Source organism: Ranitomeya imitator, chromosome 2 (assembly GCF_032444005.1).
Source record: "Ranitomeya imitator isolate aRanImi1 chromosome 2, aRanImi1.pri, whole genome shotgun sequence".
Lineage (NCBI taxonomy): Eukaryota > Metazoa > Chordata > Amphibia > Anura > Dendrobatidae > Ranitomeya > Ranitomeya imitator.
The window spans coordinates 285,257,446-285,328,706 of NC_091283.1; the positions used below are offsets into that span (position 1 = coordinate 285,257,446).

Consider the following 71,261-nt stretch of genomic DNA (forward strand, 5'->3'; position numbering starts at 1 on the left):
GATCAGACAAGGTCTCGTATTCAGGCCCCAGCGCCATGCCCCATTATACAGAAGAATAGCGCTATCTCCATAGTTCTTACACAGGACACAGAGATCAGACAAGGTCTCATATTCAGGCCCCAGCACCATGTCCCATTATACAGAAGAATAGCGCGATCTCCATAGTTCTTACACAGGACATAGATCAGACAAGGTCTCATATTCAGGCCCCAGCACCATGTCCCATTATACAGAAGAATAGCGCGATCTCCATAGTTCTTACACAGGACACAGAGATCAGACAAGGTCTCGTATTTATGCCCCAGCACCGTGCCCCATTATACAGAAGAATAGCGCGATCTCCATAGTTCTTACACAGGACACAGAGATCAGACAAGGTCTCATATTCAGGCCCCAGCACCATGCTCCAATATACAGAAGAATAGCGCGATCTCCATAGTTCTTACACAGGACACAGAGATCAGACAAGGTCTCATATTCAGGCCCCAGCGCCATGCCCCATTATACAGAAGAATAGCGCTATCTCCATAGTTCTTACACAGGACACAGAGATCAGACAAGGTCTCACATTCAGGCCCCAGCGCCATGCCTCATTATACAGAAGAATAGCGCGATCTCCATAGTTCTTACACAGGACACAGAGATCAGACAAGGTCTCGTATTCAGGCCCCAGCGCCATGCCCCATTATACAGAAGAATAGCGCTATCTCCATAGTTCTTACACAGGACACAGAGATCAGACAAGGTCTCATATTCAGGCCCCAGCACCATGTCCCATTATACAGAAGAATAGCGCGATCTCCATAGTTCTTACACAGGACATAGATCAGACAAGGTCTCATATTCAGGCCCCAGCACCATGTCCCATTATACAGAAGAATAGCGCGATCTCCATAGTTCTTACACAGGACACAGAGATCAGACAAGGTCTCGTATTTATGCCCCAGCACCGTGCCCCATTATACAGAAGAATAGCGCGATCTCCATAGTTCTTACACAGGACACAGAGATCAGACAAGGTCTCATATTCAGGCCCCAGCACCATGCTCCAATATACAGAAGAATAGCGCGATCTCCATAGTTCTTACACAGGACACAGAGATCAGACAAGGTCTCATATTCAGGCCCCAGCGCCATGCCCCATTATACAGAAGAATAGCGCTATCTCCATAGTTCTTACACAGGACACAGAGATCAGACAAGGTCTCATATTCAGGCCCCAGCGCCATGCCCCATTATACAGAAGAATAGTGCGATCTTCTCCATAGTTCTTACACAGGACACAGAGATCAGACAAGGTCTCATATTCAGGCCCCAGCGCCATGCACCATTATACAGAAGAATAGCGCTATCTCCATAGTTCTTACACAGGACACAGAGATCAGACAAGGTCTCATATTCAGGCCCCAGCGCCATGCCCCATTATACAGAAGAATAGCGCGATCTCCATAGTTCTTACACAGGACACAGAGATCAGACAAGGTCTCATATTCAGGCCCCAGCGCCATGCTCCATTATACAGAAGAATAGCGCTATCTCCATAGTTCTTACACAGGACACAGAGATCAGACAAGGTCTCATATTCAGGCCCCAGCGCCATGCCCCATTATACAGAAGAATAGCGCTATCTCCATAGTTCTTACACAGGACACAGAGATCAGACAAGGTCTCATATTCAGGCCCCAGCACCATGCCCCATTATACAGAAGAATAGCGCGATCTCCATAGTTCTTACACAGGACACAGAGATCAGACAAGGTCTCGTATTCAGGCCCCAGCGCCATGCCCCATTATACAGAAGAATAGCGCTATCTCCATAGTTCTTACACAGGACACAGAGATCAGACAAGGTCTCATATTCAGGCCCCAGCACCATGTCCCATTATACAGAAGAATAGCGCGATCTCCATAGTTCTTACACAGGACATAGATCAGACAAGGTCTCATATTCAGGCCCCAGCACCATGTCCCATTATACAGAAGAATAGCGCGATCTCCATAGTTCTTACACAGGACACAGAGATCAGACAAGGTCTCGTATTTATGCCTCAGCACCGTGCCCCATTATACAGAAGAATAGCGCGATCTCCATAGTTCTTACACAGGACACAGAGATCAGACAAGGTCTCATATTCAGGCCCCAGCGCCATGCCCCATTATACAGAAGAATAGCGCTATCTCCATAGTTCTTACACAGGACACAGAGATCAGACAAGGTCTCATATTCAGGCCCCAGCGCCATGCCCCATTATACAGAAGAATAGTGCGATCTTCTCCATAGTTCTTACACAGGACACAGAGATCAGACAAGGTCTCATATTCAGGCACCAGCGCCATGCCCCATTATACAGAAGAATAGCGCGATCTCCATAGTTCTTACACAGGACACAGAGATCAGACAAGGTCTCATATTCAGGCCCCAGCGCCATGCCCCATTATACAGAAGAATAGCGCGATCTCCATAGTTCTTACACAGGACACAGAGATCAGACAAGGTCTCATATTCCGGCCCCAGCACCATGCCCCATTATACAGAAGAATAGCGCTATCTCCATAGTTCTTACACAGGACACAGAGATCAGACAAGGTCTCATATTCAGGCCCCAGCGCCATGCACCATTATACAGAAGAATAGCGCTATCTCCATAGTTCTTACACAGGACACAGAGATCAGACAAGGTCTCATATTCAGGCCCCAGCGCCATGCCCCATTATACAGAAGAATAGCGCTATCTCCATAGTTCTTACACAGGACACAGAGATCAGACAAGGTCTCATATTCAGGCCCCAGCGCCATGCCCCATTATACAGAAGAATAGCGCGATCTCCATAGTTCTTACACAGGACACAGAGATCAGACAAGGTCTCATATTCAGGCCCCAGCGCCATGCTCCATTATACAGAAGAATAGCGCTATCTCCATAGTTCTTACACAGGACACAGAGATCAGACAAGGTCTCATATTCAGGCCCCAGCGCCATGCACCATTATACAGAAGAATAGCGCTATCTCCATAGTTCTTACACAGGGCACAGAGATTAGACAAGGTCTCATATTCAGGCCCCAGCGCCATGCACCATTATACAGAAGAATAGCGCTATCTCCATAGTTCTTACACAGGACACAGAGATCAGACAAGGTCTCATATTCAGGCTCTAGCGCCATGCACCATTATACAGAAGAATAGCGCGATCTCCATAGTTCTTACACAGGACACAGAGATCAGACAAGGTCTCATATTCAGGCTCTAGCGCCATGCCCCATTATACAGAAGAATAGCGCGATCTCCATAGTTCTTACACAGGACACAGAGATCAGACAAGGTCTCATATTCAGGCCCCAGGGCCATGCCCCATTATATAGAAGAATAGCGCGATCTCCATAGTTTTTACACAGGACACAGAGATCAGACAAGGTCTCGTATTCAGGCCCCAGCACCATGCCCCATTATACAGAAGAATAGCGCGATCTCCATAGTTCTTACACAGGACACAGAGATCAGACAAGGTCTCGTATTCAGGCCCCAGCACCATGCCCCATTATACAGAAGAATAGCGCGATCTCCATAGTTCTTACACAGGACACAGAGATCAGACAAGGTCTCGTATTCAGGCAGTTCCTATTTTACTCCAACCCTCTTTATATGACCGAGATCAGAGTTTCATTATACCGAGTAGAGAAGCTCCAGGGACAAAGACCCCGTCTGGTCCTAACACACTGGGGGCCCGGATTCTCTCATTTGTGGCCCCAGCGTTTCTTGTAGAATAAATCCCTTTCTCATACAGTCCTGTAGTAATGACTTTGTTCTCTTGTTTTGTAGGAGGGTTCGTCTGACTCCATCTTATGTTATCAGTGTCTGTGAGAGAGAGGAGAGGCCGACGGCCGCAGTGTCACCGTAAGTGTCCGCGGTCAGTTCTGCAGGGGGATAGAGAGTCGGGGGTCTGTGACTGAAGCTGGGGGTATACGGGTGTATACAGAGGGGTCTGCACACACACGGCTCCGCTCCATACAACTCGGGCACACGTATCTCTGCTACATCCACACTGTAAATCCCTCCTGACTCCACACAGAAACTTCCCCTCATCCAGCACCATGACAACACCACAGCAGAGTTTTGCATACACTGAGACCCCTGATCATGTGACCCCTGACTCCTCCCCTCCTGTGACCTCATCACAGGTCCTGTGCAGCTCTGTGGGTGGAGGTCGGTGCTGGAGGCTCCATTATTCTCTATGTGGAGTGCGGCTCTGCGGGTGGAGGTCGGTGCTGGAGGCTCCATTATTCTCTATGTGAACTGCGGCTCTGCGGGTGGAGGTCGGTGCTGGAGGCTCCATTATTCTCTATGTGGAGTGCGGCTCTGCGGGTGGAGGTCGGTGCTGGAGGCTCCATTATTCTCTATGTGAAGTGCGGCTCTGCGGGTGGAGGTAGGTGCTGGAGGCTCCATTATTCTCTATGTGAAGTGCGGCTCTGCGGGTGGAGGTCGGTGCTGGAGGCTCCATTATTCTCTATGTGAAGTGCGGCTCTGCGGGTGGAGGTCGGTGCTGGAGGCTCCATTATTCTCTATGTGGAGTGCGGCTCTGCGGGTGGAGGTCGGTGCTGGAGGCTCCATTATTCTCTATGTGAAGTGCGGCTCTGCGGGTGGAGGTCGGTGCTGGAGGCTCCATTATTCTCTATGTGGAGTGCGGCTCTGCGGGTGGAGGTCGGTGCTGGAGGCTCCATTATTCTCTATGTGAAGTGCGGCTCTGCAGGTGGAGGTAGGTGCTGGAGGCTCCATTATTCTCTATGTGAAGTGCGGCTCTGCGGGTGGAGGTCGGTGCTGGAGGCTCCATTATTCTCTATGTGAAGTGCGGCTCTGCGGGTGGAGGTCGGTGCTGGAGGCTCCATTATTCTCTATGTGGAGTGCGGCTCTGCGGGTGGAGGTCGGTGCTGGAGGCTCCATTATTCTCTATGTGAAGTGCGGCTCTGCGGGTGGAGGTCGGTGCTGGAGGCTCCATTATTCTCTATGTGGAGTGCGGCTCTGCGGGTGGAGGTAGGTGCTGGAGGCTCCATTATTCTCTATGTGAAGTGTGGGTGGAGGTCGGTGCTGGAGGCTCCATTATTCTCTATGTGGAGTGTGGCTCTGCGGGTGGAGGTCGCTGCTGGAGGCTCCATTATTCTCTATGTGGAGTGTGGCTCTGCGGGTGGAGGTCGGTGCTGGAGGTTCCATTATTCTCTATGTGGAGTGTGGCTCTGCGGGTGGAGGTTGGTGCTGGAGGCTCCATTATTCTCTATGTGGAGTGCGGCTCTGCGGGTGGAGGTCGGTGCTGGAGGCTCCATTATTCTCTATGTGGAGTGCGGCTCTGTGGGTGGAGGTCGGTGCTGGAGGTTCCATTATTCTCTATGTGGAGTGTGGCTCTGCGGGTGGAGGTCGGTGCTGGAGGTTCCATTATTCTCTATGTGGAGTGTGGCTCTGCGGGTGGAGGTTGGTGCTGGAGGCTCCATTATTCTCTATGTGGAGTGCGCGCTGCGGGTGGAGGTCGGTGCTGGAGGCTCCATTATTCTCTATGTGGAGTGCGGCTCTGTGGGTGGAGGTCGGTGCTGGAGGCTCCATTATTCTCTATGTGGAGGTCGGCGCTGGAGGCTCCATTATTCTCTATGTGGAGTGCGGCTCTGCGGGTGGAGGTCGGTGCTGGAGGCCCCATTATTCTCTATGTGGAGTGCGGCTCTGCGGGTGGAGGTAGGTGCTGGAGGCTCCATTATTCTCTATGTGAAGTGCGGGTGGAGGTCGGTGCTGGAGGCTCCATTATTCTCTATGTGGAGTGTGGCTCTGCGGGTGGAGGTCGGTGCTGGAGGCTCCATTATTCTCTATGTGGAGTGCGGCTCTGCGGGTGGAGGTCGATGCTGGAGGCTCCCTTATTCTCTATGTGGAGTGCTGCTCTGCGGGTGGAGGTCGGTGCTGGAGGCTCCATTATTCTCTATGTGGAGTGCGGCTCTGCGGGTGGAGGTCGGTGCCGGAGGCTTCATTATTCTCTATGTGGAGTGCGGCTCTGCGGGTGGAGGTCTGCGCTGGCGGCTCCATTATTCTCTATGTGGAGTGCGGCTCTGTGGGTGGAGGTCGGTGCTGGAGGCTCCATTATTCTCTATGTGGAGTGCGGCTCTGCGGGTGGAGGTCGGTGCCGGAGGCTCCATTATTCTCTATGTGGAGTGTGGCTCTGTGGGTGGAGGTCGGTGCTGGAGGCTCCATTATTCTCTATGTGGAGTGCGGCTCTGCTGGTGGAGGTCGGTGCTGGAGGCTCCATTATTCTCTATGTGGAGTGCGGCTCTGCTGGTGGAGGTCGGTGCTGGAGGCTCCATTATTCTCTATGTGGAGTGCGGCTCTGCGGGTGGAGGTCGGTGCCGGAGGCTTCATTATTCTCTATGTGGAGTGCGGCTCTGCGGGTGGAGGTCTGCGCTGGCGGCTCCATTATTCTCTATGTGGAGTGTGGCTCTGCGGGTGGAGGTCGGTGCTGGTGGCTCCATTATTCTCTATGTGGAGTGCGGCTCTGCGGGTGGAGGTAGGTGCTGGTGGCTCCATTATTCTCTATGTGGAGTGCGGCTCTGCGGGTGGAGGTCGGTGCTGGAGGCTCCATTATTCTCTATGTGGAGTGCGGCTCTGCGGGTGGAGGTCGGTGCTGGAGGCTCCATTATTCTCTATGAGGAGTGTGGCTCTGCGGGTGGAGGTCGGTGCTGGATGCTCCCTTATTCTCTATGTGGAGTGCTGCTCTGCGGGTGGAGGTCGGTGCTGGAGGCTCCATTATTCTCTATGTGGAGTGCGGCTCTGCGGGTGGAGGTCGGTGCTGGAGGCCCCATTATTCTCTATGTGGAGTGCGGCTCTGCGGGAGGAGGTCGGTGCTGGAGGCTCCATTATTCTCTATGTGGAGTGTGGCTCTGCGGGTGGAGGTCGGTGCTGGAGGCTCCATTATTCTCTATGTGGAGTGCGGCTCTGCGGGTGGAGGTCGGTGCTGGAGGCTCCATTATTCTCTATGAGGAGTGTGGCTCTGCGGGTGGAGGTCGATGCTGGAGGCTCCCTTATTCTCTATGTGGAGTGCTGCTCTGCGGGTGGAGGTCGGTGCTGGAGGCTCCATTATTCTCTATGTGGAGTGCGGCTCTGCGGGTGGAGGTCGGTGCCGGAGGCTTCATTATTCTCTATGTGGAGTGCGGCTCTGCGGGTGGAGGTCTGCGCTGGCGGCTCCATTATTCTCTATGTGGAGTGTGGCTCTGCGGGTGGAGGTCGGTGCTGGTGGCTCCATTATTCTCTATGTGGAGTGCGGCTCTGCGGGTGGAGGTAGGTGCTGGTGGCTCCATTATTCTCTATGTGGAGTGCGGCTCTGCGGGTGGAGGTCGGTGCTGGAGGCTCCATTATTCTCTATGTGGAGTGCGGCTCTGCGGGTGGAGGTAGGTGCTGGTGGCTCCATTATTCTCTATTTGGAGTGCGGCTCTGCGGGTGGAGGTAGGTGCTGGTGGCTCCATTATTCTCTATGTGGAGTGCGGCTCTGCGGGTGGAGGTCGGTGCTGGAGGCTCCATTATTCTCTATGTGGAGTGCGGCTCTGCGGGTGGAGGTCGGTGCTGGAGGCTCCATTATTCTCTATGAGGAGTGTGGCTCTGCGGGTGGAGGTCGGTGCTGGATGCTCCCTTATTCTCTATGTGGAGTGCTGCTCTGCGGGTGGAGGTCGGTGCTGGAGGCTCCATTATTCTCTATATGGAGTGCGGCTCTGCGGGTGGAGGTCGGTGCTGGAGGCCCCATTATTCTCTATGTGGAGTGCGGCTCTGCGGGAGGAGGTCAGTGCTGGAGGCTCCATTATTCTCTATGTGGAGTGCGGCTCTGCGGGTGGAGGTCGGTGCTGGAGGCCCCATTATTCTCTATGTGGAGTGCGGCTCTGCGGGTGGAGGTCGGTGCTGGAGGCTCCATTATTCTCTATGAGGAGTGTGGCTCTGCGGGTGGAGGTCGGTGCTGGAGGCTCCATTATTCTCTATGAGGAGTGTGGCTCTGCGGGTGGAGGTCGGTGCCGGAGGCCCCATTATTCTCTATGTGGAGGTCGGTGCTGGAGGCTACATTATTCTCTATGTGGAGTGCGGCTCTGCGGGTGGAGGTCGGTGCTGGAGGCTCCATTATTCTCTATGTGGAGTGTGGCTCTGCGGGTGGCGGTCGGTGCTGGAGGCTCCATTATTCTCTATGTGGAGTGCACCTCTGCTGGTGGAGGTCGGTGCTGGAGGCTCCATTATTCTCTATGTGGAGTGTGGCTCTGCGGGTGGAGGTCGGTGCTGGAGGCTCCATTATTCTCTATGTGGAGTGCGGCTCTGCGGGTGGAGGTCGGTGCTGGAGGCTCCATTATTCTCTAGGTGGAGTGCTGCTCTGCGGGTGGAGGTCGGTGCTGGAGGCTCCATTATTCTCTATGTGGAGTGCTGCTCTGCGGGTGGAGGTCGGTGCTGGAGGCTCCATTATTCTCTATGAGGAGTGTGGCTCTGCGGGTGGAGGTCGGTGCTGGAGGCTCCATTATTCTCTATGAGGAGTGTGGCTCTGCGGGTGGAGGTCGGTGCTGGAGGCTCCCTTATTCTCTATGTGGAGTGCTGCTCTGCGGGTGGAGGTCGGTGCTGGAGGCTCCATTATTCTCTATGTGGAGTGCGGCTCTGCGGGTGGAGGTCGGTGCTGGAGGCTCCATTATTCTCTATGAGGAGTGTGGCTCTACGGGTGGAGGTCGGTTCTGGAGGCTTCCTTATTCTCTATGTGGAGTGCTGCTCTGCGGGTGGAGGTCGGTGCTGGAGGCTCCATTATTCTCTATGTGGAGTGCGGCTCTGCGGGTGGAGGTCTGCGCTGGAGGCTCCATTATTCTCTATGTGGAGTGTGGCTCTGCGGGTGGAGGTCGGTGCTGGTGGCTCCATTATTCTCTATGTGGAGTGCGGCTCTGCGGGTGGAGGTCGGTGCTGGAGGCTCCATTATTCTCTATGTGAAGTGCGGGTGGAGGTCGGTGCTGGAGGCTCCATTATTCTCTATGTGGAGTGTGGCTCTGCGGGTGGAGGTCGCTGCTGGAGGCTCCATTATTCTCTATGTGGAGTGTGGCTCTGCGGGTGGAGGTCGGTGCTGGAGGTTCCATTATTCTCTATGTGGAGTGTGGCTCTGCGGGTGGAGGTTGGTGCTGGAGGCTCCATTATTCTCTATGTGGAGTGCGGCTCTGCGGGTGGAGGTCGGTGCTGGAGGCTCCATTATTCTCTATGTGGAGTGTGGCTCTGCGGGTGGAGGTCGGTGCTGGAGGCTCCATTATTCTCTATGTGGAGTGCGGCTCTGCGGGTGGTGGTCGGTGCTGGAGGCTCCATTATTCTCTATGTGGAGTGCGGCTCTGCGGGTGGAGGTCGGTGCTGGAGGCTTCATTATTCTCTATGTGGGGTGCGGCTCTGCGGGTGGAGGTCGGTGCTGGAGGCCCCATTATTCTCTATGTGGAGTGCGGCTCTGCGGGTGGAGGTCGGTGCTGAAGGCTCCATTATTCTCTATGTGGAGTGCGGCTCTGCCGGTGGAGGTCGGTGCCGGAGGCTCCATTATTCTCTATGTGGAGGTCGGCGCTGGAGGCTCCATTATTCTCTATGTGGAGCGCGGCTCTGCGGGTGGAGGTCGGTGCTGGAGGCCCCATTATTCTCTATGTGGAGTGCGGCTCTGCGGGTGGAGGTAGGTGCTGGAGGCTCCATTATTCTCTATGTGAAGTGCGGGTGGAGGTCGGTGCTGGAGGCTCCATTATTCTCTATGTGGAGTGTGGCTCTGCGGGTGGAGGTCGGTGCTGGAGGCTCCATTATTCTCTATGTGGAGTGCGGCTCTGCGGGTGGAGGTCGGTGCTGGAGGCTCCATTATTCTCTATGTGGCGTGTGGCTCTGCGGGTGGAGGTCGTTGCTGGAAGCCCCATTATTCTCTATGTGGAGTGTGGCTCTGCGGGTGGAGGTCGGTGCCTGAGGCTCCATTATTCTCTATGTGGAGTGCGGCTCTGCGGGTGGAGGTCGGTTCTGGAGCCTCCATTATTCTCTATGTGGAGTGCGGCTCTGCGGGTGGAGGTCGGTGCCGGAGGCTCCATTATTCTCTATGTGGAGTGCGGCTCTGCGGGTGGAGGTCGGTGGTGGAGGCTCCATTATTCTCTATGTGGAGTGCGGCTCTGCGGGTGGAGGTCGGTGCTGGAGGCTCCATTATTCTCTATGTGGAGTGCGGCTCTGCGGGTGGAGGTCGGTGCTGGAGGCTCCATTATTCTCTATGTGAAGTGCGGCTCTGCGGGTGGAGGTAGGTGCTGGAGGCTCCATTATTCTCTATGTGAAGTGCGGCTCTGCGGGTGGAGGTCGGTGCTGGAGGCTCCATTATTCTCTATGTGAAGTGCGGCTCTGCGGGTGGAGGTCGGTGCTGGAGGCTCCATTATTCTCTATGTGGAGTGCGGCTCTGCGGGTGGAGGTCGGTGCTGGAGGCTCCATTATTCTCTATGTGAAGTGCGGCTCTGCGGGTGGAGGTCGGTGCTGGAGGCTCCATTATTCTCTATGTGGAGTGCGGCTCTGCGGGTGGAGGTCGGTGCTGGAGGCTCCATTATTCTCTATGTGAAGTGCGGCTCTGCAGGTGGAGGTAGGTGCTGGAGGCTCCATTATTCTCTATGTGAAGTGCGGCTCTGCGGGTGGAGGTCGGTGCTGGAGGCTCCATTATTCTCTATGTGAAGTGCGGCTCTGCGGGTGGAGGTCGGTGCTGGAGGCTCCATTATTCTCTATGTGGAGTGCGGCTCTGCGGGTGGAGGTCGGTGCTGGAGGCTCCATTATTCTCTATGTGAAGTGCGGCTCTGCGGGTGGAGGTCGGTGCTGGAGGCTCCATTATTCTCTATGTGGAGTGCGGCTCTGCGGGTGGAGGTAGGTGCTGGAGGCTCCATTATTCTCTATGTGAAGTGCGGGTGGAGGTCGGTGCTGGAGGCTCCATTATTCTCTATGTGGAGTGTGGCTCTGCGGGTGGAGGTCGCTGCTGGAGGCTCCATTATTCTCTATGTGGAGTGTGGCTCTGCGGGTGGAGGTCGGTGCTGGAGGTTCCATTATTCTCTATGTGGAGTGTGGCTCTGCGGGTGGAGGTTGGTGCTGGAGGCTCCATTATTCTCTATGTGGAGTGCGGCTCTGCGGGTGGAAGTCGGTGCTGGAGGCTCCATTATTCTCTATGTGGAGTGCGGCTCTGTGGGTGGAGGTCGGTGCTGGAGGTTCCATTATTCTCTATGTGGAGTGTGGCTCTGCGGGTGGAGGTCGGTGCTGGAGGTTCCATTATTCTCTATGTGGAGTGTGGCTCTGCGGGTGGAGGTTGGTGCTGGAGGCTCCATTATTCTCTATGTGGAGTGCGCGCTGCGGGTGGAGGTCGGTGCTGGAGGCTCCATTATTCTCTATGTGGAGTGCGGCTCTGTGGGTGGAGGTCGGTGCTGGAGGCTCCATTATTCTCTATGTGGAGGTCGGCGCTGGAGGCTCCATTATTCTCTATGTGGAGTGCGGCTCTGCGGGTGGAGGTCGGTGCTGGAGGCCCCATTATTCTCTATGTGGAGTGCGGCTCTGCGGGTGGAGGTAGGTGCTGGAGGCTCCATTATTCTCTATGTGAAGTGCGGGTGGAGGTCGGTGCTGGAGGCTCCATTATTCTCTATGTGGAGTGTGGCTCTGCGGGTGGAGTTCGGTGCTGGAGGCTCCATTATTCTCTATGTGGAGTGCGGCTCTGCGGGTGGAGGTCGATGCTGGAGGCTCCCTTATTCTCTATGTGGAGTGCTGCTCTGCGGGTGGAGGTCGGTGCTGGAGGCTCCATTATTCTCTATGTGGAGTGCGGCTCTGCGGGTGGAGGTCGGTGCCGGAGGCTTCATTATTCTCTATGTGGAGTGCGGCTCTGCGGGTGGAGGTCTGCGCTGGCGGCTCCATTATTCTCTATGTGGAGTGCGGCTCTGTGGGTGGAGGTCGGTGCTGGAGGCTCCATTATTCTCTATGTGGAGTGCGGCTCTGCGGGTGGAGGTCGGTGCCGGAGGCTCCATTATTCTCTATGTGGAGTGTGGCTCTGTGGGTGGAGGTCGGTGCTGGAGGCTCCATTATTCTCTATGTGGAGTGCGGCTCTGCTGGTGGAGGTCGGTGCTGGAGGCTCCATTATTCTCTATGTGGAGTGCGGCTCTGCTGGTGGAGGTCGGTGCTGGAGGCTCCATTATTCTCTATGTGGAGTGCGGCTCTGCGGGTGGAGGTCGGTGCCGGAGGCTTCATTATTCTCTATGTGGAGTGCGGCTCTGCGGGTGGAGGTCTGCGCTGGCGGCTCCATTATTCTCTATGTGGAGTGTGGCTCTGCGGGTGGAGGTCGGTGCTGGTGGCTCCATTATTCTCTATGTGGAGTGCGGCTCTGCGGGTGGAGGTAGGTGCTGGTGGCTCCATTATTCTCTATGTGGAGTGCGGCTCTGCGGGTGGAGGTCGGTGCTGGAGGCTCCATTATTCTCTATGTGGAGTGCGGCTCTGCGGGTGGAGGTCGGTGCTGGAGGCTCCATTATTCTCTATGAGGAGTGTGGCTCTGCGGGTGGAGGTCGGTGCTGGATGCTCCCTTATTCTCTATGTGGAGTGCTGCTCTGCGGGTGGAGGTCGGTGCTGGAGGCTCCATTATTCTCTATGTGGAGTGCGGCTCTGCGGGTGGAGGTCGGTGCTGGAGGCCCCATTATTCTCTATGTGGAGTGCGGCTCTGCGGGAGGAGGTCGGTGCTGGAGGCTCCATTATTCTCTATGTGGAGTGTGGCTCTGCGGGTGGAGGTCGGTGCTGGAGGCTCCATTATTCTCTATGTGGAGTGCGGCTCTGCGGGTGGAGGTCGGTGCTGGAGGCTCCATTATTCTCTATGAGGAGTGTGGCTCTGCGGGTGGAGGTCGATGCTGGAGGCTCCCTTATTCTCTATGTGGAGTGCTGCTCTGCGGGTGGAGGTCGGTGCTGGAGGCTCCATTATTCTCTATGTGGAGTGCGGCTCTGCGGGTGGAGGTCGGTGCCGGAGGCTTCATTATTCTCTATGTGGAGTGCGGCTCTGCGGGTGGAGGTCTGCGCTGGCGGCTCCATTATTCTCTATGTGGAGTGTGGCTCTGCGGGTGGAGGTCGGTGCTGGTGGCTCCATTATTCTCTATGTGGAGTGCGGCTCTGCGGGTGGAGGTAGGTGCTGGTGGCTCCATTATTCTCTATGTGGAGTGCGGCTCTGCGGGTGGAGGTCGGTGCTGGAGGCTCCATTATTCTCTATGTGGAGTGCGGCTCTGCGGGTGGAGGTAGGTGCTGGTGGCTCCATTATTCTCTATTTGGAGTGCGGCTCTGCGGGTGGAGGTAGGTGCTGGTGGCTCCATTATTCTCTATGTGGAGTGCGGCTCTGCGGGTGGAGGTCGGTGCTGGAGGCTCCATTATTCTCTATGTGGAGTGCGGCTCTGCGGGTGGAGGTCGGTGCTGGAGGCTCCATTATTCTCTATGAGGAGTGTGGCTCTGCGGGTGGAGGTCGGTGCTGGATGCTCCCTTATTCTCTATGTGGAGTGCTGCTCTGCGGGTGGAGGTCGGTGCTGGAGGCTCCATTATTCTCTATATGGAGTGCGGCTCTGCGGGTGGAGGTCGGTGCTGGAGGCCCCATTATTCTCTATGTGGAGTGCGGCTCTGCGGGAGGAGGTCAGTGCTGGAGGCTCCATTATTCTCTATGTGGAGTGCGGCTCTGCGGGTGGAGGTCGGTGCTGGAGGCTCCATTATTCTCTATGAGGAGTGTGGCTCTGCGGGTGGAGGTCGGTGCTGGAGGCTCCATTATTCTCTATGAGGAGTGTGGCTCTGCGGGTGGAGGTCGGTGCCGGAGGCCCCATTATTCTCTATGTGGAGGTCGGTGCTGGAGGCTACATTATTCTCTATGTGGAGTGCGGCTCTGCGGGTGGAGGTCGGTGCTGGAGGCTCCATTATTCTCTATGTGGAGTGTGGCTCTGCGGGTGGCGGTCGGTGCTGGAGGCTCCATTATTCTCTATGTGGAGTGCACCTCTGCTGGTGGAGGTCGGTGCTGGAGGCTCCATTATTCTCTATGTGGAGTGTGGCTCTGCGGGTGGAGGTCGGTGCTGGAGGCTCCATTATTCTCTATGTGGAGTGCGGCTCTGCGGGTGGAGGTCGGTGCTGGAGGCTCCATTATTCTCTAGGTGGAGTGCTGCTCTGCGGGTGGAGGTCGGTGCTGGAGGCTCCATTATTCTCTATGTGGAGTGCGGCTCCGCGGGTGGAGGTCGGTGCCGGAGGCTTCATTATTCTCTATGTGGAGTGCGGCTCTGCGGGTGGAGGTCTGCGCTGGAGGCTCCATTATTCTCTATGTGGAGTGTGGCTCTGCGGGTGGAGGTCGGTGCTGGTGGCTCCATTATTCTCTATGTGGAGTGCGGCTCTGCGGGTGGAGGTCGGTGCTGGAGGCTCCATTATTCTCTATGTGAAGTGCGGGTGGAGGTCGGTGCTGGAGGCTCCATTATTCTCTATGTGGAGTGTGGCTCTGCGGGTGGAGGTCGCTGCTGGAGGCTCCATTATTCTCTATGTGGAGTGTGGCTCTGCGGGTGGAGGTCGGTGCTGGAGGTTCCATTATTCTCTATGTGGAGTGTGGCTCTGCGGGTGGAGGTTGGTGCTGGAGGCTCCATTATTCTCTATGTGGAGTGCGGCTCTGCGGGTGGAGGTCGGTGCTGGAGGCTCCATTATTCTCTATGTGGAGTGTGGCTCTGCGGGTGGAGGTCGGTGCTGGAGGCTCCATTATTCTCTATGTGGAGTGCGGCTCTGCGGGTGGTGGTCGGTGCTGGAGGCTCCATTATTCTCTATGTGGAGTGCGGCTCTGCGGGTGGAGGTCGGTGCTGGAGGCTTCATTATTCTCTATGTGGGGTGCGGCTCTGCGGGTGGAGGTCGGTGCTGGAGGCCCCATTATTCTCTATGTGGAGTGCGGCTCTGCGGGTGGAGGTCGGTGCTGAAGGCTCCATTATTCTCTATGTGGAGTGCGGCTCTGCCGGTGGAGGTCGGTGCCGGAGGCTCCATTATTCTCTATGTGGAGGTCGGCGCTGGAGGCTCCATTATTCTCTATGTGGAGCGCGGCTCTGCGGGTGGAGGTCGGTGCTGGAGGCCCCATTATTCTCTATGTGGAGTGCGGCTCTGCGGGTGGAGGTAGGTGCTGGAGGCTCCATTATTCTCTATGTGAAGTGCGGGTGGAGGTCGGTGCTGGAGGCTCCATTATTCTCTATGTGGAGTGTGGCTCTGCGGGTGGAGGTCGGTGCTGGAGGCTCCATTATTCTCTATGTGGAGTGCGGCTCTGCGGGTGGAGGTCGGTGCTGGAGGCTCCATTATTCTCTATGTGGCGTGTGGCTCTGCGGGTGGAGGTCGTTGCTGGAAGCCCCATTATTCTCTATGTGGAGTGTGGCTCTGCGGGTGGAGGTCGGTGCCTGAGGCTCCATTATTCTCTATGTGGAGTGCGGCTCTGCGGGTGGAGGTCGGTTCTGGAGCCTCCATTATTCTCTATGTGGAGTGCGGCTCTGCGGGTGGAGGTCGGTGCCGGAGGCTCCATTATTCTCTATGTGGAGTGCGGCTCTGCGGGTGGAGGTCGGTGGTGGAGGCTCCATTATTCTCTATGTGGAGTGCGGCTCTGCGGGTGGAGGTCGGTGCTGGAGGCTCCATTATTCTCTATGTGGAGTGCGGCTCTGCGGGTGGAGGTCGGTGCCGGAGGCTCCATTATTCTCTATGTGGAGTGCGGCTCTGCGGGTGGAGGTCGGTGCCGGAGGCTCCATTATTCTCTATGTGGAGTGCGGCTCTGCGGGTGGAGGTCGGTGCCGGAGGCTCCATTATTCTCTATGTGGAGTGCGGCTCTGCGGGTGGAGGTCTGTGCTGGAGGCTCCATTATTCTCTATGTGGAGTGCGGCTCTGCGGGTGGAGGTCGGTGCTGGAGGCTCCATTATTCTCTATGTGGAGTGCGGCACTGCGGGTGGAGGTCGGTGCTGGAAGCTCCATTATTCTCTATGTGGAGTGCGGCTCTGCGGGTGGAGGTCGGTGCTGGAGGCTCCATTATTCTCTATGTGTAGTGCTGCTCTGCGGGTGGAGGTCGGTGCTGGAGGCCCCATTATTCTCTATGTGGAGTGCGCCTCTGCGGAATGAGGTCGGTGCTGGAGGCTCCATTATTCTCTATGTGGAGTGCGGCTCTGCGGGTGGAGGTGGTGGAGGCTCCATTATTCTCTATGTGGAGTGCGGCCCTGCTGGTGGAGGTCGGTGCTGGAGGCCCCATTATTCTCTATGTGGAGTGCGGCTCTGCTGGTGGAGGTCGGTGCTGGAGGCTCCATTATTCTCTATGTGGAGTGCGGCTCTGCGGGTGGAGGCTCCATTATTCTCTATGTGGAGTGTGGCTCTACGGGTGGAGGTCTGTGCTGGAGGCCCCATTATTCTCTATGTGGAGTGCGGCTGTGTGGGTGGAGGTCGGTGCTGGAGGCTCCATTATTCTCTATGTGAAGTGCGGGTGGAGGTCGGTACTGGAGGCCCCATTATTCTCTATGTGGAGTGCGGCTCTGCGGGTGGAGGTAGGTGCTGGAGGCTCCATTATTCTCTATGTGAAGTGCGGGTGGAGGTCGGTGCTGGAGGCTCCATTATTCTCTATGTGGCGTGTGGCTCTGCGGGTGGAGGTCGTTGCTGGAAGCCCCATTATTCTCTATGTGGAGTGCGGCTCTGCGGGTGGAGGTAGGTGCCGGAGGCTCCATTATTCTCTATGTGGAGTGCGGCTCTGCGGGTGGAGGTCGGTTCTGGAGGCTCCATTATTCTCTATGTGGAGTGCGGCTCTGCGGGTGGAGGTCGGTGCCGGAGGCTCCATTATTCTCTATGTGGAGTGCGGCTCTGCGGGTGGAGGTCGGTGCCGGAGGCTCCATTATTCTCTATGTGGAGTGCGGCTCTGCGGGTGGAGGTCGGTGCCGGAGGCTCCATTATTCTCTATGTGGAGTGCGGCTCTGCGGGTGGAGGTCGGTGCCGGAGGCTCCATTATTCTCTATGTGGAGTGCGGCTCTGCGGGTGGAGGTCGGTACCGGAGGCTCCATTATTCTCTATGTGGAGTGCGGCTCTGCGGGTGGAGGCTCCATTATTCTCTATGTGGAGTGTGGCTCTACGGGTGGAGGTCTGTGCTGAAGGCTCCATTATTCTCTATGTGGAGTGCGGTTCTGTGGGTGGAGGTCGGTGCTGGAGGCTTCATTATTCTCTATGTGGGGTGCGGCTCTGCGGGTGGAGGTCGGTGCTGGAGGCCCCATTATTCTCTATGTGGAGTGCGGCTCTGCGGGTGGAGGTCGGTGCTGAAGGCTCCATTATTCTCTATGTGGAGTGCGGCTCTGCCGGTGGAGGTCGGTGCCGGAGGCTCCATTATTCTCTATGTGGAGTGCGGCTCTGCGGGTGGAGGTCTGTGCTGGAGGCTCCATTATTCTCTATGGAGTGCGGCTCTGCGGGTGGAGGTCGGTGCTGGAGGCTCCATTATTCTCTATGTGGAGTGCGGCACTGCGGGTGGAGGTCGGTGCTGGAAGCTCCATTAGTCTCTATGTGGAGTGCTGCTCTGCGGGTGGAGGTCGGTGCTGGAGGCCCCATTATTCTCTATGTGGAGTGCGGCTCTGCGGGTGGAGGTTGGTGCTGGAGGCTCCATTATTCTCTATGTGGAGTGCGGCTCTGCGGGTGGAGGTCGGTGCTGGAGGCTCCATCATTCTCTATGTCGAGTGCGGCACTGCGGGTGGAGGTCGGTGCTGGAAGCTCCATTATTCTCTATGTGGAGTGCTGCTCTGCGGGTGGAGGTCGGTGCTGGAGGCCCCATTATTCTCTATGTGGAGTGCGGCTCTGCGGGTGGAGGTCGGTGCTGGAGGCTCCATTATTCTCTATGTGGAGTGCGGCTCTGCGGAATGAGGTCGGTGCTGGAGGCTCCATTATTCTCTATGTTGAGTGCGGCTCTGCTGGTGGAGGTCGGTGCTGGAGGCTCCATTATTCTCTATGTGGAGTGCGGCTCTGCGGGTGGAGGCTCCATTATTCTCTATGTGGAGTGCGGCTCTGCGGGTGGAGGTCGGTGCTGGAGGCTCCATTATTCTTTATGTGGAGTGCGGCTCTGCGGGTGGAGGTCTGTGCTGGAGGCCCCATTATTCTCTATGTGGAGTGCGGCTCTGCGGGTGGAGGCTCCATTATTCTCTATGTGGAGTGCGGCTCTGCGGGTGGAGGTCGGTGCTGGAGGCTCCATTATTCTCTATGTGGAGTGCGGCTCTGCAGGTGGAGGTCGGTGCTGGAGGCTCCATTATTCTCTATGTGGAGTGCGGCTCTGCGGGTGGAGGTCGGTGCTGGAGGCTCCATTATTCTCTATGTGGAGTGCGGCTCTGCGGGTGGAGGTCTGTGCTGGAGGCTCCATTTTTCTCTATGTGGAGTGCGGCTCTGCGGCTGGAGGTCGGTGCTGGAGGCTCCATTATTCTCTATGTGGAGTGCGGTTCTGTGGGTGGACGTCGGTGCTGGAGGCTCCATTATTCTCTATGTGGAGTGCGGCTCTGCGGGCGGAGGTCGGTGCTGGAGGCTCCATTATTCTCTATGTGGAGTGCTGCTCTGCGGGTGGAGGTCGGTGCTGGAGGCCCCATTATTCTCTATGTGGAGTGCTGCTCTGCGGGTGGAGGTCGGTGCTGGAGGCTCCATTATTCTCTATGTGGAGTGCGGCTCTGCAGGTGGAGGTCGGTGCTGGAGGCTCCATTATTCTCTATGTGGAGTGCGGCTCTGCGGGTGGAGGTCGGTGCTGGAGGCTCCATTGTTCTCTATGTGGAGTGCGGCTCTGCGGGTGGAGGTCGGTGCTGGAGGCTCCATTATTCTCTATGTGGAGTGCTGCTCTGCGGGTGGAGGTCGGTGCTGGAGGCTCCATTATTCTCTATGTGGAGTGCGGCTCTGCGGGTGGAGGTCGGTGCTGGAGGCTCCATTATTCTCTATGAGGAGTGTGGCTCTGCGGGTGGAGGTCGGTGCTTGAGGCTCCATTATTCTCTATGAGGAGTGTGGCTATGCGGGTGGAGGTCGGTGCTGGAGGCCCCATTATTCTCTGTGGAGTGTGGGTGGAGGTCGGTGCTGGAGGCTCCATTATTCTCTATGTGGAGTGTGGCTCTGCGGGTGGAGGTCGGTGCTGAAGGCTCCATTATTCTCTATGTGGAGTGCGGCTCTGCTGGTGGAGGTCGGTGCTGGAGGCTCCATTATTCTCTATGTGGAGTGCGGCTCTGCGGGTGGAGGTCGGTGCTGGATGCTCCATTATTCTCTATGTGGAGTGCTGCTCTGCGGGTGGAGGTCGGTGCTGGAGGCTCCCTTATTCTCTATGTGGAGTGCGGCTCTGCGGGTGGAGGTCGGTGCTGGAGGCTCCATTATTCTCTATGTGGAGTGCGGCTCTGCGGGTGGAGGTCGGTGCTGGAGGCTCCATTATTCTCTATGTGGAGTGCTGCTCTGCGGGTGGAGGTCGGTGCTGGAGGCTCCCTTATTCTCTATGTGGAGTGCGGCTCTGCGGGTGGAGGTCGGTGCTGGAGGCTCCATTATTCTCTATGAGGAGTGTGGCTCTGCGGGTGGAGGTCGGTGCTGGAGGCTCCATTATTCTCTGAGGAGTGTGGCTCTGCGGGTGGAGGTCGGTGCTGGAGGCTCCATTATTCTCTATGTGGAGTGCTGCTCTGCGGGTGGAGGTCGGTGCTGGAGGCCCCATTATTCTCTATGTGGAGTGCTGCTCTGCGGGTGGAGGTCGGTGCTGGAGGCTCCATTATTCTCTATGTGGAGTGCGGCTCTGCGGGTGGAGGTCGGTGCTGGAGGCTCCCTTATTCTCTATGTGGAGTGCGGCTCTGCGGGTGGAGGTCGGTGCTGGAGGCTCCATTATTCTCTATGTGGAGTGCGGCTCTGCGGGTGGAGGTCGGTGCTGGAGGCTCCATTATTCTCTATGTGGAGTGCGGCTCTGCGGGTGGAGGTCGGTGCTGGAGGCTCCATTATTCTCTATGTGGAGTGCGGCTCTGCGGGTGGAGGTCGGTGCTGGAGGCTCCATTGTTCTCTATGTGGAGTGCGGCTCTGCGGGTGGAGGTCGGTGCTGGAGGCTCCATTATTCTCTATGTGGAGTGCTGCTCTGCGGGTGGAGGTCGGTGCTGGAGGCTCCATTATTCTCTATGTGGAGTGCGGTTCTGCGGGTGGAGGTCGGTGCTGGAGGCCCCATTATTCTCTATGTGGAGTGCGGCTCTGCGGGTGGAGGTCGGTGCTGGAGGCTCCATTATTCTCTGAGGAGTGTGGCTCTGCGGGTGGAGGTCGGTGCTGGAGGCTCCATTATTCTCTATGAGGAGTGTGGCTCTGCGGGTGGAGGTCGGTGCTGGAGGCCCCATTATTCTCTATGTGGAGGTCGGTGCTGGAGGCTCCATTATTCTCTATGTGGAGTGTGGCTCTGCGGGTGGAGGTCGTTGCTGGTGGCTCCATTATTCTCTATGTGGAGTGCGGCTCTGCGGGTGGAGGTAGGTGCTGGTGGCTCCATTATTCTCTATGTGGAGTGCGGCTCTGCGGGTGGAGGTCGGTGCTGGAGGCTCCATTATTCTCTATGTGGAGTGCGGCTCTGCGGGTGGAGGTAGGTGCTGGTGGCTCCATTATTCTCTATTTGGAGTGCGGCTCTGCGGGTGGAGGTAGGTGCTGGTGGCTCCATTATTCTCTATTTGGAGTGCGGCTCTGCGGGTGGAGGTAGGTGCTGGTGGCTCCATTATTCTCTATGTGGAGTGCGGCTCTGCGGGTGGAGGTCGGTGCTGGAGGCTCCATTCTCTATGAGGAGTGTGGCTCTGCGGGTGGAGGTCGGTGCTGGAGGCTCCCTTATTCTCTATGTGGAGTGCGGCTCTGTGGGTGGAGGTTGGTGCTGGAGGCTCCATTATTCTCTATGTGGAGTGCGGCTCTGCGGGAGGAGGTCGGTGCTGGAGGCTCCATTCTCTATGAGGAGTGTGGCTCTGCGGGTGGAGGTCGGTGCTGGAGGCTCCCTTATTCTCTATGTGGAGTGCGGCTCTGCGGGTGGAGGTCGGTGCTGGAGGCTCCATTATTCTCTATGTGGAGTGCGGCTCTGCGGGTGGAGGTCGGTGCCGGAGGCTTCATTATTCTCTATGTGGAGTGCGGCTCTGCGGGTGGAGGTAGGTGCTGGTGGCTCCATTATTCTCTATGTGGAATGCTGCTCTGCGGGTGGAGGTCGGTGCTGGAGGCTCCATTATTGTCTATGTGGAGTGCGGCTCTGCGGGTGGAGGTCGGTGCCGGAGGCTCCATTATTCTCTATGTGGAGTGCGGCTCTGTGGGTGGAGGTCAGTGCTGGAGGCTCCATTATTCTCTATGTGGAGTGCGGCTCTGCGGGTGGAGGTCGGTGCCGGAGGCTCCATTATTCTCTATGTGGAGTGCGGCTCTGCGGGTGGAGGTCGGTGCTGGAGGCTCCATTATTCTCTATGTGGAGTGCGGCTCTGCTGGTGGAGGTCGGTGCTGGAGGCTCCATTATTCTCTATGTGGAGTGTGGCTCTACGGGTGGAGGTCGGTGCTGGAGGCTCCATTATTCTCTATGTGGAGTGCTGCTCTGCGGGTGGAGGTCGGTGCTGGAGGCTCCATTATTCTCTATGTGGAGTGCGGTTCTGCGGGTGGAGGTCGGTGCTGGAGGCCCCATTATTCTCTATGTGGAGGTCGGTGCTGGAGGCTCCATTATTCTCTATGAGGAGTGTGGCTCTGCGGGTGGAGGTCGGTGCTGGAGGCTCCATTATTCTCTATGAGGAGTGTGGCTCTGCGGGTGGAGGTCGGTGCTGGAGGCTCCATTATTCTCTATGTGGAGTGCGGCTCTGCGGGTGGAGGTCGGTGCTGGAGGCTCCATTATTCTCTATGTGGAGTGTGGCTCTGCGGGTGGAGGTCGGTGCTGGAGGCTCCATTCTCTATGTGGAGTGCGGCTCTGCGGGTGGAGGTCGGTGCTGGAGGCTCCATTATTCTCTATGTGGAGTGCGGCTCTGCGGGTGGAGGTCGGTGCCGGAGGCTTCATTATTCTCTATGTGGAGTGCGGCTCTGCGGGTGGAGGTAGGTGCTGGTGGCTCCATTATTCTCTATGTGGAATGCTGCTCTGCGGGTGGAGGTCGGTGCTGGAGGCTCCATTATTCTCTATGTGGAGTGCGGCTCTGCGGGTGGAGGTCGGTGCCGGAGGCTCCATTATTCTCTATGTGGAGTGCGGCTCTGCGGGTGGAGGTCGGTGCCGGAGGCTCCATTATTCTCTATGTGGAGTGCGGCTCTGCGGGTGGAGGTCGGTGCTGGAGGCTCCATTATTCTCTATGTGGAGTGCGGCTCTGCTGGTGGAGGTCGGTGCTGGAGGCTCCATTATTCTCTATGTGGAGTGTGGCTCTGCGGGTGGAGGTCGGTGCTGGAGGCTCCATTCTCTATGAGGAGTGTGGCTCTGCGGGTGGAGGTCGGTGCTGGAGGCTCCCTTATTCTCTATGTGGAGTGCGGCTCTGCGGGTGGAGGTCGGTGCTGGAGGCTCCATTATTCTCTATGTGGAGTGCGGCTCTGCGGGTGGAGGTAGGTGCTGGTGGCTCCATTATTCTCTATGTGGAATGCTGCTCTGCGGGTGGAGGTCGGTGCTGGAGGCTCCATTATTCTCTATGTGGAGTGCGGCTCTGCGGGTGGAGGTCGGTGCCGGAGGCTCCATTATTCTCTATGTGGAGTGCGGCTCTGTGGGTGGAGGTCAGTGCTGGAGGCTCCATTATTCTCTATGTGGAGTGCGGCTCTGCGGGTGGAGGTCGGTGCTGGAGGCTCCATTATTCTCTATGTGGAGTGCGGCTCTGCGGGTGGAGGTCGGTGCCGGAGGCTCCATTATTCTCTATGTGGAGTGCGGCTCTGCGGGTGGAGGTCGGTGCTGGAGGCTCCATTATTCTCTATGTGGAGTGCGGCTCTGCTGGTGGAGGTCGGTGCTGGAGGCTCCATTATTCTCTATGTGGAGTGTGGCTCTGCGGGTGGAGGTCGGTGCTGGAGGCTCCATTATTCTCTATGTGGAGTGCTGCTCTGCGGGTGGAGGTCGGTGCTGGAGGCTCCATTATTCTCTATGTGGAGTGCGGTTCTGCGGGTGAAGGTCGGTGCTGGAGGCCCCATTATTCTCTATGTGGAGGTCGGTGCTGGAGGCTCCATTATTCTCTATGCGGAGTGTGGCTCTGCGGGTGGAGGTCGGTGCTGGAGGCTCCATTATTCTCTATGAGGAGTGTGGCTCTGCGGGTGGAGGTCGGTGCTGGAGGCTCCATTATTCTCTATGTGGAGTGCGGCTCTGCGGGTGGAGGTCGGTGCTGGAGGCTCCATTATTCTCTATGTGGAGTGTGGCTCTGCGGGTGGAGGTCGGTGCTGGAGGCTCCATTCTCTATGTGGAGTGCGGCTCTGCGGGTGGAGGTCGGTGCTGGAGGCTCCATTATTCTCTATGAGGAGTGTTGCTCTGCGGGTGGAGGTCGGTGCTGGAGGCTCCCTTATTCTCTATGTGGAGTGCTGCTCTGCGGGTGGAGGTCGGTGCTGGAGGCTCCATTATTCTCTATGTGGAGTGCGGCTCTGCGGGTGGAGGTCGGTGCTGGAGGCTCCATTATTCTCTATGAGGAGTGTGGCTCTGCGGGTGGAGGTCGGTGCTGGAGGCTCCCTTATTCTCTATGTGGAGTGCGGCTCTGCGGGTGGAGGTCGGTGCCGGAGGCTTCATTATTCTCTATGTGGAGTGCGGCTCTGCGGGTGGAGGTCTGCGCTGGAGGCTCCATTATTCTCTATGTGGAGTGTGGCTCTGCGGGTGGAGGTCGGTGCTGGTGGCTCCATTATTCTCTATGTGGAGTGCGGCTCTGCGGGTGGAGGTCGGTGCCGGAGGCTCCATTATTCTCTATGAGGAGTGTGGCTCTGCGGGTGGAGGTCGGTGCTGGAGGCTCCATTATTCTCTATGAGGAGTGTGGCTCTGCGGGTGGAGGTCGATGCTGGAGGCTCCCTTATTCTCTATGTGGAGTGCTGCTCTGCGGGTGGAGGTCGGTGCTGGAGGCTCCATTATTCTCTATGTGGAGTGCGGCTCTGCGGGTGGAGGTCGGTGCCGGAGGCTTCATTATTCTCTATGTGGAGTGCGGCTCTGCGGGTGGAGGTCTGCGCTGGCGGCTCCATTATTCTCTATGTGGAGTGTGGCTCTGCGGGTGGAGGTCGGTGCTGGTGGCTCCATTATTCTCTATGTGGAGTGTGGCTCTGCGGGTGGAGGTCGGTGCTGGTGGCTCCATTATTCTCTATGTGGAGTGCGGCTCTGCGGGTGGAGGTCGGTGCTGGAGGCTCCATTATTCTCTATGTGGAGTGTGGCTCTGCGGGTGGAGGTCGGTGCTGGAGGCTCCATTATTCTCTATGTGGAGTGCAGCTCTGCTGGTGGAGGTCGGTGCTGGAGGCTCCATTATTCTCTATGTGGAGTGTGGCTCTGCGGGTGGAGGTCGGTGCTGGAGGCTCCATTATTCTCTATGTGGAGTGCGGCTCTGCGGGTGGAGGTCGGTGCTGGAGGCTCCATTATTCTCTAGGTGGAGTGCTGCTCTGCGGGTGGAGGTCGGTGCTGGAGGCTCCATTATTCTCTATGTGGAGTGCTGCTCTGCGGGTGGAGGTCGGTGCTGGAGGCTCCATTATTCTCTATGTGGAGTGCGGTTCTGCGGGTGGAGGTCGGTGCTGGAGGCTCCATTATTCTCTATGAGGAGTGTGGCTCTGCGGGTGGAGGTCGGTGCTGGAGGCTCCATTATTCTCTATGAGGAGTGTGGCTCTGCGGGTGGAGGTCGGTGCTGGAGGCTCCCTTATTCTCTATGTGGAGTGCTGCTCTGCGGGTGGAGGTCGGTGCTGGAGGCTCCATTATTCTCTATGTGGAGTGCGGCTCTGCGGGTGGAGGTCGGTGCTGGAGGCTCCATTATTCTCTATGAGGAGTGTGGCTCTGCGGGTGGAGGTCGGTTCTGGAGGCTCCCTTATTCTCTATGTGGAGTGCTGCTCTGCGGGTGGAGGTCGGTGCTGGAGGCTCCATTATTCTCTATGTGGAGTGCGGCTCTGCGGGTGGAGGTCGGTGCTGGAGGCTTCATTATTCTCTATGTGGAGTGCGGCTCTGCGGGTGGAGGTCGGTGCCGGAGGCTTCATTATTCTCTATGTGGAGTGCGGCTCTGCGGGTGGAGGTCTGCGCTGGAGGCTCCATTATTCTCTATGTGGAGTGTGGCTCTGCGGGTGGAGGTCGGTGCTGGTGGCTCCATTATTCTCTATGTCGAGTGCGGCTCTGCGGGTGGAGGTCGGTGCCGGAGGCTCCATTATTCTCTATGAGGAGTGTGGCTCTGCGGGTGGAGGTCGGTGCTGGAGGCTCCATTATTCTCTATGAGGAGTGTGGCTCTGCGGGTGGAGGTCGATGCTGGAGGCTCCCTTATTCTCTATGTGGAGTGCGGCTCTGCGGGTGGAGGTCGGTGCCGGAGGCTTCATTATTCTCTATGTGGAGTGCGGCTCTGCGGGTGGAGGTCTGCGCTGGAGGCTCCATTATTCTCTATGTGGAGTGTGGCTCTGCGGGTGGAGGTCGGTGCTGGAAGCTCCATTAGTCTCTATGTGGAGTGCTGCTCTGCGGGTGGAGGTCGGTGCTGGAGGCTCCATTATTCTCTATGTGGAGTGCGGCTCTGCGGGTGGAGGTCGGTGCCGGAGGCTCCATTATTCTCTATGTGGAGTGCGGCTCTGCGGGTGGAGGTCGGTGCCGGAGGCTCCATTATTCTCTATGTGGAGTGCGGCTCTGTGGGTGGAGGTCGGTGCTGGAGGCTCCATTATTCTCTATGTGGAGTGCGGCTCTGCGGGTGGAGGTAGGTGCTGGAGGCTCCATTATTCTCTATGTGGACTGCGGCTCTGCGGGTGGAGGTCGGTGCTGGAGGCTCCATTATTCTCTATGTGGAGTGTGGCTCTGTGGGTGGAGGTCGGTGCTGGAGGCTCCATTATTCTCTATGTGGAGTGCGGCTCTGCGGGTGGAGGTCAGTGCTGGAGGCTCCATTATTCTCTATGTGGAGTGTGGCTCTGTGGGTGGAGGTCGGTGCTGGAGGCTCCATTATTCTCTATGTGGAGTGCGGCTCTGCTGGTGGAGGTCGGTGCTGGAGGCTCCATTATTCTCTATGTGGAGTGCGGCTCTGCGGGTGGAGGTTGGTGCTGGAGGCTCCATTATTCTCTATGTGGAGTGCGGCTCTGCGGGTGGAGGTCGGTGCCGGAGGCTCCATTATTCTCTATGTGGATTGTGGCTCTGTGGGTGGAGGTCGGTGCTGGAGGCTCCATTATTCTCTATGTGGAGTGCTGCTCTGCGGGTGGAGGTCGGTGCCGGAGGCTCCATTATTCTCTATGTGGAGTGCGGCTCTGCGGGTGGAGGTCGGTGCTGGAGGCTCCATTATTCTCTATGTGGAGTGCGGCTCTGCTGGTGGAGGTCGGTGCTGGAGGCTCCATTATTCTCTATGTGGAATGCGGCTCTGCGGGTGGAGGTCGGTGCCGGAGGCTCCATTATTCTCTATGTGGAGTGTGGCTCTGTGGGTGGAGGTCGGTGCTGGAGGCTCCATTATTCTCTATGTGGAGTGCGGCTCTGCTGGTGGAGGTCGGTGCTGGAGGCTCCATTATTCTCTATGTGGAGTGTGGCTCTGCGGGTGGAGGTAGGTGCTGGAGGCTCCATTATTCTCTATGTGGACTGCGGCTCTGCGGGTGGAGGTCAGTGCTGGAGGCTCCATTATTCTCTATGTGGAGTGCGGCTCTGCGGGTGGAGGTCGGTGCCGGAGGCTCCATTATTCTCTATGTGGAGTGCGGCTCTGCGGGTGGAGGTCGGTGCTGGAGGCTCCATTATTCTCTATGTGGAGTGCGGCTCTGCTTGTGGAGGGTCCACAGCAGAACTGTAGCAGGTAAAGACCCCAATAGTGTCCCTTCTAATTGGGGGGAAACTCTCACCTCTAATAATCCTCGGACAGTTCTGACAAACACAGTAAAGTGCCCCTTTATGGAGGTGACAGAAAGTCTGTTTAGTCCCTTTAGCTTCATAGTATCAGCTCTAATCCAATGGTGAGAGAGCGATTTACCCTGAAGAGTCACAGATTGTGGGGTTGTTATAAAATGTTATATTTAGGGGGTTTGTGTTGTCTCCTTATAAGAATCACAACTGTTTTGTTCCTTTTCCGCTGATAGATACAAACGACCCAACTATGAAAGACGGGAACCAAGGAAACATGTATAACTCTCATAGTACGGGGCCTCACACAGTATTGATGGGAAACCTTCATATAGACAGCCGGTGGTGATGGAGTCAGTGACGGCCTCCGGCCAACTCTGTTTCTAGAGCTGTAGTAGAAGATGAATATGTCGTCCTCATCATGAAGTAGTTATTTTTATGATGATTTTTATGATGTTACATCGGCATATCTTCTCATTCAGGTTTCTACAATATCGGATCCTCTCAGTGAAGATCTTCTATATAAGAGAATTTCCTGATTTACCCATCAAAGATGGATATGGACAGAGACAAGATGGCGGAGAAGATATTACACCTCACCCTAGAGATCCTCTTCCGACTTACTGGAGAGGTGAGAGATTCTGATGACGTCACATTACATCATTCTTATCTATGGGAATAACAGACAGAGCTGGAGAGGTGAGGACTCTGGAAATGTCTGTAGTGAGGTTTATTAATGTGTCTCTCTATAACCAGGATTACACAGTAGTGAAGAAGACTTCTAGTGAGCGCTGTCAGGACCCTGTGTCTGAGGGATGGGGAGGACCCCTGAGCCCAGTCACGGGGCCTCCACCTCACCCCCTGATACATGAGGACATCAATGACCAGAAGATCCTAGAACTCACCTACAAGATGATTGAGCTGCTGACTGGAGAGGTGACACTGCTGGGAATGCTGGGACATTCTACAGTAACATTATGAAGGGATCGGGGGATGACTGTATCATTGTATGTATCAGGTTCCTATAAGGTGTCAGGATGTCGCCGTCTATTTCTCCATGAATGAGTGGGAGTATTTAGAAGGACACAAAGATCTGTACAAGAACGTCATGATGAAGGTTCCCCAGCCCCTCACCTCACCAGGTAATAGACAGATAAATATAGGCCGTGTGTATTTAGTCCTATGTAAAGAATGAAGTCAGTCCCTGTATGTGTTTCCTCTAGATCTGTCCAGTAAGAGGACAACAACAGAGAGATGTCCCCGTCCTCTTCTTCTACAGGACTGCAAACAAGAAGATCCCAATGTTCCTCAGGATCATCAGGTAGATGGAGAGGGGTCATGAGATCTCCCCTATGATGTGTAGATGGCTGTGAAGGTCTTGTGCTCAGTCTTGGTTTATCCTCCAGTATTATATGTTTTGGAAAAGGAAAAGACTGACCAGTTAGAATAAAAGAAGTTTATTTGGACATGATTAAAAATATAACAATAAAACAACCTAAAGGAGCACCTCTACGCCAGAAACACATCAGGTTGTTTTTATTGTTTTATTTTTAATCATGTCCAAATAAACTTATTTTATTCTATCTGGTCAGTGTGCTGTAAACATATCCTTTCCATTTCCTACATTTGCTGAATGAACCAGCAGGTTCGGCACCCACCAGACACATGCTAGCAAGCTCGCTTGGATTCCAGCTGGATACTACCCACATGGAGACTCCCTGTCCCTCCTTTCTGCTTATTATATGTTTTATACTTGTGTAATGAGAACGGTGGAGATGGCAGGATTAGAGCTGATCATAGATGTGACTTCTCCATCTGTCTGTGACTTTTACAATATTTGTTTCAGGGTGAAGATCAGACCCATATTAATACTACAGAGACATATGTGAGGGGTGATGAGCGGTGTAAAGAGGAGATTCCTACATATGACTACCCAGGTGAGTAGTGACCACTAGGCTTGAGCGAAACGGATCGGACAAATTCAAAAGTCGCCGACTTTCGGCAAAGTCGGGTTTCATGAAACCCGACCTGATCCTAGTGTGGGATCGGCCATGCGGTCGCGCCAAAGTCGTGTTTCGTATGACGCGTTTAGTGCCATTTTTCCATATATATATATATATATATATATATATATATATATATATATATATATATATATATATATATATATATATATATATATATATATACTTTTACCATTGACTTGCATTAGGTTTCGTGTTTCGGTCGATTTCACTCGACTCGACTTTTGAGAAAGTCGGGTTTCGCGAAACCCAACTCGATCTTAAAAAAGTAAAAGTCGCTCAACCCTAGTGACCACTAAATGCAGAGATGTCACAGATTCTTCTCAGTAGCCGGCTGTGGCTGTTTTATCGGTGGTGTAGTCTGACTCTATCACAATCGTGTGATCACCATTTTGCCTCTAGACCACAACTTTCTCCTCAATCCAAAACTGTTCAAATGACTTTGGACATTAAAAGCCATTTTCTGTAGAACGTATAGCCTGGAGGATCCACCTACCTCTTGAAATTAGGAAATTCTGACCGTAGCCTGCCCATATCTGTAAACTACAAAGACAAATAACCTCATACGTAGAATGTGCTGACAAGTTAAAAATTGCTTGAAGAAAAATGTTATAGTGGGCCTGTAAGAGAAAGTGTATTGTAATGATGCTGTTGGCTTCCTAGAACCCTGATTTATTCGGACTCCCATGACAGCACAACGAGAGAGGGGATCCGCCCTTAAGGAACAGGAAACCTACAGATACAAAAGGGCGGCACCTCTCCCATGCATCAGCTGGGGTTTCCTGTTCCTGAAGGGACTGGATCCTACGGAAGATACTAGGATTCCAGGCCGGCCGGGCCGAATTAGGTAGCGAGAGGGTCTCCTACCTCGGCCGGTGCGGGGTACCTGAAGGAGACACGGTGGCTCTGGGGGGCTGCACGGCAGTGTCTCATCAGCGTGGAGCGGTCGCCAGGGGGTGTCCGATCTCCGAAGCCGGCGCTTGGTGAGTGTACTGTTTCCCTCCTTTGAGCGGCTTAGGGGAGGCTCTGAGGGGTCGGCGACATTGAGGGGGCGCCACCCGGAGTCTCGTGGCAAGTCTCGGCGTCCCACGTTGTTCACAGCGCTAACAGGAAGCGCTGTGGGCCGGGGGTGACGTCGGAAGGCGGAGCCAGCTGTGACTTCCGGGTCACGGAGCTTCTGCGCATGCGCAGGAGCTCCAAGATGGCGGCGCCCACCGGAAAATGTGCGCTCATCACCCTCAGGTGTCGGCTTATCCCCTGCAGCTGCATGGGGGGAAGGGGAGCAACTGGAAGCACGGTGCAATTACGCTGGCCGAAGGAGGGGCTATATATCGGCTCCAGGTGCGCGTTCCTTGCTCCTGGTCTCCAAACTGCTTCAGATGGAGTCTGATCAGGATCAGCAGCCTCTGCTGCTGGATGAAGAACCCCAGAAGCTTATGGAGAAGGAACGTGAGAAAAGGAGCGATGGATCTGGCCGCAGAAGCTCCTCCAGACAGGGGTCTGGAGCATCAGCCAAAAAAGATCCCCCTCGTGCTTCGGTATCTCTATGGGTGTGGGCAGCCTCTGGTAAGTGATCTTCGAGAAAGTTCACTTAGTGACTAGTTTCCCCTCATATGTTTTATGCAGGGAAAGAAAAGCGTCAGTAAGGCGAAGCATAGGGAGTGTGCCATCTGCGGGGTTCCCTTGCCTGACTCACACCCTAAAAAACTATGTGACCCCTGTATCCAGCAGACGGTGAGGTCCTGGAAAGTAGGGAGGGGATATAGCATGTAGATCTTACACTCTAGTCTACCTTACTTATCCCTGTAGGTGGCAGAAGAATCCTCTTCTATGGTGGCCAGTCTGAAGGAAATGGTTAGAAGGGAGGTCAAGCAATCCATTAAGGATCTTTCACAGTCAGGCTCTAAGCAGAGAACTCAGTGGGCATCTGATTCATCTGTGGATAAAGACAAGAGTGAAGAATCGGATGATTCAGCAGCATCATCTTCCTCGTCGGGGGAAGACGCTGCCCGGTTTTGTTTACCCATAGAGAGGATAGACAAATTAATAAAAGCGGTCAGAGGCACAATGGGTATAACAGAACCCAAGCCTCAGCTAAGGAACAAATGATGTTCAGCGGCCTAGAACAGAGGAAGCGCAGAGTCTTTCCCCTGAATGAAAAGATACAGGAACTTATCAACAGGGAGTGGAGAAAACCGGAGAGGAAAGGCTCCTTACCACCTGCGCAGAAGCGTCGGTATCCCTTTGATGACCCAGCAGTGGGTAATTGGGAAAAGGCCCCAAAGCTGGACGCGGCAATTGCCAAGGTGGCAAAGCGATCCTCTCTCCCGTTTGAGGATATGGGTACGCTTAAAGACCCCCTGGATAGGAAAGTGGATACCTTCCTAAAAGGAACCTGGGAGATGGCAGCCGGCTCCTTAAAACCTGCGGTGGCGTCAACCTGCACGGCAAGGTCAATAATGGTCTGGCTGGACCAGTTAGAAACCCAATTAAAACAGGGGGCCTCTAGAGATTCCATACTTGCAGCGTTACCAGTAATCCAGGAGGGGGCAGCTTTTTTATCGGATGCCTCAATTGACTCTGTTAAATTGGCGGCTAGGGCAGCAGGTCTTTCTAATGCTGCGAGAAGAGCCCTATGGTTGAAATGCTGGCCGGGGGATATGCAGGCAAAAACAAAACTCTGCGCTATCCCTTGTAAGGGCGAGTATCTATTCGGACCTACCCTGGACGAACTCCTGGAGAAGGCAGGAGATGATAAGAAAAAATTTCCTAACCTTTTCAATCCATATCGTCGTCCCTTCAACAAAAGAAGGTTCAATCGGGGAGGAAGGCGGACCTTCTCACCGGGTAGGGATCGTTCCAGATGGGATGATAAGCGAAAAAGAGGCACAGGTCTCATGTTTCGCCGTAACCCGACGGAAAACAAAAAACAAGACCAATGACTGGCAATCCCGGTGGGAGGGAGACTGTCGCATTTCTCGGCAGAGTGGTCAAAAATCACAAACAGTGTTTGGATAAAAGACACTGTTTCCCATGGTCTCAGACTTGAGTTTGTCCATACCCCACGGGACAAATTCCAGTTAACACCCTGGCGCTCATCTCCCACTGAACAATGTGCCTTAGAAGAGGAAGTGAGGACTCTTTGCTCCAAAAATGTTTTGATTGAAGTGCCGTATTCTCAGGCAGGGAAAGGGTTCTACTCTCCCCTTTTCCTAATTCAAAAGCCGGATATGTCTTATAGGACCATTATAAACCTTAAGGGTCTCAATAAGTTTTTGGTGAAACATACCTTCAAAATGGAGTCCATCAATTCAACAATAAAAATGCTTTTCAACAATTGTTTTATGGTAGTAGTGGATTTGAAAGATGCCTACTATCATGTACCCATTCACGCTGATTTCCAACGATACCTAAGGGTAGCAGTACTAATGGGGGGTAGGATTCAACATTTTCAGTTCAGGGCACTCCCCTTCGGGATAACTTCTGCTCCTAGAGTGTTCACTAAAATAATCGCTGAAGTCATGGCACACTTAAGAGAATCAAACGTCCTTATAATTCCTTACTTGGATGATTTCCTCATTGTAGGGAACTCGATAGATCACTGTCTGTCACAATGGGAGGTTACTAAAGCCAAGCTAGAACATCTGGGTTGGATCATAAACTTCGAAAAATCTAAGTTACAGCCCCTAAATATTCAAAAGTTCCTGGGTCTAATGTTGGATTCAGTGACACAACAGTGTCTCCTCCCCATAGAAAAAATAGATCTAATTCAAATTTATGTGTTAAATGCAATTAATACACCTTCCATGACACTTAGGCAAGCAATGTCCCTACTTGGGTCACTCACATCTTGCATTCCAGCAGTTAAGTGGGCTCAGTTCCACACCAGATCCCTACAAAGAGAAGTCTTGTTCCATGACAGAGCCTTGGGAGGCGCGTTGAATGGGAAAATAACGTTAGAGCCAACCACGCTAGATTCCCTTAGGTGGTGGTCAGATAAAAAGAATTTATCAGCAGGGGTCCCCTGGATAGTAAATGTGTCCCGGGTGATAACCACGGATGCCAGCTCTTCAGGGTGGGGAGCCTACATGGGGGACATGGTGGTCCAGGGACAATGGGAACCCTTCACAACATTCTCATCCAACCAGAGGGAGTTGTTGGCGGTTGACTTGGCTGTTAAAAAATTCCTCATATATCTGCAGGGCCAGCACGTCAGAATTCTGTCGGACAACAGAGTTGCAGTCGCTTACATAAACCGGCAAGGGGGAACTCGTTCCGAGACATTGATGCAAATCACGGATCGATTGTTCCAGATGGCAGAGCTCAATTTTCTATCTTTGACGGCTCTCCACATCAAAGGAAAGGAAAATGTGGCAGCAGATTTCCTCAGCCGAAACATGTTAAGGCAAGGAGAGTGGTCTCTCAACGAAGACATTTTCAATCTGATCGTCTGCAGATGGGGTCAACCAGTGGTAGACCTGTTCGCCACCAGAAACAACAGAAAAGTAAAACTTTTTTGCTCGCTAAATCCCAGGGAAAATCCCTTGGCGGTGGACGCGTTTCTGATAAAATGGGATTTTCCACTGGCCTATGCTTTCCCACCACTGAACCTGATACCTCTAGTGGTGAGGAAAATCAGGGAGGATCGAGCGAAAGTCATCCTTATCGCCCCCTTTTGGCCCAGAAGAACCTGGTTTGCCTGGCTCAAGACGATGTCTGTATCGGTTCCCTGGGTACTACCAGAGATCCCGAACCTGCTTTCTCAGGGACCGATCTCCCATCCACAAGTGGCAGCACTCCATTTAACGGCGTGGAGTTTGAACGGTCACTATTAGTGGGGAAAGGCTTCTCTCCAAATTTAGTCGAGACACTCCTAAAGAGTAGAAAGCAAGTAACTACAAAAATCTACTCTAGAACTTGGAGGAAGTTCTTGTCTTGTTCAAGATTTGACATCCAAGACGGGATACCAATACAACAAATCTTAGAGTTCCTACAGAGGGGTTTCGAGTTAAAACTCTCTACTAGTACCCTTAGAGTACAGGTCTCAGCTCTGGGTGCCCTGTTTTCATGCAATATAGCAAACAATTATTGGATAGCGAGGTTTATGAAGGCAGTTAGTAGATCTAGACCGGTATATAAGGATAGGACAGTTCCATGGGATTTAAATTTAGTTCTGTCCTCTCTAACAAAACCCCCCTTTGAACCTCTGCAAGAGGCCTCAATCAAAATGTTGACACTTAAGACCGCCTTCCTGATTGCCATAACCTCAGCTCGCAGGATAGGGGATATCCAGGCGCTTTCCAGAGCTCCTCCATACACAGAAATCTTATCAGACAGAGTAGTCCTTAGACCAGACCCGGCATATCTGCCGAAGGTAGCGTCACGTTTCCATAGATCACAGGAGATAGTTTTGCCATCCTTTATTCCTAATCCCTCTAATCCTAAAGAGCAGGAGCTTCATACGTTAGACGTTAGGAGATCTCTCCTTCAGTATATCTCAGCTACTGATAATTGGAAGAAAGATGGAGCACTGTTTCTTTCATTCCAAGGTCCAAGGAAAGGATTTAGAGTGTCAAAATATTCACTAGCCAAATGGATTAGGGAAACTATATCTCTAGCTTACACAGCAGGTGGGGGGCCAGCTCCGCAGAATCTAAAGGCACATTCCACCCGGGCCATGGCGTCATCCTGGGCAGAGAGATCTGGAGTGTCAGTGGAGCAAATATGTAAGGCGGCCACTTGGTCATCTCCTTCCACTTTCTTTAAACACTATCGGTTGGATTTGGGGTCCTCCTCTGATCTCTCCTTTGGGTTAAGGGTGCTACAGACTATAGTCCCTCCCTAAGGTAGCTTACATCTCTGTAAATCTCTCGTTGTGCTGTCACGGGAGTCCGAATAAAGCATTAAGCTACTTACTGGTAGCGGCATTTTTCGGAGGCCCATGACAGCACCCTTAGTTCCCTCCCTATTCACGTGGGGGTAGCACTTCCTGATATGTAAATAGTGTAGTATGTAAATCTCACATATGGTGTCTGGTTACAATATAGTAGATTATTTTGTTTTTTTTGTTTCCAAATGTATATAATGTATGTTTGTGTACCACTAACCGCGGTAGTCCTCTCAGGCTCTGAAATACAACTGATGCATGGGAGAGGTGCCGCCCTTTTGTATCTGTAGGTTTCCTGTTCCTTAAGGGCGGATCCCCTCTCTCGTTGTGCTGTCATGGGCCTCCGAAAAATGCCGCTACCAGTAAGTAGCTTAATGCTATCTTATTGGATGAATCTACCTTCTCTCCCTTCTGTGCTGCTGAATGTGCTCATATGGTCCTTACAAGACCAGGTCCAGTCTTTCTGGCAGAACTTCTCTTCTATGATCGACAACAGTAAAGATGCAGTGAGGCCGTTATATTGGGGGGGTTAGGGGGGCAAGTTGGGAGGGGGCAGGGGGGGTGGGAGGGTTGGGGCAGCTCATACTTGGGAAATTGGATACTTTAAGAAATGATGAGCCACATTATGGGAGATTGTATTAAAATATTGAGTTGGAATGTGAGAGGTCTGGCGGATAAAACACGGCGGGCGGCAAGTCTGCAGTATGTCCGAGAACAGAAGGTCTCAATGATATGTCTGCTGGAGACACATTTAGTGCGGGAGAGGGTAAACGTATTGAATAGGCGCTGGATACAGAGGGCGTATCATTCTACTTTCTCGACGTACTCTAGGGGTGTGTCTGTGTTAATACCTGCGGTGGTGCAGTATGAGGAGGTAATGGTAAAAGAGGATGTGGATGGTCAGTATGTGGTGGTGAAATGTAAAATAAATGGAGTGTTGATGTGTATAGCGGCAATGTATATTCCGCCCCCATACTCAAGTAAGAAGATAAGAGAGGTGCTGGAGAGGGTAGAGCGTTGGGGACCGTTACCATCTCTAATTATTGGCGATCTTAATAATATCTGTGATGACTTTTGGGACAAAAACAAAAATCCCCAGAATAGAACAGGGGGACATATCACTACGTTTGGGACCTATGTCCGGGAAGTAGGTATGATTGATTTATGGAGAGTTAGACATATTGGGGAAAGGACGTACTCATGCTACTCGCCAGCTCATGGTACTTTGTCTAGGATTGACTTGGCGCTGGGTAACTGTTTACTGGATACGATGGTAGGGGAGGTGAGATATTTGCCTAGGGCTATTTCAGACCATAGTCCAGTTGAGGTGGAATTTCGGCCGGTGGGGACACGGATCGGGAGCAGGAAGGAGTGGAAGATTCACCCTAATTGGCTACACAGTATGGACTTGGAAAAGATAAAGAAGGAGTTGGTGGAATTTTTTGAGATCAACGAGGGAAGTGTAGATGTTCTTACTGTGTGGGAAGCCATGAAGGCGTACTTGAGGGGACTGCTGTTCATGTATATTAGCAGGTGTAAGAGGAAATCGAGAGAGACAGAGAGGTTGGCGGTTGAAGGGCTGAGGATAGCCGAAGATGAGATGGTAATAGCGGGTACTCCGGAAGCTGGGAGGAGGCTAAAGGCAGCTCAGAGTCAGTTGGAGGAGGTATTGCTCGGTAAGGCTGAAAGGAAGAGGGAATTCATGAATCTGGCTTTTTACCAGGAGGGCGAATCTGTGGGTCATTTGCTATCGATGGTGGCTTCTGCCCAGAGAAACACTTCCTTTGTTCATTCTTTGGTATCGGGGAGCGGTGTGGCTGTCTCTGAGACTTGAGATTTTGGACATTTTTGCGGATTTTTATGCGGACCTATATTCCTCTCAGGTAGATGGGTCGGTGGAGGACACAGTGGCGTTCCTTGAGGAATTGGAGCTCCCAAGGCTGAGTGACATAGATAGAGAAGATTTGGAAGCTCCCATTACGGAGGAGGAATTGGGTCGGGCACTGCAGTCTATGGCTAATGGGAAGGCACGTGGCGTAGATGGATTTCCTGCTGAAATTTATAAAAACTTTGGTGAAGTGCTGATCCCTAAATTAAGGGTACTTCTGGAGGAGGCTAGGAGTGGCGGTCGTCTACCGGCATCTATGCGGGAGGCCATAATAGTGGTGATTCCAAAGGAGGGGAAGGACCCGACACAGCCGGATTCATATCGGCCAATCTCCTTGCTTACTACAGACGTTAAACTCCTGGCTAAGGTGTTGGCGATGAGGTTGACAAGTGTTATCTCCGGCCTGGTGCACTCAGACCAGTCTGGCTTTATGCCTGATCGGTCCACTGCGATCAACTTACGAAGGCTGTATATGAATTTGCAACTCAGATCCGACAACTGTGGCCAGAGAGTTATTGCAGCTTTAGACGCTCATAAGGCGTTCGATAGTGTGGAGTGGGGATATCTCTGGCACGTGCTCCGGAGTATGGGGTTTGGACCGCAGTTCATATCCTGGATTCGACTGATGTACTCGATGCCGATGGCTAGGGTTAGAGTAAATGGGGAGTTATCACGGACCATACAACTGGCTAGAGGGACGAGACAGGGGTGTCCGCTCTCTCCTCTTTTGTTTGCTTTGGCTGTGGAACCACTGGCTGCTAAGCTTCGACGGTCTGATGAGGTGACTGGGTTTAAATATGGGATGATTGAAGAAAGGGTGGCGTTGTATGCGGATGACATTCTGCTATTTCTGGCTGACCCGGGTACGTCCTTGGAGGGAGCCATTGGGATTATTGAGCGTTTCGGATCGGTGTTGGGACTTAGGATAAACTGGAGTAAGTCTGTCTTGTTTAAGGTGGATGATGATGGTGGGGAGCCACTGGAGGATGGGCGACTGGAGGTGACTAGCCAATTTAAGTACCTTGGAATATGGGTATCTATGCCGGTCACTGAGTATATACATAGAAATCTGACTCCAATCTTAGGTGTTCTTAAAGCGAAAGCGGATGCTTGGCTTAAACTGCATTTATCTGTGGTAGGTAGGGTGAATCTTATTAAAATGATTTTGATGCCAAAAATACTGTATATTCTTCATAATGCGCCAGTTTGGATACCACGCGGGAGATTTAGACAGATTAACTCTCTGTTCAGGAATTTGATATGGGGGAGACAGCATCCCCGTATCAAACTGGAGACACCTCAGCGACCCAAGGAAGATGGGGGATTGGCATTGCCTAACCCTGAAATATATTTTCTTGCAGCCCAGAGTCAGCATTTAAAAGGCTGGGCGCATGAAGGGTCATCTGGGGCGGTACAGCGGCTGATGGAAGTGGTGACAAAAAGAAGGCCAGTGGTACAATGTTTGGAGGATGGATCCCTGAGGGCTCTGGGGAAATTATACCCGACTGTGTTGTTGATACGCAGGCTGTGGGGTAGGCTGAGACATATACGGGGGGTCACGGATTTGACTAGATTCTCACCGCTATGGCATAACAGCAACTTACAGGAGTTTGAGGCACTGGGGGTACTGACAGAATGGCAGGTCAAAGGGATTCAGTACGTGTATCAAATAATTGAGCGAGGTGAATTGAAATCATTTTCCCAATTACAGGCGGAATTTGGTCTTGGGACTGTGGGGGAATTTCAGTATTTGCGGATGAGGCTTTTGGAGCTCAGAGTAGAAACGGAGGTATTGGAATACAGAGGGATATAGTACTGGAGAATGTGTGTAATGAAGGGACTACTGGGGGAGTCATGTCTACTTTGTATAAAGATATGTTGCACACTTTCCTATTGGGGTTTCCAATAATGTCGAGAGCTAAGTGGGAGAGGGATCTGGGTCCAATGGAGAATGAGACTTGGGAGTCGGTGCTAGAATGGGTCCCACGATTGTCACTGAGCGAACCGTATAGAATGTCACAGCTCTATGTGATACACAGGGTTTATAAGTCACCGATGGTGCTATATAAGGCTGGTTTGCGTGATGATTCTGAATGCCCGAGGTGTAAAACTGCAGATGCTGATATACTCCATATGATGTGGACGTGTCCGAGACTGGCTGCTTTTTGGGTGGTAGTTTTGAGTCGTATGGAAGGTGCGCATGGATGTAAGGTGCCAAGGGATCCAGTTGTGTGCTTGTTGGGATGTGTGGATGAGATTGGAGTGGATAACAACCTGAAGATAGCTATTGCCAGATTGTTATACATGGCTAGGAAGGTAATAGCTCGAAATTGGATTAGGGAAGAACCGCCGTCAAGAGGAGAGTTCCTCCAGTATGTGAAGCAGGGCCTGACACTGGAAAAGGGGTTTTATAAAAAAAGAGGGAAGATCGAAATGTTCAATAAAATGTCGTCTCCGTGGATTGCTATGGGATAGGGGTATTATAGAGGGAGAGTTAATTAAGGTTCCTAATTAATGGTAATGTTAAATGTGGCTTATATTATTGGCCGAGGGATTAGATAGTATTTTGGTCTAATGATGGAAGTGCTAAGCAAGGTGAGCTGCTTTGTTGGGTGGGGTTGGGGGGTGGTGGGATTGAATGGGAATGTTTGAAGGGGGGGAAAAAAGCTTTGTATTGAAAATGAGAATGTAACATGTCATTTATCTTGTTATTCTTACTAAAAATTTATTTGAATAATAAAAAAAAAAAGATGCAGTGAGGCCAAGTGTGAATTTCTGTACAATAATAAGTTTCCCTTTATCCTGACTTTTCAATTTCTTTTAAAACCGACTATCTTCAAACAGGATTGCGATAAACTACTTAAAACACATTACACCTGTGCCATGATATATCTCTAAGCTGTGCATGGCAGATGGCTGTAATATACATTTACTCACGCCTGCAGGAGATGTGTTGGCACGAGCCCTGGTTTCATGGATTCGCTCCCCGTCATAAATTCCATTACTGCACAACCTCTCCTGAAATGGGGAGCACTAATATTTTCTCTGCTCTTTTCTTTGACTATCTAATATTTGTTCTTGAAACTCATCTGACAGAAAATATTGATCCTTACGATAGGTTAGATTGCAAAGAACCAACAAGACTCATTTATTACTGATGAAGACTGTTGATTTTGATCATTTCTTTAGATGTGTTATTGTCTATAGTCACAGTTTTTGACTACAGTAGTTAGGGTCCAAAACACTCTGATAACCATTTCCTGCAGCCAGCTTTGTGTTCCTTATCTGGGCCCATTTTTCAAATCTGACATGTGTCACTTTATTTGGTGACAATTTTAGAATTCTTTGCAAAATGTAAGCCCCGTTTTTTTTTCACTTTCACAAAGTGGAATAGCAAACAGATAGACCTTACAAATTATTTAGCTATTTGAATCCAGATCTTATTGGAATAGCTTGCAGACACAATGTATCGGGAGCAGTGTTTGTGACCACCTGGCAGCTCAAAAGACGGCCACCATGAGCAGGCTTGGAGCTATCTACTCCATTTTCCCAATCCCAGGGGTTGTATTGCTCATCACCCAATTAACACATCTAGATGGATCTGGACTTACATAGAGACCCCCCCAGGCTTTGGCTATATTGTTGCCTGCTGTTTGGTGGTGTAAAATGGGAAGAACAATAGTTAGGTAGCCGGGTCAGAACCTGTAAGGCAGAGAAAATACAAAATCAGAAGACGCAATAGTAGTCAACAAACAGGCCGGGATCACAACAGGATACAAATACACAAGCCGTGAGCTGAGCATAGAGAACTGAACCAGGGGAGAACAAGGCTGTATCTGGCAGCTTCCTTCAATATGCTTCGAGCTTTTGTAGAATATGGTGCTATCCAATTGGTGGAATCAGGGAGCAAATTACTTCAGCTGGACAGAACATGCATCCATACTGCCAGACTGGATTGCACTAATTGCCCCAGGCACCCTAATCTTAGTGGCTGAATTGAGCCCACATTGTCCAGAGCTTCTGGTTTCAACGTTTACTCCATAACCATCCCCGCCTGCCATGTGGATAAGGACACACCTGGTGACAAAAACAGGCATCGTAGGAGCAGATCTGAAAAGAGATGTGACACGTCATCTGCAGGAGCCCTAATATGAAAAAAATTCAGAAAACCAGAGCAGTTGAAATCCCCATAAAATGGCTCCATTTTAGAAATTGTAACTCACAGATAATTAATCTATCGGAGTAGTGTCTGTTTTTTTGATTGAACGGGCACTTTATGGAAATTGGCACGCAGTGGTTTAGGAGAAAAATGCAAATATACCATTTTATTACCCAACAAATAGTGCCCAGATTGTGCTCCCGGAGACACACACACCATAAATTAAGTGTGTAATGCCAAATACATGGATGCTAAATGTGGTTTGGGCACTACGAAAGGCTCAGAAGTGAGAGGGATATTTGACTTTGGGAGAGTGTGTTGGTTAATAGAAGCCATGTTACTTTTCAAGAGGCTTTGAGCAACTAATAATGTGGAAACCACTGTTTTTCCACTAACAGATGGTTGATCTGAGTGGGGACTTTGTTTTTTTGTGAGATGAATACAAGTTTTTATTGCTATTATATTCGTCAATATAACGTTTCTTTGTGGCTTTTAATTCCATATTTGCGAGACAGAATGAACAAACTGTTGACCACTATGCTCCACTGGTTCATCCTATGAGATTTTCTATTAGACTGTGAGCTGTCATTGTCTTGGTGAAGAATTCAATATTTTTACGTAATTTGCCATTTTTACAGACAGTTTAAGTAGAAATGTTAAATGACATTCAAAGATATTTTATTCTTAAATAATAATTGGTTTATATCTTGGCAGATGACTGTACCAAGAGATCAGAGGGACAGCGGACACCTTCAATTTTTAAATCAGACGATTTTGATATACCACAGGATACAATTGAAGTGAATGCCTTTACTCCAGATATACCATCATCCCTTCACTGCAAAGGTCTCTCATCTGATTCTTTGAAACAGGTCCTGCCTTCTGATTCATTAGCGACAACTAAGGAAAATCAGAGTCACAAAATAAGCATTAAACACGGAAATACTCCCAAATCAAAGAAGCCATTTTCATATTCAGAATATGGAAACAGTTTTCTCATCGAAAAGTCTTTCCTTAAACATCCAAAAATTCACACAGTGGAGAAAAGATTTTCTTGTTCCAAGTGTGTAAAACTATTTATGCACAAATCACTTCTTGTTAGACACCAAAGAACTCACACAGGGGAGAAGCCTTTTTCCTGTTCAGAATGTGGGAAATGTTTTAATCAGAAATCGTGTCTGGTTACACACCAGAGAACCCACACAGGGGAGAAGCCTTTTTCCTGTTCAGAATGTGGGAAATGTTTTAACTTGAAAGGGAATCTTGTTAACCACCAAAGAACCCACACAGGGGATAAACCTTTTTCATGTTCAGAATGTGGGAAATGTTTTAATCAGAAATCGTGTCTGGTTACACACCAGAGAACCCACACAGGGGAGAAGCCTTTTTCCTGTTCAGAATGTGGGAAGTGTTTTAATCAGAAATCATCTCTGGTTACGCACCAGAGAACCCACTCCGGGGAGAAGCCTTTTTCTTGTTCAGAATGTGGGAAATGTTTTAACTTTAAAGGGAATCTTGTTCAACACCAAAGAACCCACGAAGGGGATAAACTTTTTCCAAGTTCAGAATGTGAGAAATATTTTACACAGAAATCAGCTTTTGTTAATCACCAGAAAACTCACACATGGAAGAAGCCGTTTTCCTGTTCAGAATGTGGGAAATGTTTTAACAAAAAATGGAATCTTGGTATACACCAACAAACCCACACAGGGGAGAAGCCTTTTTCCTGTTCAGAATGTGGGAAGTGTTTTAATCAGAAATCGTCTCTGGTTGAGCACCAGAGAACCCACTCTGGGGAGAAGCCTTTTTCTTGTTCAGAATGTGGGAAATGTTTTAAAAACAAATCAACTTTGGTTAAGCACCAGACAACCACACAGGAGAGAAGCCTTTTTCCTGTTCAGAATGTGGGAGTGTTATAATCAGAAATCATCTCTGGTTACCCACCAGAGAACCCACTCCGGGGAGAAGCTTTTTTTTCTTGTTCAGAATGTGGGAAATGTTTTAACTTTAAAGGGAATCTAGTTAAACACCAAAGAACCCACAAAGTGATAAACCTTTTCATGTTCAGAATGTGGGAAATGTTTTAACCGAAAGCAAATCTTAATAGCCACCTGAGAACCCACACAGGGGAGAAGCCTTTTTCATGTTCATAATGTAGGAAATGTTTTAATCGAAAATCAGATTTGGATAGGCACCAGAGAACACACTCAGGGGACAAACCTTTTTCCTGTCCAGAATGTGGGAACTATTTTAACCATAAATCAGATCTCATTATACACCAGAGAACCCACAGAGGGGAGAAGCCTTTTTCATGTTCATAATGTAGGAAATGTTTTACACTAAAATCAACTCATTAACATCAGAAAATTTCATCAAGGGGTGAAGCCTTTTTCATGTTCAGAATGTTGAAAATGTTTTAACCAAAAAGTATATTTCTTAAAGGTGTTGTCCATTGCTAGGAAAACCCCTTGTCATTTGTCATATTTAGCCTATTTCAAATAAAAATTATTCATACTCCCTTTCTGTGCTAGTGTTGTTCCAGTGGGCTTAGCACTCACATTCCCGGGGCTCATATTAGGTTGTTACAAAATCAGCGCTGGCTTCACTGTTCCTGCCTTCTGATGTATTGAACATCAACAGGATGCCAGGGCCACCGCTGCTCTCTGACATACTCTTATTGTTTTGAAATGTCCAAAAGTGGAGACAGTGAACCATGTTTAAGAACGCACTTGCTTTCTAAACGCATCTGGTATTCTATTAGTCTTTTCCCTGTGATCCTTAAATACATTTTTCCTACATGTTTCAACCAAGAAAGAAAGAAAGACTTTTTGATACGACTATATTTTAACTTTTAAAAAATAAAGAATTCATCATTTAAAGCATGTCTTGGATTTGTAGAGTAGAAGCTGGATCGATATTGAAAAAAATAGACTATAGTGTTATCCATAGAATATTTCTTGCTTTTTGCAGAATTTCGTGGTATATAACACCCTAAATAAGCATTGAGAAATTTTTCTGGATTGAATTTGTCATCCATACACTTTTACATGCTTTGTGTTACATTATGGTGATATTAAACAAAAAAAAACCGCGTTGACTTCTGCAGGTGACCAATTTTTTTTTTTTTTTTTTTTAAATAAAATATAAACTTGGTTTCTTGAGACCTAGCAATTAGAAAATTTGTAATGCTTGAGGTAAGGGACAGGGAAGTGGAGGTGCTAATGATGGTGCAAGTAGATGCCAAGGACATGGGACGCCTGTTGCTGAAGTACAAGAACAACGCCCATCCACATCACATAGGTTCCTGTCCCACTTTGCAGGAAGGTAAGGTACACCACTTCTGAAGACAGAACAGTGCATATGGTGGTCGGTTGGGTAGCAGATAATACTTCTAGCATGCTGATCCTCCCATTTTTAGTCCCTAAAGATTAGTGATCCCACACTAGACACTCCGTGAAGCTCTTTATAACATAATTTCTGGATTGTGGCCTCTCAACTTGCATATTCCAAGAGGGACAAGAGGACATTCTGTTTAATGATGCACAAACTTAGAGCACCCACACTTGTCTAAGGAGGAAGATGATGATTAGGCACAGTTGTTGACAAGTCAAATTGTCACCAAGTCAGGAGGACTAAGATGCAGTGGTGGAAGACAAAGTGGTGAATGACAGTCAGTGACCCAGAGTGGCACGCCCAGGGAAGCCAGAAGCGCTTAGGGGGATAGATCGACCGCACCGACAGAGGCAGTGAGGTGACCAGAAGGAAAAGGCAGGCAACTGTTCCATAGAGTACCGGCACTCGTGAATTTCTCCATCAAAGAGTTAGGAGTTCCCCAGTCTGGGACTCTGTTAAAAAGTGTTCTGAGACCTAAGCATTAAGCGCCTAACCACCATTAGCATGATTAGGCACCTGTCATCTAAGCACCCGACGCCTGGGTCTATGATTGGTGCAAGTGGGTGACACCACTGCCTCTTCTCCTGTACTAGGTGCTTCCCAATTTCCTTTTTATGACACTGGTGCAGATGCTTCCGGCCCTGCACCTGTCCTTGCACATTATGATGCACCATCATTAGGTTAGGCAATTCCAAATCATTGTCCCAGCAGAGCATTCAGCCAGATTTGCCAGAGCCAATGATCAAGGTACGCTGTGTCAGTGCCCATTTCCCCAAGTCTGCTACAGCTGCTGGCAGTGCTGCAGCAGTGCATGCAAGTGGCAGCTCACTGACTGGTATAGGATGTGACCACGTGCTGAAAATCTGCTGCACATATTGGTAGCGTTTTGTGAGAAGAAGAGGCCAGTTGTGCAATACCAGCTTCAACACGCCCTTTGGTACTGTGCCTAAAGCATGGGCATGGATGTTTGACATTTGTACTGTTCTCTAAGACTGAGGAGTCCACAAAGATGGTGAGCCGTGATGGCGCCATAGTTCGTGCAACGATCCCACTTCTGTGCCTACTTAAACAGTCGCTGAAAATTAAACGTGAAGCTATGTGTTAGGGCTAGCGGAACGCACCGAGTAAATATAAATGTTTTATTGTTATTGATACGTTCGCAGCCTGGGGTCCACCGTGCAGGAGAACCTGCTGCTAGCAAACGGCGGCACTATATGGCGGCATGAACTAGCTCTGTTATTTCACAGAGTAGCTGTGAAAGCAAAGCACTGTGCCCTGTTAGACTTCACAGAGGCACAGGCTAACTGCCCAACTGAGAGCAGTCAGTGGTCATGCATGCACACAAAACTCCTCGCTGGAGGTGCCAGCATTCTAGGGGCTTATTTCAGCCAGGTCCCTGAATACATACACACACAATCTCCTCGCCGGAGGTGCCAGCATTCTAGGGGCTTATTTCAGCCGGGTCCCTGAACACAAACTTACATGACCACACTGGCACAAAGCATATAACATAGAAAGATACTAGCGCATGGCCGTGCGGCCATGCGAGCCTTAAATAGTTGCAGCACGTACAGAACCTTCCTAGAAGGACCAATGAGAGGCTGCTACAGAGCCTGAGCACCTACAGGACCTTCCTGGAGGACCAATGGATTTAGCTGCAGTATCTGAACATGTGACCCTCAATCTCCACTGAGAGATCTTACTCTGAGCATGCTCAGAACGAGAAAAGCAGGACTTAGTCCTAGAAGCGTCTGCTCGCCGCTGCCCAGCACTGGCTTCAATGGCAGAAGCAGGAAAAGCAGCAGTAACTCTTTGTACAGAGTCAGGCCGGCCTCACACTCAGCGTATAAAAATACGGTCCATAATTTACGGCCGTAATACGCAGAAAAGTCCCCAAAATAGTGGTCCGTATCTCATCCGTAGGCAGGGTGTGTCAGCGTATTTTGCGCATGGCATCCTCCGTATGGTATCCGTACTGCGAGATTTTCTCGCAGGCTTGCAAAACCGACATACGGACATACAATAGATCCATGTTCTCAAAAAATCGTAAAAACATACTGTGTGTGTGTGTGTATATATATATATATATATATATATATATATATGTCAGTGAGACACACACACACTATATATATATATATATACACGAGGGGCGATCCAAAAGAAGTAATGATAATCGGTTATTTCTATTGCACACAGAAATTAAAAGAAAATGTTTTCTTCTCTCTTAGGTACCCACTAGTCCAGGAAAAAAAAATTACTTAAATAGACCACGATTCCCGGGAGCTACATTCGTTTGAATATGAACTGCCGAGGAGTGAACATCAAAATGGAAAAAAACAAGCTCAGAGCTGTCATCAAATACCTCTGCTTGAAAAAAATGACTACCAAAGACATGCACAGCGACTTGGTGGAAACATTGGGGGACTCTTCTCCATATTCCACAGTTGCACGCTGGGCCAAGGAATTTCAGCTGGGAAGAACATCGACGGAAGTTGAACATCGTGAAGGACGCCCATCCACGTCCCTCAATGAAGAAAACGTGAAAAAAGTTGAAGAAGTTGTATTGGCAGATCGAAGAGTGACTATCAGGCATGTAGCTGAGGTCCCAGGGATCTCATATGGCAGTATTCAAAGAATCCTTGCAAAAGAATTGCATATGAGAAAGGTCTCCGCGTGTTGGGTGCCAAAAATGTTAACCGACGAGCAAAAGAAGAAACGAGTTGACATTTCAATAGCAAATCTCAAAGTTCCAAGCAGACAAGGAAAATTTTTTGTCACGTTTTTTGACCATGGACAAGACCTGGATCCACCACTTTGATCCCGAAACTAAACAACAATCGATGACGTGGAAACAAGCCAACGAACCAACGCCGAAGAAATTCAAAGTGTCAAGCTCAGCAGGGAAGGTTATGGCGTCCGTTTTTTGGGACGATGAAGGAATTATTATGGTGGACTATTTGGAGAAGGGAGCCACTATTACGGGCTCCTACTACGCAGAACAAATAAGAAGATTGAGGGAGGCTATCAAGGAGAAAAGGCGCGGCAAACTGCGGGCTGGAGTGCTGTTTCACCAAGATAACGCGCCGGCTCACAAAGCTGCAGTTGCCATGGCTACCATTCAAGAAGCAGGCTTTGAACTGGTGGAACACCCCCCCTATTGGCCAGATCTAGCCCCCAGTGACTTCTTTCTCTTTCCTCGACTCAAGGAACACCTCCGGGGCAAGAAATTTGATGACAATAGTGACGTGATAACCGCTGTTGGGGATTTTTTTGAGGGTCAAGATCAAGAATTTTTTTCTAAGGGAATTCGAAGTTTAGAAAAGAGATGGACTAAATGTATAGACTTGATAGGAGACTATGTAAAAAAAAAAAAAAAAAATTTGACTATATTCATTGTGTTTAGTATTGATTATCATTACTTTTGGATCGCCCCTCGTGTATATATATATATATATATATATATATATATATATATATATATATATATATATATATATATATATATATATATATATAATAATTAGGATTTCATACAGCACTAGATAGCTTAAAAGCCGGTAATTCAATTGCCGGCTTTTGCTATCTCCTTTCCAAACCCGACATGATATGAGACATGGTTTACTTACAGTACCATCTCATATCCCTTTTTTTTGTTGCATATTCCACACTACTAATGTTAGTAGTGTGTATGTGCAAAATTTGGGCGGTCTAGCTATTAATTTAAAGGATTAAATCGCGGAAAAAATTGGCGTGGGCTCCCACGCAATTTTCTCCACCAGAATGGTAAAGCCAGTGACTGAGGGCAGATATTAATAGCCTGGAGAGGGTCCATGGTTATTGCCCCCCCCCCCTGGCTAAAAACATCTGCCCCCAGTCACCCCAGAAAAGGCACATCTGGAAGATGCGCCTTTTCTGGCACTTGGCCACTCTCTTCCCATTCCTGTGTAGCTGTGGGATATGGGGTAATGAAGGGTTAATGTCACCTTGCTATTGTAAGGTGACATTAAGCCAGATTAATAATGGAGAGGCGTCAATTATGACACCTATCCATTATTAATCCAATAGTATGAAATGGTTAAAAAACACACACACATTATTACAAAGTCTTTTAATGAAATAAATACACAGATTTTTGTAATATTTTATTAGACTGGTAATCCACCTGAAGACCCTCGCTCCTGCTAATGCAGCTGTGCTGCTGCCAGTAAAACCCCAGCGAATGAATGGAATGTAGGTCAATGACCTGTAGTTACCTTCAGTCGCGGTGATGCGCCCTCTGCTCCATGGCCCTGGCTGAAAAAATGCAAGTAGTGTAGCCTACATGTTATTTGTCAAACTTAACCTGAGAAGTGCTGTGCCCCTTTCAAAAAGTATATGTTCTGTCCCCCCTTTCCAAACATACTGCCCTCCTCTCTCAGACCATCTGTTGTTTTGTTCCCTGCATTTTATGTGTTTGATATCTTGTATCTCTCCCTATATTTTATATGAGTTTGATATTCCCATTATTTATTTGTCATTCTTATTTGATAGCGTGATTCTCATTGATTGGGTCTGTATTCACTTTGTATGCAGTATTTTATATGAGTTTGAAATACCCATCAGATCATTTATTTGAAATTCTTATTTGATAGTGTGTTTATCACTGATTGGGCATATTATTTATAGGGCCCATAAATCTATTATTCAGCTCTTCCTAATCACCTTCCCAAGTATAAAGTGTGTGTTTTGTACATTTGTAAAAAAAAAAAAAGGAGAGACAAATATTAAACGTTTTAAAAGATTTTGTCCTGAAAATAATTACCTCTCAGAATTATTCAAAGATTTTATGTAGACCCAAGACAATTCAATATTATAAAAAGCATTACAACTGCAATTAATAATATACATCATTACAATTCTTACAGAATAATATAAAAGTATCACAAATGCATTTAATAATATACAGTACATCATTACTAGTGATGAGCGAACGTGCTCACTACTACTTGGTACTCGCCCGAGTATCACTGTGCTTGGTGTACTCGGCGAGCACCGAGCAATTCTGGAATTATTCAGAGGGAGCTTGGGACTCCGCCTTTAAATTTTGGCGCTTTTTAGAGCGCCAATGAACATGAAAGGATTGTCTGCCATGCACTGTAATACCGCAGCCATCTTTGTTGTGGTATTACAGTGATTGGCTGGCCGCACAGCGTCATCAGGTCTATAAGAGACCTGGCGTCACCCTGATCGGCGCATTCAGCTTTGGACTCAGCTAGCGTAGGGAGATCCGCTGCTGAGATAGGGACAGATTCATTCTTTTATTAGTGTGAATCTACTATTGTTCAATCCACAAATCCTGATAAACCAACAGTCCTTTTTAGAGCTAATTTGGGGGTATATAGATTGCAGTGCTAGGTAGGCAGGGAAGTCTATGTGCACATATCCACATCAGCGCATGGCCTGCAGGCACTGTGAGTATATAGGTCTCACTGCATACATCAAATTACTCCATTGCTGTTTGCTGCTGTGTATTTTATATATACCTAGCTGCAGGTATCCGTGTCTAGGATTTTTTTTTTTGCACCTCATACCTGCTAATTTTATTACAAAGCAATACATAGCCCCCTTTTTTTCTACATCTATTTGCTTGGTCACACGGCAGACTACAGCCAGGTCATTTTAATACAAGAGCGTGAAAATCGAACAATTTAGAACAGGGTTTTTTTTTGTCCCAGGCATCAGATGTGAGTACGCAGAAAATTATGGCTTTTTTTTCGGTATTTTTTGGAGTGTCTTACAACATTTTTGGACACAATTTTACTCACCAAAAAATCTTTAGCTGGTCCAAAAATATTTGGCTACAGTTCTTATCTTTATCACTGTGATTTGTACGCCACACGCATCGCATATCATTGCGCTAAATATTTTACAATTTTAGTACTCCAATTTTTGTTTTAGTGTCATAGCCTACTTATTGACACAATTTTGGTGGGCCCCAAAAAAATCAAGGCAACATTTTGATCAGTCTGTTATCTCCGTCCGATGCCTGGTCTATCTATGGTCTACAGGTCTACAAATACTTGCTTTTCAGGCATACATTCCACTTTTTTGTCTGTCTGCTACCCTTGGTCTATACAGTATTTTGTGTTAAAGAAAATGTAAAAAACTCCAGGCCACATATTGATACAGTCTGATATCTCAATCAGACGCCTGGTCTATCTGTGATCTACAAATACTTGCTTTGAGGCATACATTACACTTTTTTGGCATTGTGTTAGCATACTTCATGACAGTAATTTTCTTTTCAAAAAATAAAAAAGGCCACATATTGAACATTGTTGTTGCGCTGTCAGGCTCTATCTGTGGGCAAAAAAATTGTTGTATTTCAGTACACCTTTGAACTGATTTTGGTATCTTACCCTAGTTAACATTTGTTAAAAAAATTACCAACATTCCATTGAATTAAGTGTATTTTTTCGGCACACTAATCACATATAAGTTTTCTCAAAATGAATCCATTTGTATCGAATGTTTAAAATATTTTAGTAGCCATTTAAAATGGGCAAGGGATAGGGAAGTGGACGTGATGCTGATGGTGCAAGCTGAAAGTGGGCCACAACAAAGACCCACATCTTCTTGCTCGACCTTCCTGTCCCAGTTTCTAGGGGACCACAACACACCACTATTGAAGCCAGAGCAGTGTGAAACGGTTGTTGGTTGGATAGCAGATAATACTTCCAGTCACTTTGCGACCACCACCACCTCATCTTCCACACGATCAAGTCTTGAGTTGCCGTGAGTCTGGACAGCATATTACTCACCCTGATCCTCCTTCCTCCCACCATATCAAGTGCACTGAGACAACTGATCCCACACTTGGACTCTCCGAAGAGCTGTTCACTTTTCCTTTTAAAGATTCCGGACTCTTGGCCGGTCAACTTGAAGTGGGACAAGATGAGATCGCATGTAGCGATGTCCAAAGACTTGAGCAGCCACGATCACACGAAAGCGATGGTGGAAAAGTGTCACAAGAGGTGGACCATGATGATACACAATTGCCAGAAAGTCAGGAGGAGGGGCAGGGTGCGGATGTGAAAGACGAGGTAGTGGATGACATAGTAACTGACCCAACTGGGCAGGAGGACATGCAGAGCAAGGACAGCAGCACACATGGAGAGGGATGCATAGCACCCCAACAGGCAGGAAGCAGTGTGGTGGCCACAGACAGAAGTCATGCATCCTTTCCCTGTAAAACCAACATGACGGAAGATGCCATTCCAACTGTTAGATCTTCCCGAGTTTGGTTATTTTTTTTAAGGACTCTGCCGATAACCGCAAACAGACCATTTCCAGCACCTGCCATGCCCGCATCAGCAGGGGTAGCAAAACTACCAGCCTCTCCACCACCAGCATTATCAGGCACATGGCAGCAAAGCACCCGACTTTGTGGGCCGAACTCCAGGCTCCAGGAACACTGTCTGCAGGTGACGCCACTGCTTCTTCCACTGTTTTGCGTACAAGCCAATCCCCAGTCCACGGTGCATGCGAAGATGCCTCGTGCCCTGCACCTGTTGCCCACAGTCAAATAGCACCATCAACAAGCCAGTCCACGTCCTTGTCCCAGCGCAGCCTTCAGTTGTCTATGCCCCAGTCATTGGAACGCAAGCAGAAATACGCAACCAACGCCCCACAGGCCACAGTAGTAAATTCTCAGATTTCTCATCTGCTTTCTCTTGAAATGTTGCCTTTTAGGCTCATTGAGATGGAAACTTTCCGCAACCTGATGGCGGTGGCTGTCCCAAGGTATTTAGTCCCCAGTCACCACTATTTCTCCCAGTGTGCCATACCGGCATTACACCAGCACGTGTCCCACAATTTTACCCGTGCCATCAACAATGCTGTTACTGGAAAAGTACACCTAACCACGGACATGTGGACATGTCTCACTGACAACACACTGGGTTAACATAGTGGAAGCCGGGACCCAGTCGGACCTTGGGATGGAACACATCTTCCCGATGATGAGGATTGCGGGCCCTAAGTCAATCAGGGTTTCCCCCATAGTCTACAGTTCCTGCACCTCCTCTTCAGCCTCCATCTCTGAAATGAGCACATCAGTGAGAAGCTGGAAACACTACAGCACTGCCTCAGCCAAGTGGCATCAGGCTGTGCTGAAGCTAATCTGCTTAGGTGACAAACTGCACAATGCTGAAGAGTTGTGGACAGTGCTGAAAGAGTGGTCAGATTTTTGGCTGACCACGCTGAACCTACAGTCGGGCATGTGTTGTGAATTCTGCTCTTGGGCTCCATCCGGTGGTTATTAGTGGTAGTGCTGCTGCCTGTGGATCACAGCATCTATCAGGTGTGTTCACTTTTGCAATTTAATCTCAGCTATTTAGTCCTGCTTGATACTTTAGTCAGTGCCAGTTGTCCATTGTTTTTGGAGGATTCACATCCCTTTCTGGTCTCTCCTGTTTGCTGTGCTTTTCTTCTATGATAAGTCCTGGCTTTGTTTCTGCTGTCCACATGCTGTGGGCTTTATAGTTCTGTGCATTTTCATGTATTATCTTGTCCAGCTTGTCTGTGAAAGGATTTTTTTCAGCCAAGCGATATCTTTGGAGATGCAGATATACCCTCCATGTCTTTAGTCAGATGTGGAGTTTTGTATTTTCTGTGGTGGATATTTTCTAGTGTTTTAATACTGAACGCATAGTTCTCTGTACTATACTTTCTATTTAGCTAGTATGGCCTCCTCTGCTAAATTCTGATTTCAGTCTGCGTATGTCATTTCCCTCTCCTCTCACAGTCAATGTTTGTGGGGGGCTGTCTTTCCTTTGGGGATTTTCTCTGAGGCAAGATAGTTTTCCATTTCTATCTTTAGGGGTATTTAGTCCTTATGCTGTGTCGAGGTGTCTAGGGAGCGTTAGGTACATCCCACGGCTACATCTAGTTGTGTTGTTGAGTTCAGGGTCTGCGTTCAGTACAGGTACCACCTTCTCCAGAGTACGTCTCATGCTGCTCCTAAGCCACCAGACCATAACAGGCTTGGTCGTATGTGACAATGGCCGGAACCTGGTGACGGCTCTGAGACAAGGTGAGCTCACACATGTACCTTGCCTGGCCCATGTCCTTAACCTCATCGTTCAACGTTTTCTCAAAAGCTACCCGCAGTTGCCGGATTTGCTAGTGAAAGTACACCGCCTGTCTCCCCATTTTAGAAAGTCAGCTACAGCTTCAGCCGCCCTTACCGTACGCGTTTTCAGCTTCCGGCTCACCGACTGATGCGTGATGTCCCCACGCGTTGGAACTCTGCATATGTTGGAAAGGATTTGTGAGCAGAAAAGGGCAGTTGTTGACTACCAGCATCAACAAGGCCATCGTTATTCAGTTCAGACTCCACACATAAGACCACAGGAGTGGACATGGATGTCGGACATATGTACTATCCTCCAAAACTTTGAGAACTGCACCAAGATGGTGAGCGGCGATGTCGCCATAATTAGCGTCACCTTCCCGCTTCTCTGCATTCTGAAAACCTCTCTGCTCACAATTAAACAGGATGCATTGCAGGCGGAGCACGAGGACATAGAGCAAGGAACCATACAGGGGGATTACACTCAGCCCAGCATCATGTCGTCCCAATGTGGATTGGTAGATAATGAGGAGGAGGAGGAAGAACTGTAGGTACTTTCATGCGCTATAGACGGTACTACAAGCACAACTGTCATACTGTCTGTTCAGTGTGGATGTCCTGAGGACAGGTAGGAGAAGGATGAGGAGCAGGAGGACAGCATAGTTAGTCGTACTGTTGGTGAGGACACCGAAGTCTTGCCTGTTAGCAGTCTGGCACGCATGGCTGACTTTATGTTGCTCTGCGTTTCCCGTGACCCTTGCATGATTAAAATTTTTGGTGACACTCATTACTGGTTGGTGACACTTATAGACCCACGCTACAAGGTGAACTTTCAATCTCCTCTTCCAGAGGCAGACAGGTGTACTAAAATGGTGCAGTACCAGAGGCACCGTGTTTCTGAATTACTAAAAAAATTCCCATCTGAGAACGCTGGCGGCAGACGTCAGAGTTTGTTGGACAACCAAGGAGAACAGGCGAGAGAGACAGAAGTACTATCCAGCACAGGCAGGGGAACAATGGCAAAGTTCTGGGACATTTTTTTCAGACTCTTCCATCGCGCTGGCACAGAGGAAAGGAGTGCTGTCACAAGAAGTGCAATGTTTGGGAAGATGCTGAGGGAGTACCTTACTGATTGTACAAACATCCTCCGTGATTCCTCTGTGCTTTTTAATTATTGGGTATCCAAGCCGGACACGTGGCATGAACTGAGGCTCTACGTCTTGGAGGTGCTGGCCTGCCCTGCTGCTAGTTTTGTGTCAGAGCCGGTGTTTAGTGCCGCTGGTGGAATTATAAACGATAAGCGCATCCACCTGTCAACTGAAAATTCTGGCAGGCTGACTCTTATAAAAATTAACAAGGGCTGGATTGGGAAAGACTTCTGTACATCACCAAATGAAAACAGCGAAACAGAACCTCATATACATTGTCTTTTTTGGGGAGGTGTATTCTCATGCACCTCTTCACAACCACACATGGGTATACGCTTCCTGATTTTGCCTATTTGGTGTTATCCTCCTCATCATCATCCACAATCACTAGAACACCAGAGTGAATGTATTCCGTGATGCAAAAGTCACTCAGTTTTTGGGCAAGGGTGCTTTTAGGATGCCCGTTACTACCGTATATACTCGAGTATAAGCCGAGATTTTCAGCCCAAATTTTTGGGCTGAAAGTGCCCCTCTCGGATTATACTTGAGTCAAGGTGGGTGGCAGGGTCGGCGGGTGAGGGGGAGAGGGCGCTGAGGCATACTCACCTAGTCCCGGCGATCCTGGTGCTCCCCCTGCCATCCCACGGTCTTCGGTGCTGCAGTTCTTCCCCTCTTCAGCAGTCACGTGGGACCGCTCATTAGAGAAATGAATAGGCGGCTCCACCTCCCATAGGGGTGGAGCCGCCTATTCATTTCTCTAATCAGCGGTGCCGGTGACCACTGATAGAGGAAGAAGCTGCGGCACCGAAGACAGCTGTCCGGGAGAAGGAGCCGGATGCCGGGACCAGGTAAGTATGTCATATTTGCCTGTCCCCGTTCCAGCCGCCGGGCGCCGCTCCATCTTCCCGGCGTCACTCCATCTTCCCAGCGTCTCTGCGCTCTGACTGTTCAGGTCAGAGGGCGCGATGACGCATATAGTGTGCGCGGCGCCCTCTGCCTGATCAGTCAGAGCGGAGAGATGCCGGGACCGGACGCTGGGAGCTGCAAGCAAGACAGGTGAGTATGGCTTTTTTTTTTTTTATTGCAGCAGCAGCGGCACAGATTTATGTGGAGCATCTATGGGGAAATATGAATGGTGCAGAGCACTATATGGCACAGCTATGGGGCAATAATGAACGGTGTGTTAGGTCTCGAGTTCCCGCTTCTGCACAGGGGGAATCTCGAGCCATCTCCGCTGCGGTCTCCCATTCTTATCCAGCCGCAGTGGAGTCTGCTCAGCAGGGACGTCGGTCCCAGCGTCTTGCTCAGTCTCACTCTGTACAGAGAGTTACTGCTGCTTCTTCAGCTTCTGCCATTAAAGCCAGTGCTGGTCAGCAGCGAGCGGACTTCTCTGGGACTAAGTCCTTGTCTGCACACACTGAGCATGCCCAGGGCAAGATCTCCCGTTGGAGATCAAGGGTCATGTGCTCAGGCTCTGCAGCACATTCCATTGGTCCTCTTGGAAGGGCAAAGTTTCTGTGGCCACTTCCTGTGCTGCAACTATATAAACTGCGCATGACCGCACGGCCATGCGCTAGTGTACAATTGTTAATGTGTGTATGTTGTTAGTGAAAGTCGCTCTTTAAATAACCCTCCCTATTGAATGTCTGTTCGCGGAAGGTGTATGTTTGCTATCTAGCGCCCGACTTATCCTACAGCACGAATCACACATTACAGCGTCCAGTTGCTGTGACCGCCAGTACGGCGCCGTGCACTTCCTCTGTACTTTCCTTACCCAAGCCTGGGTGGTTAGTGGCGTTCGTCAGTGCGGCACCGCATGCACTCTTGTGCCTTAATATTATTATTTAGTTTCCTTACACACCCAGTTGCGGTGTTGTGCCAGCAAGTCTCTAATCGGACTTCAATCCTAGTTGGGGTTGAGTTCGCTGACTACTTGCTCTCGCTCTATGTGCGGTACCGCTGTCCTGTGACGCAACAGGATCGCTTCCTTCACGCTGGGTGAAGTTTAACCCACGTGTGTATACTTATGAGTACCGCCATATAGTCCGTCATTACTTGGCAGCAGGTTCCATCTCTGCACGGTGGACCCCGGGCTGCGAACGCACCATACTCTATCTGTCTTATTATTTGGTGCGTTCCGCTAGCCCTAACATTACACTAGCGCCAGGGTCTGGCTAGTAATGACGGACAAACAGCAATCCTTGCGGTATATCCAGCAGCTGGAGGGTAGGTTGGCGGCTCTTGAGAGCGCAACCTCAGCTGTGGATGTTACCGCAGTTGCTGTACAGGCTGCTAGCGTGGCTGCAGCAACCCTGTCCATTGCCACCCCTGCTCCGACATTTTCTCGCCTCCCGCTGCCAGAAAAATTTTCTGGTGATAGCAAATTTTGTAGGGGATTTGTGAGTCAGTGCTCTATTCACCTCGAGCTCCTGGCTGCACGTTTTCCCACAGAGCGGGCTAAGCTGGGATTTATAGTGTCTCTCTTGTCGGACAGGGCGTTGGAATGGGCTACGCCGCTGTGTGAGAGTGATGATCATGTGGTGCAGAGTGCTCCGCTGTTTCTGAGCACTCTGAAACAGGTATTTTTAGGACCTCAAGTCACCCATGATACTGCGCTCCAACTGCTGGCATTAACTCAGGGTGAGTCCTTGGTCAGTCATTTTGCCATCCAATTCCGCACTTTAGCTTCTGAGCTGGATTGGTCGGATAAAGCTCTTATCCCCATATTTTGGAGGGACCACGTTAAGGACGCTCTGGCCACTAGGGAGATTCCTGCCACACTGGAGGAGTTAATAACTGTCTCCACTCGAATTGACCTCCGTTTTAACGAGCGGAGGTTAGAGCGAGCCCAGTGTAGGCAGAGGTTTCGGCTGGCTCCTACCTTCGCCAAACCTCTGGAATCTCCGGTCCTGGTTCCTGAGTCACATGAGGCCAGGGAAGTGTCACAAGCGGGATCTAAGTCCCGGACCGCTTGTGCACTCAAGGTCTGTCATATTTGCCAGCAGTCAGGACATCTAGCCACCAGATGTTCTCAGCGGTCGAGGAAACGTCAGCGTCTAGTGGTAGTAGGTGGAGGTACACTAGACACGGCGACGTTTGCCTCTAAATTGTCCTTTAAGGGGACAATTACTATAGGCTCATTCTCCCACTCGGTAGAGCTCTGCGTGGATTCTGGGGCGGAGGGCAATTTTATGTCTTCTGCCTTCGCCCAACGTCACGCAATACCCCTGGTTATGCTAGCTCAACCAGTAACGGTACGAGTGGTGAATGGGTCGACACTGCCCTCACAGATAACACACCAGACCATCCCTTTTACTCTGTCCATGTCGCCATCTCATCAGGAGATTATATCTCTGCTCGTCATTCCTGAGGGAATTGATGAGGTCCTGTTGGGAATACCTTGGCTACGGTACCACTCTCCTCATATCGAGTGGTCCTCTGGCAGAATCCTGGGATGGGGCGAATCTTGTGGGGGTAGGTGTCAGAGGGAGTGCGTTCAGGTTGCTACTACAGAGGCACCCGCAGATCTTTCCTCTCTCCCCAAGCAGTATTGGTCTTATGCAGATGTGTTCTCCAAAAAGGCAGCGGAGATCCTTCCGCCCCATCGCCCCTATGACTGTCCTATTGATCTCTTGCCTGGTGCTGAGCCTCCCCGGGGTCGAGTCTATCCGCTATCTCTCCCGGAGACGGAGGCAATGTCACAGTACATCCAGGAAAATCTGGCAAGAGGATTCATTAGGAAGTCAGTGTCACCTGCTGGGGCAGGGTTCTTCTTCGTGCAGAAGAAGAATGGGGAATTGCGTCCATGCATAGACTACAGGGGTCTTAATGCCATCACCATTAAGAATAAGTATCCTTTGCCCTTGATATCTGAGCTCTTCGATAGGCTTCGGGGAGCAAGGGTATTTGCTAAACTAGATCTGCGGGGTGCTTACAACCTGATTAGCATCCGTGAGGGGGACGAATGGAAGACAGCTTTTAACACCAGGGATGGGCACTATGAATATCTGGTGATGCCCTACGGGCTCTGTAATGCCCCAGCCGTTTTCCAAGACTTTGTGAATGATATCTTCCGGGATATGCTTTCCACCTCGGTCGTAGTCTATCTGGATGATATTCTCATCTACTCTCCAGATATTGACTCCCACTGGAGAGATGTTTGCAAAGTCTTCGACCTCCTACGGGCAAACTTCCTCTATACCAAGTTGGAGAAGTGTATGTTTGAGCAGGAGTCCTTACCTTTCCTAGGCTACATCATCTCTGCCCAGGGATTGGCTATGGATCCTGCCAAACTACAGGCTGTGATGGACTGGCAGGAACCCCATTCTCTTAAAGCGGTGCAGCGCTTTATGGGGTTCATTAATTATTATCGCTAGTTCATTCCGCACTTCTCAACTTTGGTAGCTCCCTTGGTTGCCCTCACCAAGAAGGGGGCGAATCCCAAATTGTGGTCTGAGGAGGTCTCCAAGGCCTTTAACTCTATAAAGTCACACTTCGCTAGCGCTCCCATCCTACATCGCCCCGATGTTGATAAGCCATTTATCATGGAGGTGGATGCCTCTTCTGTTGGTGCTGGAGCTGTCCTCTTCCAAAAGGATGCTCAAGGTCGGAAGCATCCTTGCTTCTTTTTCTCCAAGACCTTCTCACCAGCAGAGAGGAATTATTCCATCGGGGACAGGGAGTTGCTAGCCATGAAGTTGGCTTTCTCGGAGTGGAGACATCTCTTGGAGGGAGCACGTTTTCCCTTCCAAGTCTTCACAGACCATAAAAATTTGGTGTACCTGCAGACAGCCCAGCGGTTGAATTCTCGCCAGGCCAGATGGTCCTTATTCTTCTCCCGGTTTCATTTCACCCTCCATTTTCTTTCTGGGGAGAAGAACATTCGGGCCGAAGCTCTCTCTCGCTCCGTTGTGTCATCTGCGGAGGAGGAGGAGGAGCCTCGGCTTATTGTCCCCACCGAGAGCTTGAGAACTGTGGCCCCGGTTTCGCTAGAGTCTGTGCCCCCGGGCAAGACTTTTGTTCCATCCAGTTTGCGACCGGAGGTTCTCTCTTGGGCACACTCGTCCAGGGTGGGTGGACATTTTGGTACCAAAAGGACATCTGAGTTACTGGCGAGGACATACTGGTGGCCGCATATGGCTCGTGATGTCGCAGAGTATGTTCGGGCGTGTGTCTCTTGCGCCAAGAACAAGACTCCTCGGCAACGGCCAGCTGGTTTGCTTTATCCTCTGCCGGTGGCGGACAGGCCCTGGGAGATGGTCGGGATGGACTTTGTGGTGGGCTTACCCAAGTCTCGTAACTGCACCATTATCTGGGTGATCACCGACCATTTTTCCAAAATGGTGCACTTGGTGCCTCTTCCACGGCTACCTTCTGCACGGGCGTTGGCTGTCTTGTTCGTCAAGCATATCTTTCGCCTACACGGTATGCCAGACAAAATTGTTAGTGACCGGGGTCCACAGTTTGCGTCTCGATTCTGGAGAGAGCTTTGTCGTCTACTCAGTATTGAGTTGAATCTCTCTTCGGCATATCATCCCGAGACGAATGGGTTGGTAGAGAGGGCCAACCAGACCTTGGTCACATATTTACGACATTTTGTTTCTGCCAGGCAGGATGACTGGGCATCCTTGCTACCGTGGGCAGAGTTTGCACTTAACAATGCCGTAGCCGACTCCACCGATCAGACTCCATTCCTCCTAAATTACGGCCAGCATCCGCGTGTTCCTGTGCCCATACCTGTGTCTTCTGCTGACTCCAGGGTGGCAGACTGGGCTGTGGAGGCACGGGACATTTGGGACCGCACGCAGGATGCCATTCGGGCCTCCAAGGAGAGAATGAGGTCCTCCGCCGATGTTCATCGGTGCCCCGCTCCGACCTTTGCTCCTGGCGACTTGGTGTGGCTTTCCGCCCGTAACATCAGGCTGCGAGTTGAGTCCACTAAGTTTGCTCCTCGCTACTTGGGTCCCTTCAAGGTTCTCGAACAGGTTAATCCTGTGGTCTACCATTTGGCTCTTCCTCCACGCTTGGGTATCACCGACACCTTTCATGTGTCCCTCTTGAAACCCGTATACATGTCCCGGTTTTCCGAGTCATCTGCCGGGACATCGGGTTAGTCTACGGACGATTACGAGGTGAACGCTATTTTGGGGTGCAAGGTGGTACGCGGCAAAAAGTTCTATCTGGTGGATTGGAAGGGTTATGGCCCAGAGGACAGGTCATGGGAGCCTGCTGAAAACATTCGGGCCCCACAGCTCATTGCTGCCTTCGAGCGTAGCGAGGCCCAAGGAGGGGGGGGCCCTAGGAGGGGGGTAATGATAGGTCTCGAGTTCCCGCTTCTGCACAGGGGTAATCTCGAGCCATCTCCGCTGCGGTCTCCCATTCTTATCCAGCCGCAGTGGAGTCTGCTCAGCAGGGACGTCGGTCCCAGCGTCTTGCTCAGTCTCACTCTGTACAGAGAGTTACTGCTGCTTCTTCAGCTTCTGCCATTAAAGCCAGTGCTGGTCAGCAGCGAGCGGACTTCTCTGGGACTAAGTCCTTGTCTGCACACACTGAGCATGCCCAGGGCAAGATCTCCCGTTGGAGATCGAGGGTCATGTGCTCAGGCTCTGCAGCACATTCCATTGGTCCTCTTGGCAGGTCTTGGAAGGGCAAAGTTTCTGTGGCCATTTCCTGTGCTGCAACTATATAAACTGCGCATGACCGCACGGCCATGCGCTAGTGTACAATTGTTAATGTGTGTATGTTGTGAGTGAAAGTCGCTCTTTAAATAACCCTCCCTATTGAATGTCTGTTCGCGGAAGGTGTATGTTTGCTATCTAGCGCCCGACTTATCCTACAGCACGAGTCACACATTACAGCGTCCAGTTGCTGTGACCGCCAGTACGGCGCCGTGCACTTCCTCTGTGCTTTCCTTACCCAAGCCTGGGTGGTTAGTGGCGTTCGTCAGTGCGGCACCGCATGCACTCTTGTGCCTTAATATTATTATTTAGTTTCCTTACACACCCAGTTGCGGTGTTGTGCCAGCAAGTGTCTAATCGGACTTCAATCCTAGTTGGGGTTGAGTTCGCTGACTACTTGCTCTCGCTCTATGTGCGGTACCGTGGTCCTGTGACGCAACAGGATCACTTCCTTCACTCTGGGTGAAGTTTAACCCACGTGTGTATACTTATGAGTACCGCCATATAGTCCGTCATTACTTGGCAGCAGGTTCCATCTCTGCACGGTGGACCCCGGGCTGCGAACGCACCATACTCTATCTGTCTTATTATTTGGTGCGTTCCGCTAGCCCTAACACGGTGCAGAGCACTATATGGCACAGCTATGGGGCAGTATGAACGGTGCAGAGCACTATATGGCACAGCTATGGGGCAGTATGAACGGTGCAGAGCACTATATGGCACAGCTATGGGACAGTATGAACGGTGCAGAGCACTATATGGCACAGCTATGGGGCAGTATGAACGGTGCAGAGCACTATATGGCACAGCTATGGGACAGTATGAACGGTGCAGAGCACTATATGGCACAGCTATGGGACAGTATGAACGGTGCACAGCACTATATGGCACAGCTATGGGGCAGTATGAACGGTGCAGAGCACTATATGGCACAGCTATGGGGCAGTATGAACGATGCAGAGCAATATATGGCACAGCTATGGGGAAATATGAACGGTGCAGAGCACTATATGGCACAGCTATGGGGAAATATGAACGGTGCAGGGCACTATATGGCACAGCTATGGGGAAATATGAACGGTGCAGAGCACTATATGGCACAGCTATGGGGAAATAATGATCTATTTTTATTTTTGAAATTCACCGGTAAATGCTGCATTTCCACCCTAGGCTTATACTCGAGTCAATAAGTTTTCCCAGTTTTTTGTGGCAAAATTAGGGGGGTCGGCTTATACTCGGGTCAGCTTATACTCGAGTATATACGGTAATTTGAAGCCAAAAAATTTTTTACTCCCTCAAGGGGAAATTTTTGTCAGCCCGTACACATAGTGTATCGGCATTCAAAATGTAGGAGACCCGCTCCTTTAAGTTGGGAATAGAGACATATGAGGACATTCTCCACGTCTCTTCAGGCACCACCACTAGAACACAAGGGTGAAGGGATTCCGTGATGCAACAGTCATTCTATTTTTTGGCAAGGGTGTTTATGATTCCCGTAAATAATTTAAAAAAAAAATGTACCCCCCATGGGGAAATGTTTGTTAGCCCATACACTTGGTGTATGGGCATTCCAAGTATAGTTGAAGCGCTCCTTTTTAATGTGACAATTTTTTTTTAATGAGACCCTCCTCTGTTATGATCTGGTGATTAAGGAGCGACATGCGACTAGCTCTGAGCAGGTGGTAACTATACTGACCGAAGTCCCTAAGCTCAACACAACACTAGAAGTAGCCGTGGGATTCTCCTAACTCTCCCTAGGCACCTCGTCACAGCCTAAGAGCTAACTACCCCTAAAGATAGAAGCAGGAAAACTATCTTGCCTCAGAGAAAATCCCCAAAGGATAGATTAGCCCCCCACATATAATGACTGTGAGAGGAGAAGGAAATTACATACGTAGTATGGAACAAGATTTAGCACAGGAGGCCACTTCTAGCTAGATAGAAATAGTACAGGACAGAACGCTGTGCGGTCAGTAATAAAAACTAGAAAAAATCCACCGCAGAGAAATGCAAAATCTCCACACCTGACTAAAGGTGTGGAGGGCAAACTCTGCTGCCCAGAGCTTCCAGCTTAGCTGAATAGATCCATACTGATAAGTTGGACAAATGAGCAAAACATAGAAAGAGCTGAACAACAAAAGTCCACAACAAGTGAACTGCAAAAGGACAAGCAAGGACTTAGCTTTGTTGAACTGGTCAGAGTGTCAGGAAAATCCTAAGAGCAATGACTCCAGGCAATACAGCGTAGTACGACAGCTGGCGCACTCCTAAATATGTGTAAGTGCAACATGGGTGGGGGTGCAGAACCAGTGGCTGGAATGTACTACACAAAGAAAAAAGGAAAGAAGCCACTACACAAATGTTCGCACACCACCTGATACGTATCAAAAAGGAACAACTTTAATGGGTAACACAACAGTAAAAACAATTAAAAACAATACAACAAAACTCCCCCCGTCAGGTCCAAAAAAAACTCATAACTGTTATATATATATATGCTGCATAAAACATATGACTATAGAGCCGGCTGTGTTCACAATACGGTACCATGTAATATCACAAAAAGCAATACCATCAGAAACCGGGCATCCAGAGGGTCTGGGCCCCAATGCCCCAATGCCCTACCAAGAAAACTCAAGGGGGAGAGGGAGAAGGAGGACAACGCGCCCAACCCCCTCAAATGAGACCCCCTGAAAAGTCCAAACGACTATAGCGTTTGATGTGCAGACGCTTGAGACGTATGATAACGCCGTGCCACCCTGTAGAATGTAAGCAGGGACAACAATACCTTGGCACAAGCTGCAAAAAGACCCCTAGGCTTCCGTAAATGGTACCTAACTGGCCATATAATCACCTTCAGTAGGAACACACAGCCGCAAGTGGAGCAGGACCGACACGAGGGAGGACCCAACGCGTGTCGCGGTTACACGGACCGCTTCGTCAGAGGGAAGTGCTTACCCTGGAGAAACCTGTGTCCTTATATGCAGATGCCGGTGGTCAGAACGCGCCGCACGTGTGCGCCGCCGTGGACCGGAAGTGACGTGTCAAGAGAGGAAAGGCCGCCCGCGCCTGCGCAGAAGATAGTGATGATGATAAAAGGGCAGACGTCTCTGCCCACAGAGTTCCGATGCGCACGCGCCGGATATGACCAGCGGTTCGCATCGCAACCCAAGCAGATCACCCCCAGATGCGGTTTTAGCCACAATGGGTGTGTTCACTGGGGCATTTTTGAACTATGTATAGCACAACAACCTTGCTTTGCTGTTTTTGTGAAAGTGTATTTATAATGTCTAATCATCATATATTTTTTCCTGACAGTACTGGGCGAGCAGGTGGTGAGTATTTATATGCTCACCCCACTCGGCGTATAGAGGAACTTACGCCCCCCACACGGGACACTCATTTATCTGTGACACCAGTATTGTGTCGTTATCCTTCCTCCTGTATCTGGGGGTGATCTGCTTGGGTTGCGATGCGAACCGCTGGTCATATCCGGCGCGTACGCATCGGAACTCTGTGGGCAGAGACGTCTGCCCTTTTATCATCATCACTATCTTCTGCGCAGGCGCGGGCGGCCTTTCCTCTCTTGACACGTCACTTCCGGTCCACGGCGGCGCACACGTGCGGCGCGTTCTGACCACCGGCATCTGCATATAAGGACACAGGTTTCTCCAGGGTAAGCACTTTCCCCTGACGAAGCGGTCCGTGTAACCGCGACACGCGTTGGGTCCTCCCTCGTGTCGGTCCTGCTCCACTTGCGGCTGTGTGTTCCTACTGAAGGTGATTATATGGCCAGTTAGGTACCATTTACGGAAGCCTAGGGGTCTTTTTGCAGCTTGTGCCCAGGTATTGTTGTCCCTGCTTACATTCTACAGGGTGGCACGGCGTTATCATACGTCTCAAGCGTCTGCACATCAAACGCTATAGTCGTTTGGACTTTTCAGGGGGTCTCATTTGAGGGGGTTGGGCGCGTTGTCCTCCTTCTCCCTCTCCCCCTTGAGTTTTCTTGGTAGGGCATTGGGGCATTGGGGCCCAGACCCTCTGGATGCCCGGTTTCTGATGGTATTGATTTTTGTGATATTACATGGTACCGTATTGTGAACACAGCCGGCTCTATAGTCATATGTTTTATGCAGCATATATATATATAACAGTTATGAGTTTTTTTTGGACCTGACGGGAGGAGTTTTGTTGTATTGTTTTTAATTGTTTTTACTGTTGTGTTACCCATTAAAGTTGTTCCTTTTTGATACGTATCAGGTGGTGTGCGAACATTTGTGTAGTGGCTTCTTTCCTTTTTTCTTTGCAATGACTCCAGGCAGGAACAATTGACAACTGGCATTGAATGAGGGATAAGGCCAGACTAATATAGCCGAGCCAGAAAGACGATCGGTGAAAACAGCTGCTGAAGCTAAATCCAAGAAGCAGCCATACCACTCAAAACCACAGGAGGGAGCCCAAGAGCAGAACTCACAAAAATGCTACACACAACCACCGGAGGGAGCCCAGGAGCGGAATTCACAACACTCCTCCACGTTTCTTCCAAGGAGGATTGCGGTGCATGCAAATTACGGCCAGGCCTTGATTTCACTTAATGGACAAAATTTATGGTAAAAAAATAATGTGATCTTTTATTTCATGTGGCCATCCAGTACGTGGTTTCAAGGGGTTATTGGAGCGCATGTAACACTGGTGCAGGCGAGGCCTTGCATTCAATGCATAAGCAAACAGTATGGTAGACACACTTTCTTCTAATGGGAACAATTTTGACATGAGGCCCTCAAATATGTCTGCTGAAACGGTTATTTAGATGCATGTAACTTTGGGGCAGGGCAGGCCTTGCATTCAATGCAACATTTTTTCAGGAGGGCCTCCTGTACGTCTCGTGAAAGGGGTATTGGAGTGCCACTCACTCCATAGACAATAACAGTATATGAGACCCACTGTTTAATGGCCCTTTAAGAACATTAATGCCATCTGATGCCCCTCGAAAAATAGGCTCTGCGACTTTAACCCCTTTCTGACATATGACGTACTATCCCATCGAGGTGGGGTGGGCCCGTATGACCACCGACGGGATAGTACATCATAGCGATCGGCCGCGTTCCTGGGGGGAGCGCGGACGATCGCGGCCGGGTGTCAGCTGACTATCGCAGCTGACATCCGGCACTATGTGCCAGGAGCGGTCACGGACCGCCCCCGTCACATTAATCCCCTGCACACCGCGATCAAACATGATAGAGGTGTGCCAGCAGTATAGGGAAGCATCGCGCAGAGCAACGCGGTGTGATGACGCTAAAAACGTCATCTTGTCCCGCAAAAAACGAGCCGCCATACAGCATCATCAGCAAAAAAATAAAAAAGTTCTCAGAACAAAGTGATGCAAAAAAATTATTTTTTCTATAAAATAGTTTTTATCGTATAAAAGCATTAAAACATAAAAAAATGATATAAATGAGGTATCGCTGTAATCATACTGACCCGAAGAATAAAACTGCTTTATCAATTTTACCAAACGCAGAACGGTATAAACGCCTCCCCCAAAAGAAATTCATGATTAGCTGGTTTTTGGTTATTCTGCCTCACAAAAATTGGAATAAAAAAAGCGATCAAAAAATGTCACGTGCCCGAAAATGTTACCAATAACAAGGTCAACTCGTCCCGCAAAAAACAAGACCTCACATGACTCTGTGGACCCAAATATGGAAAAGTTATAGCTCTCAAAATGTGGTAACACAAAAAATATTGTTTGCAATAAAAAGCGTCTTTCAGTGTGTGACGGCTGCCAATCATAAAAATCTGCTAAAAAACCCGCTATAAGTAGTAAATCAAACCCCCCTTCATCACCCCCTTAGTTAGGGAAAAATTAAAAAATTTTAAAAATGTATTTCCATTTTCCCGTTAGGGTTAGGGCTAGGGTTAGGGTTGGGGCTAGGGTTAAGGCTACAGTTAGAACTGGGGCTAAAGTTAGGGTTAGGGCTATGGTTAGGGCTACAGTTAGGGTTAGGGTTGCGGCTACATTTACGGTTGGGATTAGGGTTAGGGGTGTGTCACGGTTAGAGGTGTGGTTAGGGTTACCGTTGGGATTAGGGTTAGGGGTGTGTTTGGATTAAGGTTTCAGTTATAATTGGGGGGTTTCCACTGTTTAGGCACATCAGGGGCTCTCCAAACGCGACATGGCGTCCAATCTCAATTCCAGCCAATTCTGCGTTGAAAAAGTAAAACAGTGCTCCTTCCTTTCCGAGCTCTCCCGTGTGCCCAAACAGGGGTTTACCCCAACATATGGGGTATCAGCGTACTCAGAACAAATTGGACAACAACTTTTGGGGTCCAATTTCTCTTGTTACCCTTGGGAAAATACAAAACTGGGGGCTAAAAAATAATTTTTGTGGGAATTTTTTATTTTCACGGCTCTGCGTTATAAACTGTAGTGAAACACTTGGGGGTTCAAAGTTCTCACAACACATTTAGATAAGTTCCTTGGGGGGTCTAGTTTCCAATATGGGGTCACTTGTGGGGGGTTTCTACTGTTTAGGTACATTAGGGGCTCTGCAAATGCAATGTGACACCTGCAGACCATTCCATCTAAGCCTGCATTCCAAATGGCGCTCCTTCCCTTCCGGGCCCTCCCATGCGCCCAAACGGTGGTTCCCCCCCACATATGGGATATCAGCGTACTCAGGACAAATTGGGCAACAACTTTTGGGGTCCAATTTCTCCTGTTACCCTTGGGAAAATACAAAACTGGGGCTAAAAAATAATTTTTGTAGGAAAATTTTTATTTTTTTATTTTTACGGCTCTGCATTATAAACTTCTGCGAAGCCCTAGGTGGGTCAAAGTGCTCACCACACATATAGATGAGTTCCTTAGGGGGTCTACTTTCCAAAATGGTGTCACTTGTGGGGGGTTTCAATGTTTAGGCACATCAGTGGCTCTCTAAACGCAACATGGCGTTCCATCTCAATTCCTGTCAATTTTGCATTGAAAAGTCAAACGGCGCTCCTTCTCTTCCGAGCTCTCCCATGTGCCCAAACAGTGGTTTATCCCCACATATGGGGTATCGGTGTACTCAGGACAAATTATACAACAACGTTTGGGGTCCAATTTCTTCTCTTACCCTTGGGAAAATAAAAAATTGGGGGCAAAAAGATCATTTTTGTGAAAAAATATGATGTTTTATTTTTACGTCTCTGCATTATAAACTTCTGTGAAGCCCTAGGTGGGTCAAAGTGCTCACCACACATCTAGATAAGTTCCTTAGGGGGTCTACTTTCCAAAATGGTGTCACTTGTGGGGGGGTTTTCAATTTTTAGGCACATTAGTGGCTCTCCAAACGCAACATGGCGTCCCGTCTCAATGCCTGTCAAATTTGCATTGAAAAGTCAGACGGCACTCCTTCGCTTCCGAGCTCTGCCATGCGCCTAAACAGTGGTTTACCCCCACATATGGGGTATCGTATACTCAGGACAAATTGTACAACAACTTTTGGGGTCCATTTTCTCCTGTTACCCTTGGTAAAATAAAACAAATTGAAGCTGAAGTAAATTTTTTGCGAAAAAAAGTTAAATGTTCATTTTTATTTAAACATTCCAAAAATTCCTGTGAAACACCTGAAGGATTAATAAACTTCTTGAATGTGGTTTTGAGCACCTTCAGGGGTGCAGTTTTTAGAATGGTGTCACACTTGGTTATTTTCTATCATATAGACCCATCAAAATTACTTCAAATGAGATGTGGTCCCTAAAAAAAAATGGTGTTGTAAAAGTGAGAAATTGCTGGTTAACTTTTAACCCTTATAACTCCGTAGCAAAAAAAAATTGGGGTTCCAAAATTGTGCTGATGTAAAGTAGACATGTGGGAAATGTTACTTATTAAGTATTTTGTGTGACATATCTCTGATTTAATTGCATAAAAATTCAAATTTGGAAAATTGCAAAAAAATTTTCACAAATAAACGCAGCTAATATCAAAGAAATTTTACCACTATCATGAAGTACAGTATGTCACGAGAAAACAGTGTCAGAATCGCCAAGATCCGTTGAAGCGTTCCAGAGTTATAACCTCATAAAGGGACAGTGGTCAGAATTGTAAAAAATGGCCTGGTCATTAACATGCAAACCACCCTTTGGGGTAAAGGGGTTAAAGGGCCATTAAACACTGGGTCTCTTATACTCTTATTGCCTATGCAGTGAGTGGCTGGGTTGTCAAAAAATATGACGCACTCCAATACCCCTTTTCACGAGACGTACAGGAGGGCCTCCTGAAAAAATGTTGCACTGTATGAAAGGCCTGCCCTGCCCCAAAGTTACATGCACCCCAATAACCGTTTCAGCAGACATATTTGAGGGCCTCATGTCAAAATTGTTCCCATTAGAAGAAAGTGTGTCTACCATACTGTTTGCTTATGCATTGAATGCAAGGCCTGGCCTGCCCCAAAGTTACATGCACCCCAATAAACCTTTCAGACGTCCTTTACGGCCTCATGAAAAAATTGTTCCCATTAGAAGAAAGTTTGTCTCCCATACTGTTTGCTTATGCACTGTATGCAAGGCCTGCCCTGCACCAATGTTACATGCGCTCCAATAACCCTTTGAAACCACGTACTGGATGGCCACATGAAACAAAAGCTCACATTATTATTTTTTGTTATTACCATAAATTTTGTCCATGAAGTGAATGCAAGGCCTGGCCGTAATTTTCATGCAACACAATCCCCCTTGGAAGAAACGTGGAGGAGGGTCTCATAAAAAATTGTCACATTAAAAAGGAGCGCTTCAACTATACTTGGAATGCTGTTATGTTTGCTAATGACAGGTGTTATGAAGGCAATCCAGAAACACAGTGTGCTTAGCGATCAGAGCGCACACAGTGATCTGACAAATACCAAAAAATACAAGAACGAGCTCTGAGACGTGGAAACTCTGTAGACTGCACACCTGATCCTATCCTAAACACAACTAAAAGCGGCTGTGGATTGCGCCTAACAACTACCTAGGCAACTCGGCACAGCCTAAGAAACTAGCTAGCCTGAAGATAGAAAAATAGGCCTGACTTGCCCCAGAGAAATTCCCCAAAGGAAAAGGCAGCCCCCCACATATAATGACTGTGAGTAAGATGAAAAGACAAAACGTAGGGATGAAATAGATTCAGCAAAGTGGGGCCCGATATTCTAGGACAGAGCGAGGACAGTAAAGCGAACTTTGCAGTCTACAAAAAACCCTAAAGCAAAACCACGCAAAGGGGGCAAAAAAAACCCACCGTGCCGAACTAACGGCACGGCGGTACACCCTTTGCGTCTCAGAGCTTCCAGCAAAACAAAAGACAAGCTGGACAGAAAAAAAAGCAACAAAAAAGCAAAAAGCACTTAGCTATACAGAGCAGCAGGTCACAGGAACAATCAGGAGAAGCTCAGATCCAACACTGAAACATTGACAAGGAGCAAGGATAGCAGCATCAGGCGGAGTTAAGTAATGAAGCAGTTAACGAGCTCACCAGAACACCTGAGGGAGGAAGCTCAGAAGCTGCAGTACCACTTGTGACCACAGGAGTGAATTCAGCCACAGAATTCACAACAGAATGCCCATGCACCAAGTGTTTGGGCTAACAAACATTTTCCCTGAGGGGTACATTTTTTTTAAATTATTTATGTGCATCATAAACACCCTTGCCAAAAAATAGAGTGTTGCATCACGGAATCCCTTCACCCTTGTGTTCTAGTGGTGGTGCCTGAAGAGACGTGGAGGATGTCCTCATATGTCTTTATTCCCAACTTAAAGGAGCGGGTGTCCTACATTTTGAATGCCCATACACTATGTGTACGGGCTGACAAACATTTCCCCCTGGGGGAGTAAAATTTTTTTGGCTTCAAATTAGTAACGGGCATCCTAAAAGCACCCTTGCCCAAAAGTTGAGTGACTTTTGCATCACGGAATACATTCACTCTGGTGTTCTAGTGGTTGTGGATGACGAAAATGAGGATAAGGAGGAGGATAACACCAAATAGACAAAGTCAGGAAGCGTATAACCATGTGTGGGTGTGAAGAGGTGC

At 50.1% G+C, this 71,261-nt stretch overlaps 1 protein-coding gene across 1 annotated transcript; it reads left to right on the forward strand.

Moving 5' to 3' along the window:
• Positions 1-4,172: 4,172 nt before the first annotated feature.
• Positions 4,173-43,398, forward strand: LOC138663190 (oocyte zinc finger protein XlCOF22-like). Its single transcript, XM_069749342.1, has 8 exons — positions 4,173-4,208; positions 10,609-10,824; positions 27,404-27,552; positions 27,678-27,857; positions 27,940-28,063; positions 28,145-28,242; positions 28,768-28,858; positions 41,594-43,398. Exons 3-8 carry the CDS (start codon positions 27,475-27,477, stop codon positions 42,796-42,798), a joined length of 1,776 nt encoding a protein of 591 aa, XP_069605443.1. The 5' UTR covers positions 4,173-4,208; positions 10,609-10,824; positions 27,404-27,474; the 3' UTR covers positions 42,799-43,398.
• Positions 43,399-71,261: the final 27,863 nt, after the last annotated feature.

What these genes read in the sequence shown, in the direction of transcription:
- LOC138663190 (XM_069749342.1), top strand. Translation starts at nt 27,475, where the DNA reads ATGGATATGGACAGAGACAAGATGGCGGAGAAGATATTACACCTCACC. An exon ending in TCTTCCGACTTACTGGAGAG is followed by an intron (nt 27,553 to 27,677) that starts GTGAGAGATTCT and finishes CTCTATAACCAG; the next exon opens with GATTACACAGTAGTGAAGAA. An exon ending in TCCTACATATGACTACCCAG is followed by an intron (nt 28,859 to 41,593) that starts GTGAGTAGTGAC and finishes ATATCTTGGCAG; the next exon opens with ATGACTGTACCAAGAGATCA.